A 60,948-nucleotide genomic window follows, 5' to 3' on the forward strand; every position below is an offset into this window, starting at 1 on the left:
CTGTCTTGTGGGGGTGGGGGGTGGGGGCAACCCATGTTTCTGAGATGGAGCATGTGACAGGAGCAATGAGGAAGAAGAGAACAAAACCCCCAAACAAGGGGAACAGGAGGCAAGAGAAAAACATTGTAACTTGTTAGTGACCCAATGGGAAGGAGGCAGGGGAGGGGAGGTCTTAATGAGCGCCGTGGCAGCTGTATTTAGGAGGTTTTTATTTCCCCGGAGAGGCTGCAAGGTGGCTAACTTTATTACATCTCTGCTAAACGTCATTTTCACAAGTTCAGGATACCTGAGGGAAATGAGGCGGAGAAACAGAAAGGACCAGAGAATCACAGAGCAAAAGTGTAAAGGGAAAGAGGAAGGAGGTAAAGTGTATGCGGGAGTGGGGTGGGGGTCATGAGTGTGCATGCGTGTGTGCCTTTTAAAAATACAGAGCTTCAGGAATATCTTGGGAAATGTCCCCAGAATCTCCAAACCTTAGCGACCTATAAACTTTTGAGATCTCTTTGTACTCACTTCCGTTGGGAGAATGTTAAGGTCATGGGATAGAAAGACGCAAGGTCCAGAAGCATCCAGCCAATCACTGCAGAATGCTGGATTACCCATGGAGAACTCCAAGAAAGCACAGCTCATTAATTTTCACTTGACCTCCCAGAGAGTGGCGTTTTCCTCCTGGCTGTGCTGAGGATGAAGCTGAGTGGGTCTGTGATTTGCCTTAGGTCCAAGGTAGAGCAAAAGATGGAAGAGCATATGCCTGCAGGGCCTGCAGCCAGCCCCCCAACCTGCCCCCACCCCAGCCCACAGTCTTCGTCTTCCCTAATTATGTTCCTAGAGAAGGATATCTACTGATGAAGGTATCTGCGCCATCAAATTCCAGCCTTATCCTTTGGAAGAGTGAATGCAGAGAGAACTTGCAGAGTGGAGATGGTCCTCTGATTTGCTTTTCTTCCCTTACAAGACAAAAGAGTGCTCTATAAAAGCCTAGGGGAAGACGGCGATTCTTCCCTTGTGATAACTTGGCTTTTCTAACTAGTGTGCTGAAATCATAAACCCTTGGCCTTCCAAATCATAAACAACAGTTTAGCTCCTGGACAGTGGCGGGTGGTTTTTATTACTGCCTTAGGCTCTCAGATGGACAAACAGGTTTAGGGAAATTACATCTCTAGTTCAAGGTTTGTTGGCATGGTCGAACATTCCTAGGTAGCTGGCCACACCTTTCTGTAGGATCAATGTCATCCAACATCTTCTCCCACATTCCCAAAGCTTATTCCCAACATTTCCTCGCGTCTTCTCCTTGGGTAAACTTTAAATGTGGCAGTTATTACACCTCTTATAATATGTCCTGCCACACGAAATCAAAGATTCTTACGGGTTTTATTTCACAATAAACTTTCCAACTTGTATTTTTCCATTAAATAGCTTCCATTCACATGAGACTACTTGGTATCTGGAGCCCAGAAGCTGGGTACTGCCCCCAAACACCCTTTCTTATGTTTATAGTGCTAACATTAGCAAATTAAAAACAAATTAAAAAATTGTTGATGATATATGTATAGTGCTTCATAGCTTTTATAAGAAGTTTTTATACTGCAGCCCCTCGGGGGTACCCAGATAAGGAAACTGAGTCAGGATTCAAGGTTACAAACTGACGGTGACACATCAGGAAACTGGGGCCCTGGGAAAAGCGATTGAGACTCAAGCCTTCAGGCCTCTGGTACAGAATGTTTCGTGTCCATGAGGAGAGTCATCAGGAAATGAATTTTCTCTCTTTACAGCAATGCCATCAACATTGGCAGCACAATACCTCAAAATAATTCAATTACAAAAGAAATCCATAAGCTCAATAGAATGGAGTCTTTCCTAAGCCTTGCAAAGAAAGCCTAGAATCATTGCTTCAAAATCAGAACGACTCCAACAGATATGAGGCAAACTGTAATGCCATCTTGACCTGAGGACCCCAGAGAGGTGGAGCACTTCCTAGACATCGTTTATTCAGGCAAACTGTATGTGATTTAGGGCCAAAGCATTGCCCATTCTCTAGAAGATCATGTATTTTGCAGAGGTTGAGTAAATAGTCTATTAATCTGGCTAACATGCTAAATATATTTTTCGAACCACTTCCGTGTCCACTAATTTTGGGGGAAAGTCTTATCAATTGCTGAGAAAAGTTGTTAAAATCTCCCAACTGTGGCTGGGCCGTGGTGGCACACGCCTTTAATTCCAGCACTCGGGAGTGAGTTTGAGCCCCCTCTGCTCTACAAGAGCTAGTTCCAGGACAGCTAGGACTGTTACACAGGGAAACTCTGTCTCAAAAAAACCCCCCAAAACCAAAAAACAAAACAAAACAAAAACCCAACGAAACAAAACAAAAACTCCAATTACATCTATGGATAGCGAAATCTACGTATTTCTCCCTGCATTTCTGTCCATTTTTGCTTTGTGTTCTGTGAAGTTCTGTTCATAGATACTCCTTACTTTATTTTTTTACTTACTTTTTTTTTATCTCAGCACTATCTCTTCCTGACACTCAGCCTCTTTACCTTACCAAAGCATCTTTATCTCTGTCTAGAAACCCATGCTGTATCACACAAGAACAACTGGTCTATCTCTTGATCAGTGCTTACGTGGCCTAATTTTTATACCCTGCCTTTTTCTGTTGCTGTTGATGGTGAGTTTTCTTTAAACAGAGTTGAATGTAGCCCAAGATGGCCGTAAGCTTGCTAGATAGCTCAGGCAGGCCTTGAACTCCTGATACTCCGGCCTCCATTTCCTGTGTGCTGAGATAACAGGAGTGTGCCACTCTACTTTGCCCTTCCCTGTTACTGTCAACCACTCTAGATCACTACATCTAAATCCCTGTTTCTGTCCAGCTTCTTGTGAAATGTTTTGGCTTGAGTAAGACATTGAAAGTACAGATCTCTGAGTAAATCAGTAAGACATTTCTGTACCTAAAAAATCAAAGGCAGGTATAGAACCAGGACCTCGACCCATGTTAGAAATCTCATCACTGGGGGACTGGAGAGATGTATCAGTGGTTAAGAGACTTTGCTGCTCTTCCAGAGGACCTCAGTTCAACGCCCACATTAGGTATTTCCCACAACCCATGTAAGGCAGCTTGCAACTGTCTGTAACTCTAGCTCTGGAGAATCTAATACCTTTTAATGGCTTTTTTGGGATGTGTAAACAAGTTGCACACATGTGATATATACAGACACATAAACACACCCCCACAAAATGAATCATTTTTTTCACGTTTTACTTATTTATTTTATGTATATGAGTGCTCTTTCTGCATGTATGCCTTTATTCTAGAAGAGGGTATCAGATTCTACTATAGATGGTTGATGTGGTATTCCCCTCTGTATGCTGTGAATACCATTGGTTAATAAAGAACTGCTTTGAGCTTATAGCAGAGCAGGGCAGAACAGAGGTAGGTGGGGAAAACTAACTAAGTGCTGGGAGGAAGAAGGAGGAGTCTGAGAGAAACCAGGTAGCCCCACCAGAGACAGATGCCAGAACTTTATCCGGTAAGCCACAGCCTTGTGGCGATACACAGATTAATGGAGATGGGTTAAATTAATATGTAAGAGTTAGCCAATAAGAAGCTAGAGCTAATGGGCCAAGGAGTGATTTAAATAATATAGTTTCTATGTGATTATTTTGGAGCTGAACAGCCGGGGACCAACAAGTGGCCTTCCTCCAACAGATGGTTGTGAGCTATCATGCAATTGCTGGGAATCAAACTCAGGACCTCTGGAAGAGCAGTCAGTGCTGGAGCCATCTCTCCAGCCACCACACAAAATGAATCTTAATAAAACATTATCACCCCAGCTTTCCATCTTTCTCTTATCATGAAGATCATTTTGGAATCTTTACACTTTAATTAGCATCTCTCTCTTTCTCTTTTCTTTTCTTTTCTCTTTTCTTTTCTTTTCTTTTCTTTCCTTTTCTTTTCTTTTCCAAGACTGGGTTTCTCTGTATAACAGTCCTGGCTGTCCTGGAACTAGCTTTGTAGACCAGGTTGGCCTCGAACTCACAGAAATCCACCTGCTTCTGCCTCTCCCCACCCCCCCAGAGTACTGGGATTAAAAGCATGTACCACCATTGCCTGGCCATCTTTTTCTTTCTTATCCAGAAGTCGAACACTAATCTTTGATGTTGTCAGCTTCATTCAAGATCATTAATGTTTTCTTTGAACATCCCTGTCTTTCATCTCTCCAATCTAAGGACAAAAGCAGAGTTCAGCAGGTGAGGGCACTTGTCACCAAGCTTGACAACCTGAGTTTGATCCCTGGAGCCCATGTAAATGCTTCCAATTCCTGTAAGCTGCCCTCTGACCTCCACACCCTTGCTGTGGCATACGCATAAGCACACATATGCACAAACAGTAAGTAAATAAATGTAATATATGTTTCAAAGCATAACATCTCTGTTTTTCTTTTTCCTGTGACTTTTCCCTCTCCATGTGCTCTTTGTTCTCTTTTTAACCCCCTGGGTTGGTGTCCTCTCCTCTACATGTCTTGGAATAGCCCGCATTCTCATGTTCCTCTTTCCTTCTCCAAATCCCTCTGTAAAGCTGGTTCTTTTTCTCGACCTTCCAATTTTCCCCCTGCATCCCAACCACATCAACTGAGGCAATGGTTCGTTGTTCACTCTGCTTTGTTTATGTCTAAATCAGATGACCAACGCCTCAAGGCTGAAGTTTCATTTTCTGAGTCCCGTGCTTTGCAAAATGCCATCTGCACTTCCCACACTGTATAAATAATAATCAGAGCAAAGAACCAGTAGGTGGGTGCCAGGCTGCTGATTAGCTTACACACTCAACACACTCAGAGCTGCTGCTGATTAGCTTACACAGTCAACACACTCAGAGCTGCTGCTGATTAGCTTACACACTCAACACACTCAGAGCTGCTGCTGATTAGCTTACACACTCAACACATTCAGAGCTGCTGCTGATTAGCTTACACACTCAACACATTCAGAGCTGCTGCTGATTAGCTTACACACTCAACACACTCAGAGCTGCTGCTGCTGCTGCTGAGGAAAAACAGAGCAGGGAAAAAGAGACTTGGATGAGATCCCTGGTCGCAGTTCAATTTGGAGGAGGTAGAGGACAAACTGTGGATGGGAAGGCTCCCAAGGGCAGCTTCCCTTCCTGTCTTTTAAAGGAATTTTCATGAGGACCAAAAGCTCTCACTAGTTATTCTTCCTCTGTGCCCTGGCTCGATGGCTGACAGGAAGAAGGCATACCATGGACATAGCTCTTGAACTGGGTCTCTGAACAAAAAGGGATTAATCTTTAAGGCAGACCCACCCTTTTCATTTTATTTTTCTTTTATACTTATGGGTGTTCGGCCTGCATGTGTGTCTGTGCGCTGTATGTTTTCCTGATGCCTGTGGAAGGCAGAGAAGAGCGTTAGCTGTAGCACTCTTGGAAACGGAGTGATATAGATGGTTGCGAGCCAGCACGAGGAAGCTGGGAATCCAGCCCTGATCCTCTGGCAGAAGAGCCTGTGATACAAACCATTGAACCCATCTCTTCAGCCCCAGGCTCTCACTCTTGAGACATTATTTCTAATCACCAGAGGAACTATACTTCTATATTGAACCACATTAGGTATTTATAACCTAGTTTGCAAAATAATAATGATTTTCTGCAAAATTTCTTGCTAAGAATGATAGATAGTTTAAGCACACAGTATGTATTTTTATTATGTGTAGTGAAAGTGTTGTTTGCTGGAGGGCACATTTCAGGAAGGAAAGGTTAGGGAGATTATTTACAATCTAAGGGGTTTTTGCTGCATTCTGGGTACTTCCTTAAGATGCCACAGCACCTCTTTCTTTAAAGTTCTGAATCTTTGAACAATTCAAGTCTGGGAAATTGGTCTAGTGGCCACGTGTCTCTACTGCACAGATTTAACTCTGATAGGTTGAACAAACCTGGAACCCTTCTGAATTTACAAGTTAAAACTCCAGTAGATGACCCATCTCTTAAGCTTTAAGGCCACTGCAGCAGTGATTAATATAGTCACCAAACTAAACTACCTGATTCTAGTAAGATTCTTAAATTCCAATAATTATGCTTACTGCCTTGGCCCCATTGCCCATACGCATAATTATATCCCCTTTGTTTTGAGTGATTAATTCAGTTTCTTGAACTCTGCCACTCTAAGATCCAAGCATTCACACTGAATTCATAAAGAATTAACACTTAGCCCAACTCACTGCCTTACTTAAAAATTATTTGGATCAGTTAGATGGCAGATAAGGTGTTTTATAGGAACACCTCTTAGGAATGTGTTTCTTGCAGACAGGACAACATGAATGTTCTCTGAACCCTCTTGGGCAATGGTTCTCAACCTTCCTGATCCTGCAACCCTTAACACAGTTCTTCAGGTTGTAGTGACCCCAACCGTAAATTTATTTTGCTACTTCATAAGCACAATTTTGCTACTCTTATGAATCGCAATATAAATATTTGATATGCAGGATGTCTGATGTGTGGCCCTCACACACAACGGGATTGCATTCTTCAAGCTGGGAACTGCTGTTCTTGGGGGACATGCTAGGAGGGAACAAGATTACATGATAAATCTACCTTTGCATTCAGAGCTCATAAAAACTTTATATAGCTTTCTCTTTAGTATTCTAACTCAAATGTTTTAGTCTCAGATGCCTTTGCATTTTTAAAAATTACAGAGAACTCTAAAGAGCTTTTATTTGGGCAATATCTATACTTATCTTATACCTTTGTTTAAATTTAGCACTGAGAAGTTTAACAAGCATTCCCTTGATACAATACCAAAAGTTAGTAGTTAATAGTTTTTGAAAAGTTAGTTACAACAGGAAATGGACACTATACCAATTTTTCATTCTGTTGAAACCCATGGTTAGTCTTGAACTTTGAAAGGCTGTTTTAATTGCTTTGTAACATCATGTAGTGGCCATTTGTAAAATAGTAGTTCACTGAGTTATTGCAGATATTTGAACTTTGACTTTTTTCATTGTTAAAAATGATGCATTTCATTCAAGGTTAAAAGTCACATTTGCTAATATTACAAATTATAATGGTGTCAAAGCTTATAATGGTGGGCAACTGTTTTCCAAATCTCGATTTTACTCTGCTCTTCCAGAGGATTATGGTTCAATTTCTAGCACCCACATGGTAACTCAACTGTTTGTTGTTCTAGGAGATCTGACAGCCTTTTCTGGCCTCTGAAAGTACCAGTCATGCACATGGGCACAGACATATATGCAGGCAAAATACCCATACACATAAGATAAAATAAAACAATAATACTAATGAAAAGATGTGCTTCTATCAAGACCCTTCCAGCCACTCTTGGATGCTCAGGCGTACAGTTTGACCCCGGAGTCAATCTCTGTGTGGTGCACTCTGCAGTTTCTGTTTTCTGTCCTGCTTCATTACCTTCAGTAAACGTTCTGGTGTATTCCCCCAGATGTTTATCTATAAAAATGGGCAAATCTGTGAGATTCATTTTTTTGTATGCATTGTATCTTCTCATGGGCCATGAGCTCTGCGTGATATTCTCTGAGCCCTCAGAGACTTGAGTTTTGTGATTGTTTTAGGATTGTGGCAGTTTGAAAAAAAATGGTTCCCAAAGGGAGTGGCACAGTTAGTAGGTGTGGCTTTGTTGGAGTGGGTATGGCCTTGTTGAGGAAGTGTGTCACTGTGAAGGCGAGCTTTGAGGTCTTTTGCTTAAGCGCCACTCAGCGTCTCAGTCAGCGTCTGTTACCGGCAAGACGCAGGACTCTCCGTTGCTCCTCCAGCACCATGTCTGCCTGCATGTCTGCCTGCCTACCGCATGCTTCCTGCCATGAGGATAATGGGTTGAACCTTTGAAACTGTAAGGGAGCCCCCTCAATTACATGTTCTCCTTATAAAAGTTGCCAGGATCATGCTGTCTGTTCACAGCAAGAGAAACTCAAACTAAAACAAGAATCAACCAAGGATTGTGTTGAGAATAAAAGAGAACACTCAATTGTCAACAGGACAACAAAACAGGAACCAGGACTGGAGAACTGGAATGAACGCTTTCCCTATTCATGACCAAGTCTTTACAGTCCTGAAGGAATTTAGGAAATCTTTCTAAGCCAACGGGTTAGAGCTGTTTCCTTGTTTAACAAGACTACAGAGAAACATCTGTGTGTCTACCATCATTGCATCTGTCTCTGCGGATAAATAAGATGGCATTATAAATCATTGAGATGGTTGATCTTCTTTATCACTCAGACTAGATTTAGAATCACCTAGGAGATCCCATGTCTCAGGGGAGGGAGGGTTCCAGAAAAGTTTAAGTGAGGAATGAAAATCATCCTTGACTGTGAATAGTACAATCCCCTGGACTAGGGCTCTGGACTGAGGAAAATGGGAAAGGAAGGAAGCTGAGCGCTAGCAATTATCTCTGCTTGGTTCTTGACTATAGCTACAACATGACAACTGTCCCCTGCTACTACCACCCTGCCAATGCTATCACAAAGGACTTTATCCCATAAAACCAAGTACCAAAACAAACCTTTTTTTTCCTTTAAGTGGCCTTTGTCAGGTGTTTTGTAACAGCAATGAGAAAAGTAACTAATGTAGTCACTGAAAGTGACGTCTTATCTCTGAATTAAGGCTAGACAAATTCAAATTCTACTATCAGTTAGCATGTAATTTTGAGTAATTTCTTCATTTAGTGCGTTTTCAGTTTCTTAGTAAGTTGGGATGCAGAAGGAACTCAGGTTCAGTAGATTCCATTCTGATTTTAAAACTAAAATTGTGGGTTGAGCGTTGTGATTCATACTGTTAATTCCAGCCCTTGGGAGGCAGAGGCCGGCAGATCTCTGAGTTTGAAGACAGTCTGATGTACATAACAAGTTCGAGGATAGTCAGGACTACACAGAGACCCTACCTTGTAAAACCAAAACCAACTACAACAGCAGCAACCAAACCTCCAAAATTCTCTCTCTCTCTCTCTCTCTCTCTCTCTCTCTCTCTCTCTCTCTCTCTCTCTTTCTCTTTCTCTCTCTCTCTCTGTCCAAGGCAACTGGAATAGTTGGCCACTCTCCAACCCAGCAAAGCTATGAAGTTTGCATATCATGAAAGCAGGGGTCGAGTGAGTATGTGGTTACAGGCTAAATGTATAGGAAATGCTTTCAGCTTTTATTTCTCCTAGGTTCCTTCAGTTCCTGTCATTTCCCCAAGTATGGGAGGAGCCCCATCTGGACACATCTATTGATGATGAACTGGCCCGTGAAATCTGTTTTATAATCAGCAGACACAAAATACGATCTTTAAAACCCACCTGCAATGATACATCCTCCCCACACCACTAGTCCTCCAGAATGTCTCTTTAAAGGAAAGTCCTGCATTCTGCAAGAAAGTCCCTGTTGATCAGGTAGACTTGCTGTCTCCCTCCACCCCCACCCCCCCATCACCCCTGTTGGAATGGAATAATAGCCGCAATCAGAGAGGCAACAGGACAATAAACTATACATTCCAGCCCCGCCCCAGGGGACCAGCGTGGAGTTGTTCTCTCACCAAGGATTTATTTACTCTGGCTTAATAGGAATCGCTCATCTTAAAATACAATGTGAGTTTAATGTCGATGACAAGGGTTGGATGGCCGGTCTGAAACCGAGTCTTCTAGTTCCTGAGAAGACGCAGCTGGTGCGGCCCCAGCCCCAGCTCCTTTTCTCAGTGTGAGAGGTGCAACCCTGACATGGAGGAAAATAGCTCCAGAGGGGCCTGTTTGGTCTCAGGGACTCATTCCAACTCTGACACCTCCATCTAGGCTGCCCCTTTATACGAGGCAGAATAAAACAACTCTCCCAGAGGCACGACTCAGGATGACATCAACATTTTTTCCATCTGGAAGAAATTGAAATCACCAGTTCATTTCTTTGGTAGTCTCCTAGGGAGGAAAGGCTGGGAGTGGAAAAATCATAGCTTGGAACTCCACTTAGGACAAACAGCACTCTCCCCTCGGTGTGCGGAGTGTGAGAGGGGATTCATCAGCTTGAATTCCTCCCTGCTTCCTGTCTTTGTCATCACGCTGGAGGCAGCACCAAGGGGATGGCTAGGATCAAGGAAAACACGGCGTGTGCCACCCTGGAGAGGAAATGGGCAAGACAATGGCCAAGTCACACGGGCTGTAGAACTTTGGAGCCATCTTGCCGTTTTGGAAGTAAGGGGGTGGTGTTGCCTAATCTTCCAGACCGTTCCATCCTGGAAAGCCAGACGGCTGTGTCAGCAGCTTTTCCGTCTTCCTCGTTTTCTTTGCCTCTCCCTTGAAAGTGAACAGGGTGATGGGGTGGCCTTGGCTGGGGAGAAGTGGCATGGAGACCAAAGTTGGCTTGATGAGATGCAAATGCTCTTTCTCTTCCCTTCTCTCAAGTCCCCCTCTCAGCAGGAGCCTCCTCATGACACCAAATGGCTTTGCTCGCTTCCAGAGTTTAGCCTTGAACCAAACTGTTGTCTTTTTATGCCATTCATTACATTCCTTCTAAGCCCACCATCTCCTCTTTGAGAAGGGTGCTTCTGCATATTGAAAGTAGGATGTTGGTGAACTTGGAATCTGAAGACAAAGTCCCGGTTTATAGGATTTATCTATTTTTACGGCTTCAGTATTCCTTTCATACTTAGTCTGAAGATGACTACAGCTTAGCTGCCTGCTTAAGAATTTTCAGAATATTTAGCAGTCTGTTCTCATGGGCCAGTGTGAACCAATTCTAGCACACTGCTGCTTTGGCATCATTTATAAATGATGTGTTCATAAGACCAAGGTGTCAACACAGTGCAGGGCCAAAGGCTCCAAATCTAAGTGGAGCCTTCAACTGAGTTTCATCCCCTGACTAGAATAATCTTCTGCACTTTTATAATCTTTCTTAACGCAGTTCTAATACATTGCCAACACAAGCTTAGCTCCAGAACTTAGAGGGTGGGAGATCACAAAGGCTAACCTTTTGTTGCTAACAAACTAAACACTGACCAGATCTTCTGTGAAGCCTTTTCAAAACGTTAATGACTTAAAGAGCCTACCTCTTTCCATCCAGTTCTCAGTGTTTAACTTTTAGCCTTCCTTTATTGTGTAAGTTTGCTCTGCAGGGCCAGGCCAGTTATGGCTCTGGAACAAAGTACTCCTTTTCCAGGCAGAGGGATGTTTCATCTGGAGCCAGCCTTGACTTTTCTTTTGGCTTTAATATAAGCATGAAAATATGAAAATGAACAGCACAAACAAGGTCTTATGGCTTTCTCCAAGCAGCATAGGGAACCAGGAAAGGCAATAACAGAATTCAATCATCCCCTCTCCTTTCCTATTGGCTTGATTTTAGTTTTGCTTCCAGAATAAATATTTCACAGGTTTCTTTATTCATGTGAAGCTGGAGGAAATGAAATAACTTTGGCTCAGGTGAATGACTGTGGCTCTACCTGCTAGTTCTGGTCTGTGGACTTTAGTGCTGGATTTATGATTCTTACCTAGCCCTGTGGCAAAGACTAAATAAAGACAGTCATGAGGTTACTGAGTAGGGGTTCAAGAGCAGATTATTGACCAAGGTTGGGAAGAGACAAAACTGAATCGACTGGGTGTGTTCATCTCCTGAAATTTAGTTCTTTCTCCAAAATGGAAAACTACAAGAATGCCATTGGATTTGGAGGGAAGCCTTCAATAAAATCATAAATCATCTGGCTTCTTCATAGACTAGGAGTCAAGTAGAGTTGATTGTAGGTTAGTCTGGGGACCAGAAACTCGCATATATACTCCAAAGAGGCACACATGACTCTTGAGAGGGTACAGCTAGGGCCAGCCTGAAGCAAAATTAGGCAGTTTCTCTCAGCATCTTTTGTTTTCTTTTGTTATTATTCGCAATGAATGTTTATGTCTTAAATCTGTATGTAGGAATTTTAAGCCCTTATTTGATGGTATAGGAAGTGAAGTCTTTGGAAAGTAATAAGGTCATGAGTGTGGGTTCTTATGAATGAATGAGACTAGTGAGTGCCCTTATGAGAAAAGACGCCAGGACGTTTTTCTCTCCTGCCATCCTTCCTCTCCTTCTTCTCCCTCTCTCTGATCTTTATCACATGAAAAAGCAACATGAAGACAATCTCCCACATGCTTTGGTGGCAGGACACAGAAAAATCGAGCCAGAAGCTTGTTTCTATTGCTAGCTCTGGGAGAGAAATGTTTTACTAAGTTGTGGAGTGTGTATGCAACAAAACCACCTGGCCAGGCAAGGTATGTTCATTGGTGCAATAGCAAGATGGTTTGGGGACCAACTGCTTTCTGATTGGATTTGGCACCTGATACACAGGAGGGAATTTATAGCTGTTATTGTAAATCTGGTTATGTAATTAAGCCCTAGCTGGGAAAACACTTCTGTTGTATTGCTAAATGGTGATAGTGATGACCTCTTAAATTGACTTCTGAATATTAATTAACTGAGACAGGGTTTCTTTGTGTAATAACCTAGGCTGTTCTGGAACTCTCTTTGTAGATCAGGCTGGTCTCAAACTCACAAAAATCCACCTGCCTCCCCAATGGGAGGATTAAAGGCGTGTACCACCATGTCCAGATAAATATTTATTTCTATGCCCATGTATTAGTGGTACTATTGGTTTTAGACAGAGAAACTTCTTTTTTCCATTTGTCAGGGATTTACAACTGATCAAAATTCTGAGAAGAAATGACTGTTGAACATTCATCCCTAAATGAGGTACCCATATCATCCTCTCTATAGCTCAAGAAACATTGCAGGAGGAGGTATGGAAAGAATGTAAGAGTTGGAGGGAGGCGGAGAGCCTTGTGGAACACTGCCTTCTGGACACAGCATGGCAGCTGCGCTCTTTAACTCTGGTGCTGTGGCTCCTGCACAAAGGCTTCCATTTTGTCATGGAATGGGGAGTGACTTGAAAGGTCTTGTCCTTTTCTAAGTATTTTTGGCAGTTGATCGATGCTGGGGGAGGGAGAGACATTTTCTTCAGCGGTGTAGCCACTGGTAAGTTGACCATGTTCCTGTAACAACCTCCTACTCAAGTTCCTGTAAACTCTCTAGATCACCAACAAGCATACACACATACAAAGAGACAAGAAAGTAGAAGGGAAAATACATTGTGAAAATGTCATAATAAAACCCATTATTATGTATAATAAATATAGGCTAATAAAACTTAATATACAAAAAAAGATGATCTCTGCAAACTAGGAAGCTAGTCCTTAGCAGACACCAGATCTGCCCTCACCTTGTTCTGTGCTTTCTACTTCTCAAAATTATGAAAAATAAAGATGTGTCTTTTAAACATCTCAATATACAATAAAATATTAGGACAATGTGAACAGATAGCAATACATTACATATGTTTTCCCTGAAGTATATGACTTTTTACCATTTCCAGAAACCTTCCAACCACAGAATCTCTGAAACAACAACAAAACATGCTTCAAGAGAATGTCATGTAGTGAGTTTGACAGTTTACGGGACTTCAGGCTTGCCTGTAGATACTGTCTAGTCCAGTGATGTGCAAATTTATTAGCATACAAAGAGCCACTCGGGGAAAGTTTCCAAACATTGTTCCTTTCCTTCCCCTTCTTGTGTCCCACAGGAAACAGGGCTGTGTGGAGGAGGGAGGAGTGCTGAGATGATGATGGGTGAGGGGCAAGAGCATGGGGAAGGTGCAAGGGCATCGAGGAGAAGAAGCAACTGGAGGTTGGGGATTGGTTATATTTGGAAAAAGAAGTCAATCAATTGAGGAAATGGTAGAAGTGCTGAGGACTGGAAGGGCAACGTCCTTCACCATCTGAAATAGTACTTACAAAGATGGAAAGAGGAAAAGCTAGGAAGTTTGGACTGAGGTTCAAGATTTTAAAGCATGAACAATGACAGGCGTAGAGATAACTACAGACCCATGCAACACTAAGTGTGCTCAGTCCCCAGATGCTGGCTTTCCATTTATCCTCCATGAAAAGAAGCCAGGGTTCCCTTCTTACTGGTGCAAGGCAAGGGTGAGGAAAGATCAAGCTGAGCCTGGGCTGTCTTGTGACAGAAAATAAAGTGTTCAGAGAACAATAGGTCCAACTTGATGGCTGAATGGTACCCTTCGCTGCTATGAGTACAACTACAATAGAACTCCATGAGGGAAGGCAGGTGTGGTCTGAGTGACAGGTCATGTATCAGAAATAAAGAGTACATATACATTTCATGAACTTCTCTTTTACTCAGTTTACATGAAAATTCACCTTCACACACATGTGAGTAGATATAATATATGTAACATATTCATATATGAGTGTACATATACATGCTGTATATATATGTGTGTGTGTGTGTACATTCTGTATATGTGATGTGGGAGAGTTTTCTGTTTGTGTTTATTTCATTCATTAATAAAGAAACTGCCTTGGCCCATTTAATAGGCCAGCCCTTAGGTGGGTGGAGTAGACAGAACAGGAAGAAGGAAGTGAGGTAGATGGCTCAGACAATTGCCCCGCCTCTCCTCTCTGGGACAGTTGCCATGAAGCCAGCCACCAGGTCACACATGCTGAATCTTTCCCAGTAAGACACCACTTCGTGGTGCTACACAGATTTTTAGAGATGGGTTAATCAAGATGTGAGAATTGGACAATGGGAGGCTGGAACTAATGGGCCAGGCAGTGTTTAAATGAATACAGTTTGTGTGTTGTTATTTCGGGGTATAAGCTAGCCAGGCAGCTGAGAGCCGGGCTGCGGGAAGCGGCCCGCAGCTCCTCACTACATATATGTATATGTACACTCATATAAATATATCCATCTCTTCCTAAAAGTTAATACTTGGTAAGAAGAGAATCTGGTCTGAGGAAACACATTTCACCATCTTCTGTTAGTTTAAAGTCATGGTATCTTTAGGAAGAGCCCACACTACTTCAGGTTAGGTGTACCACTCCCTCTCCCAGTAAGTATTAACTGAGCACTCACCCTGTGCTGAACTCTGTTTGGGTCATATCTGTGAACAGCCGAGGACAGTTCCCCGCCCTTGTGGTGTTTCATGTTCAGGGGTGCTGCGTGTGGTCATCCCATGCTGCAATGCTTAAAATGGAAGCTGTTCATACTCTTCCTAGACAACAAAGATTTCCCCAACCCCCCTGGGAGACCCGAGAAGCCCTTTAGAGGCACAGCTGGGCTTCCTTGGTCACATGTACTTGTCAACAGTATCTCCTTCAGCCTGTGGTAGACACAGGCGCTCTTTACAAACTATCTAACATCTCACTTGGGGCTGTAAGGTGAACAGAGCCACCCGCTTAGGTGTATCTAAGGCTAATGTGTATCTGTATTTTTTGGTGTTACTCATATGTGTGTGTTTTGGGGAGTGACAGTGAGTATTAGACAATCAGTTGGGAGAGCTAATCCTGTAGAAGACGGGTTCTCCCCATCTCAGCAGTTCCCTGAGCTCTTCATCTAGTGGCGGGACCTTGCGACACTTCTGCCATCTGTGTTGGCATTGATGTCATCATTGTTCAGGTCTTGTTTAGGCAGTCATATTGTTGACATTTCATGGGTGTGGCTTCCCTGTCCTATCCAGAAGACACAATCTCACAGTGTCTTCTCTTTTTTGATGTTCCCTGAGCCTTAGGTATAGGATTTGTGTTGTATATGTATCCGTTGGGGTTGGGCATACCATAGCTGGTTGTTCCCTGAATTTATGGTCTTCAATAATGGTCTCCATCTGCTACAAAAGATACTTCTGTGATGAAGGCTGAGAGGCACAATGGGTAAAATGTGTGTTCTCTAGCCTGAAACCTTCATGATAGCAGCTTCCAAATATTTAGCTTCTGGAGAGGTAAGCATGAACTTTCATAAATGTTTGGTTACCTGTTTTAGCCTCTGGAGATGGTGCTCAAAGGCCTTGTGAAGAGACTTGATGGGATATCAGTTTAGTAGACACGGATTAGCTATCCTCCTCCTGTCTGGGTCAACTCTGATAGGAGTCTGCTTTGAGCCTGACTTCCCCTGATACTACCCTAGTAATGACTATCTTCCTGACCCTGGATGGGCCAGCCTTGCCCAGGGTAAGAGATGCATGTTGGGAGGTTTATGAAGGAAAGAGGCATTCAATAAGACACTCAACTAAAGGACTTATTCACCACAAAGTAGACATTGTGGTTTTCTGGAATCACATTCAGGTCAATGTGTACTTGGTTTTATTAAAAAAAAATCTAGGGTCATTTGCATTGGCCTGAAGTGAGTTGGCTTAGTTCAGCCACGACTGATATTTTGCTTAGAGCAAAGGGGGAAATTCACTCCAACTATCAAGGCTCTTGAGAAGACGGAGTGGGAAGTGAAGAAAAACCCAGGGTACAGAAGCTCTGCTGTTAGTGACTGAAGGTCCCACTTCTTTCCTTCCCTAGGTATCACTTTCCTCATCTGTAGGATGAATGAAGGGGAAGCCCAGCCAATCACCTTGTCTGTGGGTGTGTCCCGTCCCCCCCCCCCCCCCCCCCCGCCACACATAGTCTATAAAACATCTGTGTGCGTTTGTTTTTCCTCTTTGGTTTCCTGCACTCCTGGTGTTCGCGGGATCTTTGGTTGTGTAAGTTTTCCCTCAATTATTAAAATCTTTTGAATAGAGCTGGTCTGGCTATTTATTAATCGACCTCGACCCCTACAGATGGATGGGGTAGAACGGAAGGCCTTTTAAAGTTCTTCCAACTCAGTAGACTAGGATTCCATGCAATACCCCTTATTTTCCAAGGACCTAGTGCCAAATGAAAATTCAAAACCCTTTGTTAAATTACTAAGAATTCCATGACATAGCCAGGTGTGTGGTACATGCCTTTAATTCCAGAACTCGTGAGGCAGAGGCAGGCAGATCTTCCGGTCTGAGGCCAGCCTGGTCTACAGAGAGTGTTCCAGGCTTTGTACAGAGAAACACTGTCTTGAAAAGTTAAAACAAATGAATAAAAAGAATTCCAAGATACAAATAGTAGAATATAATAATAACCAAGTGCCAAGCCTTTCTACCCTTTCTAAATGTGGCCTATTTGTAGCATGCCTGTGAAGCTGGACTCGATCTTGTGTCCCCACTACTGCCCTTCTCTGATCACACTTGGTGGAGCATCTGCATGACAGAGAGGGAGAACCAACCGTGGGCTTTGTGGTTAGAAACAGAAGGACTCCATCTTTAATATTAGTCCAGTTGGGCTGGGGATGAAGCTCAGTTGATAGAGTGCTTGCCTAACTTGAAGAAATTCCTTGCTTTGATTGCCATAAATCAAGCCTGGTAGGGCATGCCTAGAACCCCAGCACTGGAGCGTTAGAGGCAGTAGGGAAAGAAGGTCTAACAAAAAAAGTGATCCTGTGCAGTAATCTTGGGCTACTGCCTTCTCTACTCCTTGCCCCAGGTTCCTCAAGTGTTGAGCAGAGACAATCACACCCACCCATAAGGAGCTGAGAAAGAAGGGTGGCACAAGTAGGCAGGGGTCCAGCAGACTGGAACCATGCTGTTGCTGAGTATTGTTTATGGTAAGTTCAGAGTTCCACCTGAAGCAGGATTTCGCAGACTTGTGGCTTTTAAAGGCAAGATTCTACTAGAGAGACAGATTCAAACCAGACATTCTCTTAAAAAAAAGTTCTGAGGCTTCTTTTACAGTAAGCACTTCGGCAGGCTCTGTCTTCTGGACCACACACTCCCTGGTGCAGGAAGTCAGTGCAGGCCCACTTTAAAAATCAGCTTTGGGCCTGTTACTTTTTTCACTCACCCACACCCTCCCACTCTTTCTGCTCTTCAGGACAGCACCCAGCTCTGGAGGAAGCCATTTGTGTCACACAATAGCTGCCTGAATAGAGAGAAGCTATTTCTACAATGATATCAAGATGGGCTATACCAGGCATGTTTGGAAAAATAGGAAGGAATCTAGATTTGCTGGAGAAAAAGAGCGCACTCTAAACTAACCAAAATTGGTTTACTTGATGAATTCTAAAATCCACATATTCCTTAGAAAGCGCAGAAAGTGCAGAACGTAAGATTTTGGCTTATGCTTCAACAAAAACATTTACTTCATATCTGAGTACTGTGTATATTTGTTAGGAGATACACACACACACAGACATACACACAGACACAGACAGACAGACACACAGATACAGACAAACAGACAGATGAGACCATATTGAGGATTGTTGGAATGCACAGGCTCAGCGGGAGTAAGGGTGAATTCTCACTCATGAGTGAGCACTACTAACACAAGTAAACACACACAGTGGCTGTGCCGGCTTGAGGAGGGACGAGGAACAGGGTTGGCATAAATGCAAGCAGAGATATGGGCCAGCATTTGGTTTAGGATGGAAAGGGCAAGCAGGAGTGTGTCAGTGAAAGCAGGAAGAGCACTGGCCTTCAGGTGAGGGGGCAGAGGAAGTGTGAATGAGTGTGTCAGAAGGGCAGGGCAGGGCAGATGTGCTCACAGCTGGAGCTGTTGGAGAGACTTGGGGGCAGTTATTGATGGAGGTAGGTTTGCCTGGCTGTGGTTCTTCATGGAGAAGTCAACTTTGTCCCTCAGGGGGACTTTTGACGGTGTCTCCAGGTGTTTTTTAACTGTCACAACTTGGGTAAAAGCCAGAAAGGCTGTTATATGTTTTTCAACGAACAGGACAACACCTCAAAACAAATTATCCTGCCAAAATGTGAATGGCACCAGGGCTTAAAAACCCTTAATAGAAATAGAGAAACATAAGAAGAAGAAAAAAAGAAATTTGGAAAGATAGGTGTCAATTCAAAACAAAAACAACAACATAAAACAAAAAACTAAAAGCTATATAATATAAAGGAGCTTTCTGGAAAGGTAAAGAAACATTATTTTAATTAATTTACTTGGTTTCATTAATTTTTTAAAAAGTAATAATTCTAACAAGTGACAAAAGAGTATTTCTTTGTAAGATTCTTACAGCTTAAGCATTGTTTAAGATTAGTGCTTGCAGCTCTTACAGAGGACCTGGGCTCAGTTCCCAGCACCCATGTTGTGCAGCTGACAACCTACAGTAACTGTAGCTTTAGATGATATGACGCCCTCTTCTGGCCTGTGTGGGCACCTGCATATACATGCTACACACACACACACACACACACACACACACACACACACACACACACACACATCTTAACCAACCAACCAACCAAACAAACAAACAATTTAAGTGTTGAGGTCATTGAAACAAAAAGTTCCCCAAAGAAAGGTGTCATCTGCCTTGTCTCTCCTGGTCCTAGCTAATTCTCTGCCCTAGAACTCCTCCACTCCTACCTCCTCTCAAGGCACCAGGGAGTCCATCTGTCCACAGAGGCTTTTGGCAACGCTGACCGGGGAACAGGGCTGAGCTCCACATGAAGCCACTGTAACAAGGATCACGATCACGTGTGTTGAGCTCCAGCTTCCTGCAGCCTAGGAAGGGCTGGCTCTGGATATTTGCAATCAGAAAGCTGTGGATCACGAGTCCTGAGCCACAATTATGTAGGAGAAACTGAGTTCTCACCGTCTTGTTCGTTATGAATCCTGCCTGCCCAGACCACAGCTGCCTTCCCTCATGGTGTTAAAGCCACTCCAAGATAAAGATGGTAAATTTAAATTAGTCGAAAGTTACCTAGGAAACGTAAGGTCTCCTAGGCCCATTTTAAACCTCCTAAACAAAGGTATCTACTCAACACTTAATTCCTAAAATGTAAGAGAGGGTTACCATATATACATTTTGTTCAGATTTAAGAAAAACAAAATACTATTAAAGTTTGTCACTTACAGCCTCAAAAATGTGAACTCAGGATGACACTTAACCCAGAATGGTCCAGAGTCAATCTATCAAAGTCTTCAAGAGAAGCCAGAGGGGATGGAATAAAGAATAAATTCTTGGCCAGCATCCCCAGGAGCTGGGTCTGGTGGTCCACGACCCATAGACAATATTAGAAAGTCCCCATGTTCCCAGAAAAGAATCAGGAGCTCACAGGTTTTAAAGAGGTTCCCAGCCCCTCCCCAGGCCCGATGGGTCTGGATCCACAGCCCCTCTGCCCCATGTAACACCAACAGTACTTTATCTTGGCCCTTTGGGGCTCATCCTCAATACTTCTGCAGCTGCCTCTGCTTCTAGGAAGTCAAGTGCAAAATTCCTTATAGTCAGTACAGACAGGGCACGGCGAAGCAGAAAGTCCATATGGATAAACTCTGGATTTGGGTAACTACAACTCCATCCAACCCTAAGAACCAGTCTCTGACCCAGTGCTCCTGGAGTGGGCATCCATCACCTTTGTGAATTTCCTAGACAAAGCCAGGTAGTCACATCTACACAAGCAGGGAAAGAGGAGCCAGCTTTGAGAATGCCAGATGCACCCAATGCCTTGGGAGAAGGGTATTGGGATAATTGATGCAGATGCTGCCCCTTCAGCTGGGAGCCCAGGGGTCAGCCTGCTCTGGAGAGACTGAGAACCCTGGGCCATTCAAAACGTCAGGATTTGCCATCGCCATCAGCTGAGCATTTAGAGCAAACATATCAAGCTGGGTGTGATGGCAAATGCCTGTAATCCCAGCTCTTGGGTTGATACAGAATCTTTATGAGCTGGGGGCTAGCCTGGGAGAAATCCTGTCTCAACACACAAAACAATCAACAAAATAAACACATCAATTATTTTCAACACACCACACCTTGGAAAGGAAAAAGATGAACAACCCAAACTTTGAACTGAGGAAGTACTCTAGAGTTCGTTGTGGCATAATTAAAGGGACACAAGGCTGTTGACTCTTATGCTACGATGTCGATGCCACGGGAGACTATGAAATTGAAATGCTGCAGTCCCAGAGCCACTGAGGAAGAGGGACTACCCCTGCAAGGTCAGAAAAGCCTCACCCCTTCTGCTCAGAAGTTGCAGATCCCAGAGCACACAATGGCAGTGAAAACACAGGATGCTGTTCAGTTTTACATTTCAGAAACATAATATTTTCGAAGCAAAAGTTTATCTAAGCCTACCTCCAGTTTATTTGAAATTCATAATTCAACTGAATACCTGTGGTTTGGGGGTTTTTTGTTTGTTGCTGTCGAATCTGACCTTACCCCAGACAGCATGAGATGGGAATTTTGCTGTTTTCAGTTAGTACTGCTGCCCACATGCTCCTCCAGGGTTAGCATCTTGCGCCTCCTGCTATGATGGCTGTGGGAGTTGCATACATTGACTCCTGTCTCCATGCTGCCTACTTCAGCTAGTGTTGGTCTGAAGAAGTCATTGTCTACTGCAATTCTCGGAGCGGATAGAGAGAAAAATCAGAAAATGGTTATACTAAGAGTCCTCTGATAAGGTACTTTTTAAAACTAAAGTCTGTTAATATTTTATGTGTGTGAGGTGTTTTCTATGTATGTGCGCCCACAAATAGACAGTAACTTTGGAGGCCAAGAAGAGGGCCATCTGCTCCTTTGACACTGAGTTATTGGTGATTGTTGATCCACTGACTTGGGTGCCTAAAACTGAACCTGAGTCCTCCTGCAAGAGTAAGACATTGTTCTTTGTTCGTTTTGTTTGTTTTGTTTGTTATATTTTGTTTTGTGGTGGTTTGAGACAGGGTTTCTCTTTGTAGCCCTGGATGTCTTGGAATGTGCCTTGCAGACCAGGCTGGCCTTTAACTCACAGATCCACCTGCCTCTGCTTCCCTAGAGCTGGGGCTAAAGGCCTGTGCCACCACTGCCTGGAGCAACACTTGCTCTCAGCCACTGAGCCATTTCTCCAGTTCCTAGGGACATTTCTTAATACTTTCTTCATTGTGGCAATGAAGATATTAACCTGACCAATGACATGTTCTAGTTATTGGGGAATAAAACGAGAAATGAAGCATTCTTGTTCTCATAGTTTGGCATGCTGACTAAAGCAGATTTTCATTTCTAACTTTAATATTCTTATTTTTTTTAATGCCCAGAGCTGGCCTGAGCTGGGTCATGTGTTGGCTTTATCATATGATATCACTTTGCCATTATTTGAATATGTGTGCCTACTACCCTGATCATGTTTTTTAATACTCCCAAGGCAAAATTTTTGCTAAGGTGATTTTTTCCATAATAGAGTTTATAAGAATTATCAGCCATAAATACTGACATAATAGAGAAAGCTTTTAGAATCATGACTGCTGAAATGTTTTCTTGGCATGTGTGTGTGTGTGTGTGTGTGTGTGTGTGTGTGTGTACAGATAGGGGTCTCTTAGAAATTTGGAAATGAGACTACAGGGTTATTCTTTTGGCCAACTTAAGTCCCAGAGGAAACACTCTAAATATTCCAGTCACAGCTTCTCAGGCAGAAAGATGGCTCCCGGGTTCAGCATGAGACATGGAAAACGTGGCTTGGCTCTGTCCCTGGCTTAGTTCTAGGGTGTTATGTTCCATTAGAGGCCCTGCTGAAAGGAAGTCCTGCTACCTTTCAGAAACCCGCCAAATCAGGCACAGACTTGCTGGCATCCTCAGCGGAGGGATCTTACTGATCCATGCCCAGCTCTCAGGAGGTAACTGGCAATGGAGAAGAAAGCAAAACACGCCACCCAATGCTTTGCACCTTGGAAATTTGACTTGGAAATTCTGCCTCAAGGCTGTGAAAGAGTGGAAATAATGATTCTATCATCTCCAGGTCCAATTTCTGGGCATTTAGACTTTAATGTTGAGAAAATACATCCAATTATCTGATTATTACCACCTCCCCTACACACACACACACACACACACACACACACACACACACACACACACAGTGAAGTGATTTCCAGGACAGGTGACCCCCCCACCCCAACCTCTGTGTAACCCTAGCTGTCCTGGAACTCTCTTTGTAGAGCAGGTTAGCCTTGAACTCAGAGTTCCACTTGCCCATGCCTCCCGAGTTCTGGGATAAAAATTGAGCGTCACCACCGCCCAACCAGATCAGATCTGCTCCTTGAAAACACATTAAGATTAAGGTACTCCTATCTAAAACTAGATCTTTGGTCTCAAGACCGCTTCCTCTTCTAGGCTAAGCCTGAAATCTGCTTTCCCTGCGGGATGCTCATTCTCTGGCAGAGGTAAATAGACTTGTCTTCGGTCTGTCTTAGGTCTCAGCAGATTCCTTTGAGGATTCTGAGACCACAGCGACCCAGTTAGACCGTAAATCCAGTCATAGCCCTATGCTGCCCTCTAGAGGTAAAGATAGTTACTGAGCAAGTCAGAACTGAGGATTGATTTCTTAATTAAGTTTAAGGTGTTACATAAAGACCCACAGGGAATAATGGCCCTTAAAGCTATTGTTACGCTAAAACTCGAATCTAAATATTACGAAAGAATGCTATATTAAACTAATGAAGTTTGAACAATTGGTTATGCTATGGGAGTCTAATGTCTCAGCGTTGCTGGGATCTCATTTATTTCACTGCTTCCTTTTCTTTCTCTTTCACTCTTTCTGCTTCTCTGCCTCCCTCCCTTCTTTTTTAAAGAAAAATATCTATTTCTTTAGTGTGTGTGTGTGTGTGTGTGTGTGTGTGTGTGTGTATACCCTGCCTTGTGCCTGTAAAGGCCTGGAGCACCTGACCCTCTGGAGCTAAGTTCAGGTGGTTGTGAGCCACAGGAGTGGGTGCTGGGAACTGAAGCTCGGTCCTCAGCCAAGAGTGGTGCTCTTCACTTCCAAGTCACTACTCTAGTCCCCGTGTCTTTAACTTCAGCTGTCATTTGATGTATCTTGGGATGATTTTCAAAATTCTTGTAAAAACTGTCAATAGTTTCAAAAAGTGAAATCCATTCTACTCAGGACATGGTCCGGGCCTCCCAACCAGGGTTGGCTTTAATCCAGACACTTGGGCATGTTAGACAAATGCCATAGCACTGAGCTACATCTATCCTTAGCTCTGTACTTTGTGTCAAATGCTAAACCAAAATTTACTTCAGAAATTCAATGAAACATGCTAATGTTGTACATTTAAGAGTCCCTCCATTCAAGCAAGACGTTGTCTTCTTAGAACTTTTGAATGCATTTTAACATTTTGAAAGAAATGTTATCTTTTTAAAAGAAGTCCGAAAATTACAAAATTCTCAGAAACTACATCCAGACAGAAGCAAACATTTTCAATTAATGTCTACTTGAGGATACTTTTTATGATTTATACAATAATTTTATGATGACGGAATTTTTGGAGACTATGGGATGAGATATTGACATACCGGATCACTTTGCTGGCTCTTCAAATGTTTTTAAATCAATTCTAGAATTATCTTTTTTATTATGAAACTTTTAATGTTAGGCTAGTTGTTGGGAAGCTTTTTTCATAAGTTGATCTAGTATGGACTTAACAAGTACGTGCAAAGCAGTCACACACCTGGCAAGGTGGGAGCCAGGAAAATAAATTATAGTCAGACCTAATGCCATATGAATAACCCTCTCCTGATGAGATATATTTTGAAATGTGAGAATTAAGGATAGTTCAGACACTATTGATTTTTTTTCTAAGTTAGAATCAGTTTTCCAGGAGCAGGAGTGATGGCTCAGTGGTTAAGAACACTTAATGTCTCTTGCAGAGGACCTGGGCTTGGTCCCTAGCATCCACATAGGGACTCACAACTGTCCTTGACCCCAGTTCTAGGGTATCAGGTGACTCTCTTCTGACCTCTGTAGGCACTAGGCATGTTCATGTTGCATTATGGTTGCAGAGTTTTCCTGTCCCAACCTCCTGCTCCCAAATAACTGGCACAGAGGCTTAATATTGCTTATAAATGCTCAGCTGATAGCTCAGGCTTGTTACTAGCTCTTACACTTAACCCATATTTCTTATCTATGCTTCACCATGTGGCTCATGGCTTGTTACCTCATTTTCTATATGTCCTGCTTCCTCGATGACTGACTGGCATCTCCCTGACACCTCCCTTCTTCCTTCCAGAGTTCTCTGTGTTTGGCTGTCCTGCCTATACTTCCTGCCTAGCTACCAGTCTGTCAGATTTTTATTAACCAATGAGACTAATACGTATTCACAGTGTACAGAAGAATTATTCTACAGCAGTGCATATATATACATGTAGGCAAAATATTCATTATACATAAAATAAATCTTGAAAAAAGTTTTACTAATTTATTGCTAATCAGCAATGTTGAAAATACAGGTAGATACACTACTACAGGCTATCAAGTGACTAAAAAATGTTAATTAGTCTATTACACAGACCAAAAAGGTTTATTGAATGAATAGAATATCAGACTCAGAAATTAACTTTGGAAAATTAAATTCAGTATCAGCACCTACAACATGTCCAAAATTGCAACTTAAAATGTATTTTAATAATCAGGTATAGTGGAGCATGCCTTTAATCTCAGCACTTGAAAGGCAGAAACAAGCAAATCTCAGTGAGTTCAAGGCCAGCCTGGTCTACATAGTGAATTCCAGGGCAGCCGGAGCTACACAGTGAGATCTTGTCTTGAGACCCCCCCCCCCAAAATGTATTTTAATTGTGTGTGTGCATGCATGTATGTGTATGTGTGTGTGTGCACACATGACTGCATGTGCCCTTTGAGGCCCTGAACCTCAAGTTACGGGCAGTTGTGAGCCACCTGACGTGAGTCCTGGGAACTGAACATGGCTTCTCTCTCACGGCTTATGACTGAGCCATCTCTCCAGACCCCCAAAGTGCAACTTTTAACTTCTCTATTCTCTCCTAACACGTTTATTAGCCTTTCCCAAACACAATGATCTGTCCTCCCCCAGAAAGACATTAAAAGTTATACTAAGAGCATATGGATAAAAGATCTAAGAATAGTGACTCAGACTTGATAAGATTTAAGATTTTTTTAAAGCTGGTGACCATGCCATAAGGAGCACTCTCAGCACTCAGGAGGCAAAGGCATGTGGATCTCCACGTTCAAGGCCAGCTTGGTCTATGCAGTGAGATCCAGGACAGTCAAAGCTACAAAAAAAAAAAAAAAAAAAAAAAAAAAAAAAAAAAAAAAAAAAAAAAAAAAAAAAAAAAAACCCTGTCTCAAAACACCTTGTCCCAAAAAATTTTAAATAAATGATGTGTACGCCTGTATGTGGTAAGTGCATGGGAGTGCAGTTCTTAAGCTGGAGCTGCAGGAGGCCTGAGCCTGGTGTGATGCAGAGGACTGAACGCAGGTTCTCTGCAAGCACGGTATAGTGCACTCTTGGTTGCTGAGCCATCTCAACAGGAAATAGTGATTTCATATCTTAAGTACTGAAGCAAGTAACTGTTCTGGCTGTCCTTTGTGCCATGTTAAAGCAATCTTTGCCTTCTTCCCCTCCTTTCGTATTGGAATATAAAAGCGTATAAAAATTAAATGTGGGCAAATTCAGTCTCCAGTATTCACTGAGCTGCCCTCGTGGTACTATCCTGTATCTCTGTATATCTTTCATATCTCTGTTCCTCCTACCTAACGTTTCTAATCTACATGCCCCTACCCTGGAATGCACAAACCTGTCGTAGCTGGACCAGGACAGAAGTCACCCCCAAATGTGGCTTATGACACAGGGCCTGTGAGGACTCCAACCTTAGACCTAGACCCCAGACTTCTTTTCCATCTTTTTCCTCTGAGACAAAGTTGTTACCTACAAGGTTCACACTTGAGAATCACACAATCAAGTTAAACATAAATAGATACAATAAAAAATCTTACAATGTTTTAAGCAAGTTTGCAGTTTTGTGTTGGGTCATATTCATTGTTACCCTGAAATGCACATGACACGAGCCCCAGGTTCATGTCTAACATGAAATGTCTCCTGTCATGCTAGAGTAACTTGATAAAATGGCCACCAATGAACGGATCATATCATCCTGGAACATGCTGCTTATGGATGTGTTTACTTTTCTCCAAAAATGGACAGAATCTATTTCCTCATTCCTGTAAATTGCCCCATGACTTGTCTGATCCAGGAGAGTGTGATGGAAGTTTCATCCACGGATGAGCCCCAAGAGGACTTGCAGCATCAGCTTTTGCTGAGGGTGAATTCAGCTTCCATGGAAAGAGTCCAGGTTATCTATCCTACTGGAGAGACTGTGTGGAGAGAAAGTCCCAGAGATAAAGAGGTGTAAAGTGTATAAGGCTGAGAGATATCAAAAGATAGTTTTGGATGGTAATGAAAATTATGATAGAAAGTAAATTAGGTACAAGACTTTGGATTCATCAAGATAGGATAGATTATAAAGTATTTTCTCTGAATTTATTAAATGCAGGTGGGTTAGATATTATTGAGAAATTTTTCCTGCATATATTGTATTTAGTACTTATTGAATATAGTTTTTCTTACAATATAGTCTTCTTTTTTATTTTAGCCAAGAAAGGGAAAATGTAGTGATGTTTTGTAATCTAACAAATAAAGCTTGCCTGAAGATCAGAGTGCAGAGCTAAGTCACTAGTTGGCCATAGAGGCCAGGCAGTGGTGGCACACACCTTTAATCCCAGCACTCAGGTAACAGAGGCAGATGGATCTCTGTTAAATTCAAAGCCATCCTGGACCACATGAGATTGAATCTGTCTAAAAGAGAAAACAGAGCTTGCACATGTCTTTAATCCCAGCATTAAGAGGCGGAGAAAGGAGTGATGTGGTTGGGCAGAGAGAGGAATATAAGGTGGGAGGAGACAGGAGCTCCAGATGCAGTCTGAGATTTTGTAGAGACAGCAGCAGTCTGAGGATTTGTATAGACAGGATTGCCCCTGATATGAGCATTGATAGAGGTAAGAACTCTCTAGTGGCTGGTTGCCCTGCTTCTCTTTACCGTCAGATTTCACTCCCTAATATTTGACTCTGCGTTTTTATTATTAAGACCAATTAGAATTCATGCTACACAGAGTGACTGAACTTCTTGCTTCCACTGTTTTCAGTGCTTCAGCATGGGGAGATGTGTCTGAACTTTTCTTAGAGGCTACACCATGAGTTGAGGTGGGTACACCACCACAAATTATATATCCACTCCAACATTCCAATTCCTCTAAGCCTTTGGATCTTACCCTTTGTATTATCCCGAGACAGTTCTGGCAGTAGTCCTGACTGAATGTTGGTTCTAGCTGGTTCATTTTAGACAGCGGAGAACACAGAATGGCAATTCTTAGCTCCAAGATTCTCCCATATCAGTACATTTTGTCTAGTTCATTGTTTCATACCTATCATCTCTGGTCTAATGACCTTAAATCTCAAGGTTACTTGAGTTTCTGTCACTAAAAATGAGTATAAACTCTTTCCTTCTGTGCCAGACTTTGTCCCTTAGAACAAACCAAAACAAAGCACTTCTAGATATAGTCCTGGGATGATGAGAAGCAGCTGGGGTGGGTCTTCACATCAATCCCTTCAGACAAAGGCAGATATGCAGTTCCAAGATCTCAGCTTTTCCTGACTCCAAGTAGAAGTTCCCTATACAAGACTCAAAGTCTTTCTCCTAACAGATCACATTTACATACGAGTCTTATTAGCACACAAATGTCATTGAAGTTGTAATTGTGCAAGGCACAAAACTGTGTTGAGTCCAGGTCTGCTTGAAATTCTAACAAACTACCGAAGCATTTGCAGTTACCTCAGAAGCTTTGGTGTTTTTCCTTGAGCTGAGAGTAAGGGACCCAGTTTTGTCAGCTTTCTCATTTTTTCCATTTTGCCAACCAGTTTTCTCAGGTTCTCTAGTTCATTCAGAAGCATTACTGCTACTTGTTTCTGGTTCCCAGTGGGCCCCAGAAAGCTCTTCATTCCAGCCAAACTAATGTGATTAATAGGGACACAGCACAGCACAGATTTATAGTATCCCACTGCCTTAATAAAAAACATTGCTATTGTGTTAAAAACTAATGATATAATCATATCAACTACATATTGAATCACATATTGAGGGGCTGTTATCTGGGTCCATCTTTGATTCCAAATAGCTTATCCGTTAGAGCCCTTTAGTAAAAAGGATGTCACACACTTTACCTTCAAGAATTGAACATTTGTAGATAAATAGACATTTGAGAGCTGAAATGCTAAACTGCAACAGTGCATTAGCACAAGTTACTTTCAGTTACCATTCTAGGAACTGGCGAAACAAGAGAGACCAGGGATTTGGGCAATCAGAAGGTAGGCTTTAGAGGAGGAGACCTGCAGAATGGGCATATGTTGCCGAGGAGGCACTGCTGGTACTACGAGGGGTGTTTCTGGGATCTGTTAAAAAAAGATTCAGGGACCAAATGCCACTACCTGGGCTGAAAAGCAACACTGTTAAGGGAACAACAGTACCGTTTCTCCTCTTGTAGTCATCCTCCCCCTAGTGGCCCAGAATGGTTTAGCAATGACCTGAACATTCTCATTCTCTCTCTCTCTCTCTCTCTCTCTCTCTCTCTCCCTCCCTCCCTCTCTCTCTCTCTCTCACACACACACACACATACACACAGAGAGAGAGAGGAGAGAGAGAGAGAGAGAGAGAGAGAGGGAGAGAGAGAGAGAGGAGAGAGAGAGAGAGAGAGAGAGAGAGAGAGAGAGAGAGAGAGAGAGAGAGAGAGAGAGAGAGAGAGAGAGAGAGAGAGTTTGGTGTATTTTAGCATGAAAGCATTACTTTTCTCAAGGTGATAATAATTTCTATGTTTTAAAATAGAAAATACAGTCACAGAAGAAAAAATCTATCCTATTGATGAAAACTGATCACTGCTAATACCTTTTCAGAATTTTCCAGAGCATTCCATCACATATAATTTCAGCTGGGTGGTGGTGGGGCACGCCTTTAATCCCAGCACTAGGGAGGTAGAGGCAGTCAGATCTCTGTGAGTTCAAGGCCAGCCTGATCTACAAGAGCTAGTTCCAGGACAGGCTACAGGGAAACACTGTCTTGACAAAAACAAACAAACAAACAAACAAAACCCAAAAAACAAAAAAAACACAAACAAAACAAAAAACTCTTGAAAACCCATCTTAATGTAACATCAAAAATTGTCCATCTCTTAAATCAGTATAAACTTTATTTACACCAGAGGATTTCAAACCATATACCTAAGTATGGGCTTGTGAACCACCCGAGGGAGCTAGAGCAGAAGCTGACAATTCTGTTTATTCTGTTTTAAATATTTGCTTTACACATTTGACACCTTGACACCAGTGGTTTTTTGGAGGGGGAGGGGAGAAAATTCTACTACTCAACTACTAGAAAAGAACAAATTTCTTGTGAGGACATAATGTTATCACTGTATTTCCCGTTTTAAACTTGGGACAGGGTCCTGCTGTGTAGACCATTTTGTAACTTAAGCTCAAGGAGAGCCACTTGCCTTAGTCTCTGAGTGCTAGGATTACATGTGTGTAACCAAGCCTAGCTTATTTTCTATTTTCAGGACTACAAAGATACCTCTGTACTTTGTGTGTGTGTGTGTGTGTGTGAGCAAAGTCCCAGTAACACAGGCCATCATTCGTTTTTTTCCATTTAATAATACCTCAGAATTATTTTAATACGCATTTCTTGGATTCCTGAGGTATGCAAGGTTTTACATATTTGGTGGTCACCTGTGTTTGTGACAGTTTTTCTCTGGCATCTAAAAATTTTCCAAAAATGACTTGCAAACCAGTTCCTAGAAGCTCTGCTGTCAATATGCATTGCTCATAGAACACCATGTACTTGCCTCCACTCTTCATGATGACCTCAGACCTTCCTTCAGATCCCTCATCTCTTCCTACCACTGCATCACGAACATATCCCTATCTACGGCTACCTTAACGTTTTTTTCTGGCTCAGATAGAAAGGCTTTTTTTTTTTTTTTTTTTTAATCTTCAAGTGGACTCTTTCATTTAAGTACCGATTCCATCTCTCCTTGTCTACTCTGAACAGGGGAAGAGATTACAAGATGCCGTGGTGCTGACTTTATACATGGATGATGTGGACACGAGCCAAAATATGAGTCAGTCACTAAAGGTCAGAAAAAAAAAAAAAAACAAGGAAACAAATTATTTAGAACCGTCAGAAGGAAACAGCCCCTTGCAGTCAATTTTTGATCAAAAAGACTGAACAGGGGCTGAGATGTCTCAGAGGGTAAAGTGCCTGTTGTGCAGATGTAAGAATCTGAGTTCAGGTCCTCATCATCCTAGTAAAAGCTGGGCACGGTGGGATGGAGGATGTTGGGACTGACCCTCAAATACTGACTCGAAAACAAAGGTGGACAACTTTAGAGAAGACCCTAACCCAGAGATTCTCAACCTTCCTAAGGCTACAAACCTTCAAAACAGTTCCTCATGCTGTGGTGACCTCCAGCCATAAAATTACTTTCCTTGCTACTTCATAACTGTAATTTTGCTGCTATTAGCCTTCACACAGGCATGAGCACACATGATTGCACTCCACATCCCCAAATGAAAATAGTTCCTATCTTCCACAAATCCAGTAGCCTTGTGTTGGTTCGATCATTTAAATTTGTGGCAATTTGTTACAGCCAAAACTGGCCATCAAAAGGACACAATGGTTGTGCATTAAAAAGGAATCTAGGTAGTTACAGAGTGAGGATAGGTGTTTAGGAAGAATGATCATAGATAATGGTCTCAGAACTGACTGAGGAAGTGAGGTTGTATCAGGGAGACAGTCCAGATGAAGGAGCAATTATCTGCAGGGTACAGACCGAGAACAGAAATGTTTCAGTAAAGCAAGATTACTTGCATTAAAAACAAGTCTACAAAAGGTATATATTCATATAGTAGGTACAGTTCCAGTGTATTCCGTAACTTATGAAGGTCTTTGTTTACGCACAAGCATACTGAGGTCAGGAGTAGCTTTTTGGGGTCACAGAGCTAACATATAGTAGCCCGCAAAGACAGAGTGAAGTAACCTAACAGTTTCTAATACCCACCAACTACTCCTCTCCACATTGTGAAAGGAACCTTAAGCACATAAGCAAGACGGTATGACCGGCTGAGAATGAACAACCATCCTGGGGGCTAGGACCAGCAGAGCTTGGGATGTTTTGTCCGAGACAATGACGGTGGTAATCCTGACAGTCTCTGGGTTTCTTTGTTATTATCAAAGTTGGGTTGTTATCCAAGGTATGTAGTCTTTCTTGACTACTCAAATAGTTCCGAACTACATAACCACATTTAATATAATCCAAAGTCTTCTTTTTATTTTATTTTATTTTTTTGGTTTTTCGAGACAGGGTTTCCCTGTAGTTTCTAGAGCCTGTCCTGGAACTAGCTCTTGTAGACCAGGCTGGCCTCGAACTCAGTGATCCGCCTGCCTCTGCCTCCCGAGTGCTGGGATTAAAGGCGTGCGCCACCACTGCCCGGCCAAAGTCTTCTTTTTAAAATTTCTGAAGCGGAGTTAAAGCCTGGGCCTCACTCCGACTTATCTGTAAAATACCTAGCTTTGAAGTTGTTCCAAACCTGGAAGGAACTTAACTCCTTTTGCTGAGGTTCCTACCCGGCGTAACCCCGCCCCCGGCCCGGACACCTCGGGCCCGCCCCCCCACTTCCTCCCTCCCTCTCCCGCCTAGGCCGCCCCACCCGGTCTCTCCGGGCTCCGTCTTCCCGGGCTGTCCAGCTCCGCGCAACATGGCCGCTTCGGCGCGGCAGGAGCCGTGGAACCGCGTGAGGATCCCGCAGGCGGGGAACAGCAGCACACTGATGGTGCCGGACCCCAGCGCCACCCTAGGTGAGTGAGACACGCGGGGACGTTCCGCACGTCTCTCGGAGTCCGCGGGCCGGCTCCCGCGGGATGGGGTGGGACTTCCTGAGCGCGGGGCACGCCGGGAAGGGGCGCACCGGGCGGAAGGTCCGGGCTGCTCGTGTGGCGTCAGGGTTATCTGGGCCGGTGGCTCCGGGACTGGGAGCTTCTGGTCTCTCGCGGGCCGTAGCTGGGACGTGAAAGCAAGGCTGACCCTGGCCTGGCGCCTGCAGCTCTTAATCCTTACACGCTGCCTGGGGTCCAGTGCTGTCCCCAAGCACCCTGGCGGCGGACGTCGCTCTTGTCTCTAAAATGGAGCTCGTTTTTCCCTTGCTGGGCGAGGGAGTTGAGCCCCTCGGTTCTTCTCGAGGAAAGCAATTTCAGTTCCGAGACAGTTTTAGCGGTTTTTTATTTATTTTTTATTTTTTACAAAACAAGAACTCCCAAAGATATGTGGGGGTGGCAGCTCAGTGGGGTCAGTGTTGTGAGTTTTAATTAAGTTTGTATTAATACGTTGAAGGGTGCGTATTTGTGGAATCGGGTGATGTTATTTACCCTGTCCCAAATCGTGGATGGTTCGCTTTTAGGACATCGCAGGATTTTTTTTTTCTTTTTTACAAAAGTCTACTGGGTGTGCGGGACGAAAAGATGGTTCCGTGCGTGTCGATCCCCGGGATTCACGTGGTAGAAGGCTAGAACCAATTTCCGCAAGTAGTACGTTCTCTGATCTCCCACTGGACTCAGTGCTGTGTGTGGTACTCCCTCCCACCCAATAAAGAAATGTAATAAAATATTAAAACAATGCAAATATAATGAAGTGGTGGGGGTCTTAGTGTGAAAACAGCCTACCCACAGAGGGACATTCAGACCAGGAGACATAGCTACCAAGATAAGCCATAGTTTTCTTGGTTACCTCATAGATAACTTTTTTTTTTGAAGCTGTTAACAGTTCTATGACTGTCAGCTAAGAAATTTCGTTATTTCTAGAACTGAGGTTTTAGACCACTCTAAGATGGGAATAAAAATAGTATCAGCTTCTTGGGACTGTTTGGAAAATGAAAGAGTTGATACCATGAAGCATTTGTAACATGGCTTGGGTTGACAGTCAAATGTCCTTAATATTAAATAGACACATTTGGTTATAATTGTTAAGTACGACAGTCGTCACACCTTTCTTCCCATTTGTCTATTTTATGCAGCTTGAAGTTCTAATTCCTCCCTAGCCACATTTCTAAAAAACAATGCTATGGGAAATTCACCAACTCCTCCTTACCGAGGTAGCTAGTATAAATTCTCCAAATAGTTGGGAGGAACAGACAAGATTTTTCCACTTAAGAATCTTTGTTTCCTTTTCGGGCCACCAGGTGGCACATTACACCTGCTTCACAGCTGTTCCTGTTAAGATTAGGACACATGGGCACACCCCTTCAGTTACACAATCCACCTTCAGTGACCCTGGTGGTTTCTTTTTTCTGTATGTAGTTTCCCATTGCTATCCTTGGGGGATTGATTCCAGGAATCCTATATAAAAAGGTGCACATGCTCAAGTCTTATAACATGGTAGGCAGGATTTTGCTGTATGACCCACACACATCTTTCCGTATCCATTAATCTATCTCTAGGTGATATATGATATTGTGTACAGTGTGACTACTATTGAAATATAGATGGAATTTGGGGAGACTATATTCACTGTGAGGTTGGCTGAATGCACACAGGGCATGCATGGGTAGAGGGCTGTGTGTTATATATTCTCATCACAAAGTGGTCTCCAGATACAGTTTCTTTGGCTTTGAAGGCTGTGACTTTTATTCACTCTGTCTTGCTTACCTGCAGAGCAGAGTGAGGGTTTAGAGGCAGATGCAGCATGCGCCCAGCTTTTGTATGTTTGGGGTGTAAGTGGTCATCACCAAATGATGACTGTGGTCATAGCGCTCACAATCAAAGAGGGACGTAATGACACACACACATCCATGTGTAAAATATGTTCTCTTCTTGATCACCCGACACCACTCTCTATTTCTTACATACTTAGACTCCTTTCTACTTTTATAGTCGAGGCTGATTTGTGTTCTGATTCCTTTAAGACAAACAAGGCGGAGTGTCTTTTCCAGCGTATTTCTCCTATGGTGCAGTAGATATAGAAATGCATCCCGAGTCTTGTTTTAACTGTTTCTGCTTTAGACCTTTGCACGGCAGCTGTTCTTAAAGGATGCCATCTTGTCACAAAGTCACTGAAGAGCCAGACCTTAGATGTGGAAGTCGACGTGCTCTGCTCCGTCCTCTACAGCAACCATAACCGACTGAGTCGCCACAAGCCGCATTTAGCTCTCCGACAGGTGAGAGGAATTGGTTCGTAAGTATATAAGACACAACTACATGTTGGATATTTTGACCTTTTATTTTTCCAAAATAGTTTCAAAAGGGAATTTATGATCAAGAAATGCATTCAAAGCTGGTGTTCAGCTTTAATCTCAGCACTTGGGAGACAGAGACTGGTGGATCTCTGTTGGCTTGAAGCCTGCCTGGTCTATGTAGTGAGTTCCAGGAGAGCCAGAGCTATGGAGAAAGACCCCGTCTAAAAGAAAGAAAAACAAAAAAAACAACAACACAAAACAAAACAAAACAAAAAACTCAAACAAGAAGTTTATTTCGATTCTTTCCAGTTTAATTTTCACTATGCGCAGCCTTTAACAGTGTCTTGGCCTGGTTCAAAAGTAAACTAATTTAAACCCAAAAATCTTAAAAATGAAAACAGTTGTGGTTTAGTGTTGTGGTTTACTTCTTGTGGGGTCATAATATAATGAGCAGTCTGTCAGTATGTGTGAGTGGGTTTATGGTAAATTGTGGTGTAAAGTGGTTTCATGAAAGTTTTGGAAATTAAGAAAGTATTGTGACCTTCAGCTTCTTGACTCCACGGCAGAGAGCTGCTGAAGCCGGGCTCTGTATGTGCCATTCACAAACCCTCTTTACTAATTCCTCAGGTACCTTTCAAAGCTCAGCGCGCTGCCCACTGTATGCCAGAGCCGTCTTTCCAGTATTTATTTTTTCACAAAGCTCTCAAAATTCGGATGTATCATACACAGTGTTATCTCCTAATATACCTTGCGTGTAGTTAGGTCTTCAGTATGGATTTGTCATATGACTGAGTCAGTTTTCTACATTTCTGTTGTTTACAGACTGTTGAAACTGAGTAGAGAATCTGCTATCTTGTTTTACCAGGTTCACTGCTGTAAATACATTCCCTCAACAAGTTATAATATTGGGACTTCTATTCATTTTGGTCCTTTCATAGCATCGGGTATTTGGCACATAGTAATTTCTTAAATTGAGAAATTTGTTGGGTTGGTTAAAGTCCATATTCATAAGCAGAAGCAATTGCTTTGGGATTTGGGTTTCCTCGTCCTTTAATGAGAAGGTCTTCTGTGGTGTGTTTCCATACTGTGAGCGTTTGCTCTCCTCGCGCCCTTGTTCATGTCTGTGACACTGCTGTATTACACACACGCTAATGTGAGCTGATTCCTCCTTCAGGTAGAGCAGTGCTTAAAGCGTTTGAAAAACATGCATTTGGAGGGCTCAATTGAAGACCTGTCACAGTTGTTGTCTGCCAAGTAGGTGGCCCATTGCTCTGTCAGGATGCCTTTGCTACTCTCTGCTTGGTGTTGAGATATAATCAACTATGCCAAGATATATATGTTGTGTTTTATTGAGGGGCACCTGTTGATTGGCGGGGGGGACTGGTGGGACCCTGAAATGTGGCTCACAGTAGGTTATAGCGGAAGATCAGTGAGTTGCTTGTGGGCATAGCCACTTCAGGCTGCGCCTAAAGCAAGTCTTCGCTTGAATACTGCTGTAGAGATGTTGTGTTTAAAAATGAAACTCATGTCCTTTTCTGTTTATGTCAAGTGAAACTCAGTCTGGAGCCACCAGACACCGTGCCGTCCCCAGCCAGCCGGTGGTGGAGGTGGTGCTGATGAAGGTTTTGGGAGGCTGCAAGTTGTTACTGCGCTTGTTGGACTGCTGCTGCAAGGCATTCCGGTATCCGTGGTTACGGGAACACCTTTGCAATGGGGCTGTTTGGGGCTGTTTAGCTTCCCTTCGAAAGCTGTGCTATAAGGTGGGGTAACCTGTGGGAGTTCTTAAAGCTTTGCGTTTTAGCTCCTCTTCCAGCAGTTGCTGGTGTGGCCGGTGCCAGAGGCTCCATATCTCTACCTAGCATGCGTTCTAAGAGCGTGGCTGTTAGAAATTCTTACCCGCAGACACTCACTGTAGTCCTAGGAGCTCGAGTAGAGTGGACACTGCTCTGTTTTTAGTGTACCATGCCTTTATTGCCATGCTAGGGCATTGGTACCTTTAAGGTCTTCTTTACTGCCAGTGTATTTCTTTCATAATTTAACTCACACATCTTCCTTTGGTTTTGTGATTCTCAGGTTGACTGTGAAGCACTTGGGACTGCAGGAATTCATTATTCTGAACCTTGTGATGATCGGGCTGGTGAGCAGGTTATGGTGCGTTCACATTTCTACATTTGTGCTCATCTCTGCCTGACCTGTGTCTTATTAGTGTCCACCCAGTTTGTTTCACTGTTGTCCCTGGGATTTGAAGGGGAGGGCATCCCTGTCTTGTGTAGATTGTAAGCAGAGTGCAGGTAGCTATGCTGGAGGAGTGGACCTCTGAAACCACACGACCAGCCTGACACCGGGTAGCTCGGAAAGTGAACTCCTGGGACCTAGGACCTATAATAACAGTATAGTGATGATGATGATGATGATGATGATGGTAATGATGGTGGTGGTGGTGGGGGTAATGATAATAATGGTGGCAGAAGTGACTTTATAGTAGGCTTTTGAAAAAGCTGCTGTTCCTGAGGTGGTCATATCTTGATTCTTTTTTGACAACTGGTTTCTAATTTTAATAGCAATTAGAAATAGAATTTGGCCTTCCTAGTATGCTCTGGACTTTCCTGCTGCCAGCACACACTGCTTCTGACATGTATTTGGTTGATGGAAATAACACTAGTAGTATTCACCCACTAAAAGCATTTTCCTTTCTTTGAGTGCTTTTTTAAAAAAAGATTTGTTTATTTGTTTTTTGTATATAAGTGCTCTTCTAAAATTATGCCTTTATACCAGAAGAGGGCATCAGATTCTACTATAGATGTTTGTGAGCCGCCATGTGATTGTTGGGAATTGAACTCAGGACCTCTGGAAGAGCAGCCACTGCTCATGACAACTGCTGAGTAATCTCTCTAGCCCCCACCAGACATGTGCTTGTGTGCATTTGTGCAGCATAAAAGATTTGATGGCTACAGAGTTGGATCATTAGTTATTGCTTGAACGTAGCAAAACTATCAAAACAACAACAAAAACAAACTCCCAGAAGATTCTTTCTACCTTCGAACATAAACCTTGCTTTGATGTCTTAATCCAGCTATCTCATTTCTTTTTCCAATCATCTTTATTCTGCTTACTTTTAATCAGAAGTAATAGCATTTGAATTACTAATGTTACTTTGCTAATTAAAAAATTAAGAGAGGTTCTTACTGTGTAGCCCACGGTAGCTCTGAATTCATGATTCTCTTGCCTTAGCTTCCCAAGTGTTGTAGGTGTGTACCACCAAGCTGGGCTTGCTAATCATATTATTTTAAAGTGTTTAACTTTCATTGTTTTCTGAAATGAAAAGGGATTTACATTTTACTGATTAAAACAATGGTTTATGCTTAGAAATCCCAAATCACAGAAATGTAAGGAACTTGAAATGCCCCTGAAATCTCATCTCGATAAAATACCCATAGGATTTTTATGTGTACATCTTTAACATGTCTCTAGGAAGTTCTTTTTGTGTAGCATTAAATACCTGGATTTTTGTGTTTGGGGTGGATTAAAATGCCAGTTTTCAAATACACACCATAGGCATTTTGTTTGGTTTTGTTTAATCTGTAGTGGCAGAGCTTGATAACTCTTTATTTTCCGTTTTGAATCTTGTGTTTTCTGCATATCTGCAGACGACATTACTAGCTAATTCATGAGCTTCTGTTTCTTTCTAGGGTTCTTCATAAGGAGCTTCTAAGGAGGCTGATTTCCTTATATGAGCCACTGCTCGGATTACGTCAGGAGGTTTCCAGGATTCAGCCCATGCCTTACTTTAAAGATTTTTCCTTTCCCTCCGATGTTAACGACTTTCTAGGGCCACCTTACATTGAACTCTTTAAGGAAAAAACGCCTGCAGCTTTTGCCACTAAAGGAGTAACTAAGTTGCTAAATAAACTGTTTTTAGTGACAGAACAGCTACCAAAGAGCAATGAAGACATTCTAGATAGAATTTCCAAAACATCTGAACAAATGAAGAGCAGTCTGCAGAGTGGTGTGGACCTGGGACAGCCAGTGAGAATGAGTAAAAAGACCAAAAACGGTGAGTTGCTTGGATAAGCACATACTCTTTTTCATTTCTTTTTAAAATTTTATTTTTTTAATTCTTTCTTTAAACACATACTTTTAAAATAAGCCTTTGAAAGCGTGATACAGTCATATATTATGTAGAAAGAAATTCAGGATCTTACTTCCTAAGTCACTAGTTATATTTAGGGAGGTGTGAATATTACCCATTTCAAAGCTTTGCTTCTAGTTCCTTCTTGGGCCTTTGCTTTATTTCTCCATTTCTTTGCAGTAACTTGGCAGGAAATGTCATAAAGTTAAGAATTTGTTGGCAATTTGAAAGTCATGTGACTGACTTTTTCTTTTCTTTTTTTTAATTCCGTAGTAAAACCATCAGGATTTGACGTGCGGGCTTTCTGCATGAGGCTGCAAAACCAGGCTGCTCAGGTCTGTCTGTTTTACCCTAACACAGCTTTTCATTTCTGCCAAGCTTACAGGAAGCTACTCACTAAAGAGGGAGCTGGGCTTTCCTCTAGTAAGCTTGGTTGTGCTCTTAGTTCAGTGTGAGCTTCTGAATGAACAAGACAGGACTTTTTAATGGACCTGGTTACTCCACTTAGTAGATGTGTTCAGAAGGGCTTTAATAGGCATTTCTCTAGAATTTTAGAGTAACCATATGGTCCATCTGAAGTACAGACGGTGAGCAGTTTAAGAGCATGGATTTTGTAGTTGCTGGAGCCTTGACCCCACTTCCTGTTGGCTGTGTGATCTCTAAGTTCTCTGACGTCGCCATACCTCCCCTCTCCTCTCCACGCTCCTCCTAACTTTGGGCTTCGGTACTTGTAACATGTTACGTGGCGTCTCGAGTGTGGGGAGCATCATTTTGTCTTCCTCCTCATCTGACATAAGGTACCAGCCATCTTTGGGGGTTCGGGCTTTAACTCGCTGGCATTTGTCAGTGTCAGGAAATTGTCTGATAAGGACGCCAGTGTCGCCCTCTACCCAGCAGCCGCTTGACTTTACCCTTGGTCTGGTGTCCTTTTTGAGTTATTTCCTCCATTTTATTTAAGAACTCCTAATCCTTTCTAAGAACCCATGCTTCTTTTTTTTTAAGATTTACTTATTTATGTATATGAGTACTCTGTTTGTACAACTTTATTACAAAAGAGGGCATCAGATCCCACTACAGATGGTTGTGAGCCATGTTGAACTCAGGACCTCTCAAAGAGCAGCCAGCGCTCCTAATGGATGAACCATCTCTCCAGCCTCGAACCCATAGTTCTTTATTGCACGTTTTAACACAGGTGACAGCCTGCATTTTTATCTTACCCAATTCATGAGTTCAGAAGGAGAAAGCATGATAGATCTTCGAGCGCTTGACACTATCTTAAATCTTTATGTGTATCAGCCCCCATTATCCTCAGAAGAGCTGAATGAGGTAGGCGCGTCCGTCACTGCTTTCATATTTCAGAGGAGGAACTGAGGCATAGACAGTTTCAGAAGTTATTCAGGCCACATAGTGAAGTGACAGGGATCAGGTTTGAGTGCAGGCCATGTGATTCCATGGTGCAGCAGTCCCCGGGAGAATGTCTGAAGAGCTGTGGTGTCTGTGAGCCTTCCCACTTCTGCAGCCTGAGAGCCAGCGTACAGGTGATCTGGTTGGTTAGCATCCTCCTTATTCAAGAGGAATTGCAGAATATTGTAATTGGCATCCATAGCTCAGCTTGTTTTTCGAGCAAATTGTTGATCACAAAACAATACTCAAGGGTCTTTAATTTCATAGTTATTTCTTTAGGCTCCTGTTGAGTGTGGGGACTTATTATTTATTTGACTCTGTAGACTGGCCTAACCTCATAGAGACCCGCCTGCCTCTGCTTCTTGAGTGCTGGGAGTAAAGGTGTGCGGCACCACGAATTTGAAAAGAAAGTTAGCTTTGGTTGGAAGATAGGTAGACTTGGTAGGTGGTATTTAATTTTCCTGAAGTAGAAAAAGCTAGTAAAATCCAGACTTGACTTGCTATAGAAGAGACTGAAGGAATAAAGATGCCGTGTTGAAAACGGTGCAGGCTTAGGAGGCCGCACTCTTAATCATTATCCTGTGCACTGACTGACAGGCAGGCCTACCATGCTGGGCGCTTGCTGGGCCCCAGCCGTGTTTTCAGTATTGTTTATGACCTGTCTAGAGGACTGGTCCTGGGGGAATAGAAACAAGTGAAAACAAGTGTAGTCCCAGCCAGTCCTGCTGGCACAGGTCTGTTTTCCCTGCTACTTGGGAGGCTGAAGCAGGAGGATGGCAAGTTCAAAGTCTCTGTGAACCAGAGGGAGTTCAAATCAGCCTGGGTAACTTGTTGAAGCCGTGTCCAGAGTAAAAAAAATTAAAAGGACTGGGGATACAGGCCACTTGCCAGGTATGCACAAAGTCTTGTGTTCAGTCTTCAGTAAAAGAAATAAAGCCAAAACAAAACCTCCCAAACAAATAAACGAACAAGGTAGTTCAGTGATGTCACTGCAAGACTTGTGATTCCCCCTCATCATTAGCTTTGACTACTGTTTAATCAGAGTTTCACTGTGTTTGTTACATGTATATGAGAGTATCTTGGGTTTTCTTTTTACTTTTGGTTTTTTTGAGACACAGTTTCTCTTGTGTAGTCCTGGCTGTCCTGGAACTTGCTCTGTAGACCAGGCTGGCCTCAAACTCACAGAGATCCTCCTGCCTCTGCATTACCACCACCCAGCTTTATTTTGGGTTTTCTCTGTACATTTAGTTAAAAGGCAGATAGGACCTGCCTTGATAGAAAGGTAAAAAGTAGTGTTAGGAGAATGGGTAGAAAGGACAGGTCAATGCATTTAGAGTTTCCTTCCTTGCCAAATTAAAAAAATGGAGAAAAGAAAAAAAAGTAATTATTGGAATTTTTTTTTAAATGAATCAGCTTTCCAAAACTTTTGTTCTTCATTTTCAAGTCAGTACCATTTTTAGTTTATCTTTCTCACCTTTTTATGTTTCAGGAAACCAGCCCTGAGTTGAAGTGTTCTCAATCCAAATTTAAGACAAGCAAACTGTCCTCTCAGGAACCGAGAAGAGCTCCCTGGGCTAACAGTATTGTGCAAAGAATCTGTATGACCAACACGTTCGCCCAGCTTTCTGAAGAAATCCAAACCGCAGTCGTGTGGTGCCGGAGCAGAAAGCTCAAGGCTCAGGCTGCCTATCTGGGCAGCAAGCTTCTGAAGAGCAACAGGCTGAGACACGTGGAAGCTCAAGGCTATAGGTGATTATGCTAGAAAATTCCTTTCTCTTTTTGGTAAGAAAGTGTACATAAGTGCATTACCTCCTTCGTTTAAAACGGGATGTCTAGCAGCCCTCGGGACGATAAAATAAGACCTACTCAAAGTACAGTTGCATGTGTTGCTGCTGGCATCTGGGCAGTTGTGTCAGGAGCGAGAAAGTAAGTGTTCACTAGACACTTAACTCATCATTCCTACTGGTTCATGTCAGAAAGCATTACGATTACCTGTGGCCTTCAAAGCCAATGGCAGCAGTCTTAGGAGCTCATGTCTAGTGGGAGGTAGCCCTTCAGTAGACAGCGTCAGCACAGCTGGCTGAGGACATCAGGGAACTGAGTGCTTCTGCCTATGAGGTCCACAGGCCGCAGGGATTAGGGTCAGATTTGATGTTTATAGCAGCTGGGTGCTTACATATTGATGCGTTAAATTTATCATGGTTCTTACACTTGAAGAACAGTCTAGAATAGTAAGGAAATAGTTAATAACAATGAACAGTTAGCCAGAGGGGTAACAAACTCGGTTTTATTGGTTAAACTGTTAGTCTCTACTTTTCAAAATATAGAAATTATATTGTCCTATTGCTGTTTCATTAATACATTATTTTTCTGTAGTACAATTTGTAAAACATTTAATGTCTACAGCACTCTGGAGGTAGGCATTATCCCATTTTATTCATGGTACTGCTCAAGGAATTGGAACTGGAGATCTAGAATTCAATTCAGTTCCTGATTCTTGTTTTCGTTTCAACTGAGGGATGCACCCACTTTTTACACAGTGAAAAGCCACGGCTTATAGTCATGGCTGGGAAATGAGTCATGAATTGCTTATTACAGAGTTTCCTCAAATGATAAGAATGAAGGGATTTGGGTAAGGCACATGGAGCTCTATTAACCTTTATTAACAGTGAGGTGGTTTACCAAGGCCAGAATCAGCCATTAGGTAGTGAAGCAAATGCCAGGACTCATCAGCTGAGTTCTACTGCAGACGTGAAGGGGGTACAGTGCAACTCACACTTAGGGTGTCTCACAGCTGTCAGGCTGTCTTTGCCAGAAGCCCCCAACCCTTTCCTTTCTTCATTTCCTGCTACAACATGAACTTAGCTAGAAATGGATTATGACATACTGCAGAGATTTCTATTTTGTGATATTTTACAATTTCCACATGTTTACCTTGGGAACAGATTTATCAGCATGAGGGAAAGGCCATGGCTCTCAAGCATGGAGGTGTCTCACTGGGTAGTTATGGGAGTTACTTTGAGGGCAAAATGGAGGCATATTTGCCTGCATCCTGAGAGGGAATCAGGCTCTGAAAAACATGCTCTTAGGTTGGAACTCCCATTTCCTTATTTTGTGTGTTTTGAGGTTAAACATGCATACAGGCCTAGGACTTATAACAAATTGTGTACTTTTGTGTTGGAAATTGGTGCTTGAAAGCTTTTTAGCATCATAATAAGTTGAGATTTTTCTCTTCTGTCCTTTAGTTTGCCAAAGAAGCTACAGTGCATGAAAACATCTCTTTGTAAGTGCCTTCTTCGAGGCTCCATTACCAGCACTTCAAAGTGTCCTCCTAGACAAAGAAGATCAAAGCATAAAGTTTTATCGAGACAAAGGAAACCGCAGAGAAAGTTGCAGTCAAGTCTTTTAAAGGAAACTCAGAATGTCCCTGCAGGGACTCTAAAGAGCACTAGGGACACCAGTGCCAAGTGGAGCCGGTCAGGTGGGACAGTTCAGAGGACAGATGTCTGTCCTAACAAAAAGCAGGACTTGAGAAGACTTTCAAAGCCCGTTCTAAAAGCAAAGGAGACGGGGCTCCATGGGAATGTCACAGCAGGCAGTGGAAATGAAACTGGTTTGTGGACAGAGAGACAAACACACACATACAGTGTGCCAGAAACTGCTAAAGAGGCAGATGACATTGATGATATTTTTGCTTTGATGGGAGTTTAGATGTGCATATATGAAACTTGTGAGCAGTTAACAAGCTGGTTTGGTGTTCTGCTGTTTTAAGTGGAACACTGCTTGGGCCAGGAGCTGCCTCTGTGTAGCATTCCACAGGAGTGCACGCCAGTCCAATAAAGTGACAGCAGCTCTGTGTCAGCTAATCAGTGTTTACTTGGCGTTGACTGTGCAGGGTGGGAAATATGATGAATAGTCTATCATAGTCTGTCCCTCAATAACACACCTTCTTGACTGAAGCAAGTAGGTTTCTGAAAATTAGATGCTTATGATTTACTAGGGAGGTAAGGTCTTAAGTTCACAAAATCTTATGTATCTGGGGGATACATACAGGGAGCAAGGTTGGAGAGTAGTAAGGAAGCACCATAAAACTTCACTAGGCCTCACTTCCTTTTAAAAGTCTTTACAGTTTGTGTGTGTGTGTGTGTGTACGTGTGTGTGGATATCAGAGGATCACTGGTGGGAGTTGATCTCTACTTCCACCTGCAGGTCCCAGGGTGGAATTCAGTGTCAGGCTTGGCAGCACCCATGTCTACCCAGTGGACCATCTCAATTGCCCAGGTTCTTCTCTTTAATAACAATGTGTATATTAAGTGTATACTATGTTACTAAAATGGTCAAAATATTTGCCATTACTCAAATGGAAAAACTATTATTTAATCTTCGTTTTGTTACTGTAACTCTTTAAGAGGATATATTACAAGGCTTTTGGAGTTTTTTTTTTTTTTTTTTTTCTTTCTTGTTTCTAAGGGATGCAGCAAAGAAGTAGGTGAGTGTATGCCAGGAATAAGGCCCATCATAAATTTGTAACCTGTTATCAATGCTATCACCTGACTTTGTAAATATCAGTACAACTGCTCCAAGACATGATGGTCATGGGAAATCTGCTACTCCTCCAAGCCAGAAAGGGTGAAATTAGGAGAAAACATGCCCTCAGTAGTGACCAGCTGTTGAATGGCAGCACAAGCCTAAAGCCTGCAAGCCTGGGCACAGTTGTACAATGGTGCCTCAAAGGCTTGAGGGTGGGAGTGGTACTTCGTGAATCTGGACTTTCCATTCAATTTAACTAGTGCTGAGAGCTGCTGTGGGAGTATACAGCAGGTGTCAACTAACAAGTCAACGTATCAGACGTATAACTTGGGCGGACAGCCCCATTTGGCAAAGCTGTGGGGTTTCTGACTGTAAAAGACCATTTGCTCCTGTCTTGAATTTCTTTCATGAGCCACTTCATTTCTTCCCTTAGAACTGCTATGGGTGCTTTCCCACTGCCTGTGTGTTTATCTTGTGAAAATATTCCATCTATTGGGCACACATATAGCTGTGGACAGTCAGGAAGATGGTTTCTGCTTAAGCTGTATAATACAGAAACAATACTAAGATATCTTTCATTATTCAGACTGACATAGGAAGGTAATGCTATTCTCAGTCACAGAGCTAATTTTGGACTTCAGAGCAGACTGGCTGCTCCTGGAGACAAATAACAGATTCCCCCTAGAGACAAATACAGGAGATCAAATTCCCAGGTGGTGTTTGTCGCTGAATCAAGGTCAGAACTAGAGGCAGCTTTAGCAGACATAACTTTCCTGCAGCAGTTGGCTTTTTGCATATAGTCCCAGCTTCAGTTCATGTTGCAGGCTCAGGGTTTAGCCAACTGTTTACTTTCTGAGAACCCTCACCAACTTAGAGCTGCATGCATGGGCAAGCATTACTAGCTGGTCAGCGTGATATCCCTAGCCTAAGAGAAACCACGTGACTCTCTTGGGTTCTGAAAATGGGCCAGGCCCTGAAAATGTCCAGAGTTTGACTGTGAGAGGAGTGGCGGTGTAGAGAGAGACAGCCGTGTAGAGCTGCGGAAGAGCGATGCAGAGAGTGTGTGTTGAGTGACGGACGTGAGTGAACGGGCAGAGAGAAGGCTGGAGAGATGAAGAAGCATGAGAAAGGTGTGAGTGTGAAAGGGAGTAAAGAGTGAGTGAATGATGAAGAGTGTGTGTGTGTGTGTGTGTGTGTGAGAGAGAGAGAGAGAGGGGGGGGGGGACGGGAAAGTCTATGCTGAGAGCTGTGGCAGTGAAATGGATGGCTATGGCTGTGGGGATTCGTATGGAGGCAAGGAAGATGAGGCTGTACAGAAGAGAGAAATGTATGTAAAAGATGTGTAGCCATGTAAAAATAGATGCAACTGTGGATAGACGGATGGCTGTGTAGGACAGATGTATGCACACACAGATGTGTAGCTCTATGTCAAGAGTAGAGCTGTAGAGATAAAGATTTTTACAGAGGATTATTTAAAGTGAAGTAAAGGAGAAAGTTACCATCAGAAAGCACGTGTTTCCTTATTTTTCCTCTCAGATAGAAAGTCTAGTCTTCAATAGATAAGAATTTTTTCCTAAGCCCTTGCTACTCTGAAGTCTTTTTTTTTTTCCTCTACCCTGGATCAGATAAGGGAGCTGGCCTCCCTGATCTGTATTAAACTAGAGTACAACTGCTTTCTGCTTTGAAACATTTTGACCACCAACACGAGGCTCAAAAAAGTTTTAAGTGGAATATTTCTGATTTTGGACTCTTGGGCATGGGTCATTCTACTCTTAAAGTCTTCAAACAGTAATAAACTCTGTCACCTAAAACACATCCATTTTTTTACCACCTCAGACGTGGGTTGAAAGGAGCATTAGGGATCCCAGTAGTTTTAAAGTGCAGTGTATAAGAACACTTTATCTTTTCAAATCCTGTTAACACTAGTATGTCAACCAGTGTTGAGTAGGACTGGACCTTGCCTTCTGCTCTGGAGACCTGTCCTGGCTTCCAAGCTTTATAAATGTGTGATCTGTGTATGTAGCTTGTGTGTGTGTGTGTGTGTGTGTGTATAGTGTATGAACCTCTGGGTTTAGACAAGCTACTTGGGTATGTGCAACTAGGAAGAGGAATACACCTGCTTCATCCTCTGGTCAAAGAAAGCCCAAGGTTTTGTTTGTTTGGGAATGGAACCTAGTGCCTCATATCTCCTAGGCCATGGCTTTACAGCTGAACTATATCCTCTTGTACTAGAAATCCATATCTTGAGGCTGCTCACAACGTCCCTCCACAACAAGTACCAGTGTCTGTGGTGGCCAGGCATGCGGGGCAAGCTTTCCTTCTTCAGCATTCCTGTTCTCTTCATCCACCTCATATGAATGCTACCATGGGAAGCTTTGACAGACAGCCCCGCTTCTGGCAGGACACCTTTGAATGTAATTCTTTTAACACCTATGTTTGCTTTGTGAAAAAAACATTTAAAATTTTTTTTTTGGCTTCAAATACTGCTAGTTAGGATAAAATAGACTTAACTTTATCGATTATAAAACAGCTGAAATTTTTCCTATTGAGATTTTAAAAGCCACTAAGTTGTACGGCCTTACCACAGCTATAATCTCTGTCAGCAGTCCCACTTTAGAATACTAAGACACTTCATGAAGAGTTGATGTCTTATAAAAATTTTGCTCCTGTAAGTTGCAGCTCAAAGCCAGTCTGCCCATTCTAAATCTGTGGTACAATGACTCTAAATCATCCAACTGCCTTGCAAATTCACTTAAAGCTAGGTTCTGTGATCTCTGCTACTTCCTTCAAGGTGGGATGTTTTCATGATAAAAGCCTATGAGGTTTGCTGTGTCCTTTGGTTGATTATGGCTTGCAAATGCACAGCTGCCATCAATATAACTTGTTAGCCTTCATAGCTACGGTGTTGACAGCCATCAACGAGGTGAGGAGACATCAGGTGATTTCCCCAAGGAGCAAGTAATAACAGACACTAGAAATGGAATCTGAATCCTGGATTCTGATTATCAATTCTGTGTTCGCCCAAAGGGTAGTGAATGATTCTACTCCCACATGACGGGTTTTTCCATGACCAGGCAAATTTTGAAAGTTTTTTTTTTGTATTCAAATAACGACTAAAAGAATTATAAGCATACATACAGCCATTTACTTTTCTACTTACCTAGGCACGCTTTACAGAAAGGCATCCCACCTTACCTAGTTCACATTCACAGCATTAAAGGTGGTAGACATTTCTTTTATAAGACAAAGAATAATATAACAAACCTCTCCACATAGTAGTAACATGGTCTCACTTCATGTATTGCTATATGCTCTTGGACTTGTCAGTTAAAATAGAAGACAGCATTTGTCTTAATGAACAATATAATTATAACCCTCACCCCCAACAAATTCATATTTGCTCAGGATGATACAGGTTTTAAAGTTGAATTGATTCTTTTGCAAGTTGAGATGCACAATATTTAAAACAATATTGGAATTCTAAGTGTTTAACTCCAGTTGATACGAAGAACGTTGAACCTTCATCAACCCTGGGAGCATTTACTTAAGATTTCCTGTTATATCTGCTATAAAGCACTTCAACAGATGCACTCCAGAATAGGTCACCGCACTGTGAAAAGAAAAGAAAGCTTAATTTTCTCCCCTTGCTCAGAGGTTGTAACAGAACTGAATTCATGTTATACAAACTTTTTAAACAAAGTCTTATAATGCCACGTAGGAGGCATTGCCTTTTAGTCTGTCTTTTGTCGGTTTCATGCAGTATTCTGCAGTATCTGAAATAGATCCATGCAGCTCTTCTGAGGATCCACAACATCTGCTCCATCTCTTTCAGAGTCAAAACATTTTGCCACACTTTCCATTTTACTTTCTGTTCTCCTGAGTAAGTCTTGACAGAATTTAGTCTTTCTGTGATAAAAATGCAAACACCTTAAAGTATATTTAAGGTAAAAAAATAATCATCACCACACACTGTCTGTCTCCACCCACGCAGAAGTGGACAGCTGTGGTCTCAGGCCTGAACATCCTCTGGTTTTAGAAAGGTGCTATCTCCTGTAGTGCTGCCAGTTCTGTTAGTGCGTACAGCGTTTTGGATTTTCTGGTTAAAACTACCGTGCCTAAAACAGCCTTGTGATGGCTTTTACAACTGAACTAAGCATGTAATGTAGAGGAGAGCTACAGGTTTGATGGTCCATACACTGACTGCACTCTGCACTCATGCAGTATTTCTGTTAGCTCACAATTCTGTCCCCAGAGTCAGTTCTCAGATGCTGGGAATTCTACTACACAAAAATACAGAAGCAGTTAGATTATACTTACTCACCTATTTTCCCATATCATTTATAAAATATGCCATTTGTAATATTAATCTATATGGACACTTCACATCTTTACTTTTCTATTGTGTTGGGCCAGAGTTCATGCATAAAAATTATCACTTAAGTTTTGTCGATAGGTTCAAAGCCAAACCTTTCCAGATTAAGTGTCTACCTTTCTCCTAAGATAGCAGTTCTCAACCTGTGGGTCTTGACCTCTTTGGCAAACCTCTATCTCCAAAAATATTTACATTATAATTCACAACAGTAACAAAATTACAGTTATGAAGTAGCAATGAAAATAATTTTCTGGTTGGGGTCACCACAACAAGAAACTACCGAAGGGCCACAGCATTAGGAAGGTTGAGAATCACTGTCCTAAGAGAATATAGGAAGAAAGAAAACCTGACTTATTCACAGTACTAATTTACTCCATCTGAAATACGCCTGGAGCTCTAGTAAGCGAGTGGACAAGCGTGCACAAGTCCACCAGGTTTGGTGAGCTATGAGTATATTCCTATGAATGATTGCTGTGTTACGGTGAATGCTGAGTTTCTTTCAAGACAAGAGGCTTCCATGTCTCAGTTCACAGGTTCTGAGTGCTGGGTGACTTTCTACAGGTCACATGTGGGAAATATGAGTGGCAGTAGTCATCCCACTCAACAGGGTCATGCAGCAGAGGAATCCGTCATGTCTAAAAAAAGCAAACTCCTTAAAAAAAAAACCACGAATCCAATAATATGGCTCTGAAGCCTAACCCTGCCACTTCCGACTGGCAAGAAAGGAAATTATGTAAAGTGTCTATCAATCACAATACATGCTCCTGATAGTGATGTTTACTGGTGAGAAAATGGACTCAGAAATAAAACCAGTAGCCTCTTTACCAGAGACCCACAGATGTCACACAAACCCAAGGCTATCTGTCCCTAAGGCCCATGCTCCTCCGCTTCAGCAGACACCTCTCTGTAACCCCATTTCTCATTGTAGCATTCTCTGTGAACAAGCATGCTCACTACAAAGATCAAGGCAGCGTGTGTATGTGCAGAACCCCTCCCCCATTACCTGTCTTCCTATAGCTTCAGTTAGTGTTTAGCCACAATCTGACAGGGCTGGTTTGGCATATGGTTTATATAGCAGTGTGGGGCTACTGCCTCATCAGTCCCTTTTTTGGAGCTCCATAATTCCATTGATGCTCCCAAAATTGTTAATTTTCCCTAGTAACATCATGCTGTTAACACAGACAGCTTATAGTAACTGAAATTTACATTTTTTCAATATGAAAAAGGTTGAAAATGTTGCTAGTTTAACTTTGTGTGCTTTTTAACCCTGCTTTATTTCTTACTCAACAGTTAAAATAAATGGCAGTTTTATATGACAACGCTGAGGGCTCTGGAGGAACTAGTTTATTCCACCTCCAGGATTCCACTGCACTTGGAGGATAAAGGAACAGGTCAGTCTGAATGTAGGTGAACGCAGAGAGCATCTTGTAGGAATACGGAGGGGGATCCGGAAAGGCACATTCATAATGGCGGTTTCAGTGTGACCTAGACTGGTAGGACTCAAACGGCTAAGGGGACAGTCACACCTACATCTAACTGTCACATGGATTTTTATTTTCTCACAAACTATCCCTGCTGCCTTCCACAAACAAGTCAGGGCAAGGAAACCAGAGACTGATGCTCCATCTGCCTCAGTACACATTACTTACTGTACCCAAGATACACAGTACAAGTTAAAAATAGAAGGTTTACATGAAACCACATCATAGTGCCTCAAAATTTACCAGATCAGAAATACCTATTCCATCTTGTTTAGTTTAATTCAAACTTGAAACATTTTTTTTTATATAGGCCTATTTTATATTAAAATTTTAATTATTTTTCTGAGGGAGTGGGTCCTACTATGTAGTCCAGGGTGATCTTGAACTCAGGTCTACATAGTCTTCCTGGAAGAAAATGTTCCTGTCAATTTTCAGGCAAATGATTTTGCTGCGGCCCAAATGAGTTTTTACTCTAAGATAAATAGTGTTACATTGAATGAAGGAGATGGCTCTGGAGAGACAGCTCATCAGGTGAAAGTGTTGTTCGACAGCCTGATTGACCTGAGTTCAAATGGCCAGCTTCATGGGGCAGGCAGGAAAGGACCGACTCCACAGGCACATGGCAGCATGCATGTGCCCTCCCCTCACCCCCCACAATAGATATATAAATTAAGTAAGTAAAAGCTGGTTTGATAAAAAGGAAAAGTTTCATTTCTGGCATGGTCTAGGGTTGAACTAGGTTGAAGCAGAAAGAGAATGAGAGTATCTGTAAGAAAGAATCAGCATGAAAAAAAAAGAGAATAAAACACTAACAGACAGTACTGGAAAACTCACAGCTAACAGTTCCTAGAGCACCTTGATCAAGGACACTGCTTCGTAGTAAAGGCTTTTTATTTTGGGGGTGGGGAAGGTGGGGTTGAGACAGGGTTTCTCTGTGTAACAGTCCTGGCTGTCCAGGAACTCGCTCTGTAGACCAGGTTGGCCTCGAATTCACAGAGATCCACCTGGTAAAGGCTTTTAGTACAAAATGTTATTAGAGAAATCTGACTCTTACCTTATAGGAAACAACTGAGGAAAGCAGCCTTGTGTTTGTGTGTTAACAAACTTCTGGATCTGAAGTACTTGTTTTAAAAGATAGCCTTTGGAAGATTTGTCAATTTTTGTTAATACCATCTACAGAAAAATAAGTATTAGAAATAAAATTTATCAATATAGCTTTACACATTTTAACTATAATTTTTCAGTACTTAGGTTGAGTTGGTTCATGTAAATTTCTCAATCTCTACCTACTTTCTCAAATATACAATAGAAACAAGCCATAAATAATTTGTTCTGATGATGAGTTAAATGTCACATATAGTGTGCACTGTGTGTCTCCTACCTAATGCTTTACTAGACACGACCATAATGCCTTGGACTTTATTTAAAGATCAGAGAACCAGAGCCACATTTATAACTGACATCAGCTGTTTAATGTGGTTACAATGTATTTTATAGTCTAAGATAGTTAAATGACTGTAACTTGACTGAGCCACATAAAGATGCCAATATGTAACAATTTTGGAACCAAAAAGTTTGGTTTTACATGTAATATTTCAAAGGAAAAATTAGAAATTGTGTTCTTTGTTGGCTATATCTACTACAGTTGTGCTCTTGGTAAATCCAGAATGTTACTAATTCAACTACAAAATAGAGGAACGTCAAAGCATGAGTGATTACAAATCAAGGAAAAGGTGAAATTTCAATCTATCAGGCTTTCCCAGGGAATATCAAACACTCACACATTCTTACTTGAAGCTGACCCATGCCAGGCAAGTGATATACTTTCCTAGGCTAAAATTTAAAGTCATCTTTTTGTTTGTTCTTTTCCCCATTCTTGGGCACTTAGATTATTACTAATATCTTAATTCCTTTTCCAAAGAAGAAATAATACTCTCTTCAGTATATGATTGCCCAAAGTGGTACCTATGAGAGTAAATCAGGAATTACTTCCTATAGCCAGTTTGATAATATTCAGTCATTTTTTTATACTACTTCCTTGATGCATTATAAGAGTGACCCCTAATACTTCATAGGACTTCTGCAAATCCCAAGAACTTTTGTATTCCAAGAATACACAGAAAGAGTGACTGCTGAGTTGCATGGCTTATTCACACGAATAAATTCACTGCATCACTTTAGTGGTTTCTGACAGTTTTTGAAAAGTAAATTATTAGTCATTGAGTTCTTCACTTTTCTAAAAGGAATTTTAAAAGCCTATTTAGAAGTAATATAAAGCAAAATTAAGGTGGATACTAACCTACGATCTGCATTTTAGCGTAGGCCAATTTATGCAAGTAGAGAAAAAAAAAAACTAGTGAGATATTCCTAAAATAAATTTTCAATTTTATTTATTTCATGCACTGGTGTTTTGGCTGCATGTATGTCTGTGTGAGGGTGTCAGATCCCCTGGAATTGGAGTTAGACAGTTGTGAGCTGTCAAGTGGGTGCTGAGAAGTGAGTCCCCTGGAAGAACAGCAGCGCTCCCAACTGCTAAGCCACCTCTCCATCCTAGAAAATAATTCTTTTTAAGAATATAAAAATTCTATTTGTGTGTGCTGGAATCGTCTGTTTCTGCTGCAGTCTTAGTTACACCTTTGTAAGTACTATACCGTGAGCTGCTCTTCAAGAGCTAGGAACATGTTTTGGACAAAGGTTTCTATTTCCATAAAAAAACATCTTGGGAACAAAAAACATCTTGGGAACGAAAAACATTTCAGAACATTAAGTGAACAGTTTAAGAAACTCTGACTGTAAATTTAAAAGCTTGTATAGCTCCAATATGTTAAAAAGCACACGCTGTTCTTTCAGAGGACCCGAGTTCAGTTCCTAGCACCCCCAGTGGGTAGCTGGAAACCTCCTGTATCTCCAGCTTTGGAGAAATCTGTTGCTCTCTTTTGGACTTCATAGGTATCCGCATACAGGTGATACAGGCATGTGTATGTGTGTACATACATGTGTTCTTTCTCTCTGCCCCTCCCCCTGCATAAATCTAAAAACTGAAAACTGAAAGGAAAAAATAAGAGTTACACAACTTAAAGGCGCTTTCCATTTTTTTGTGTATATGTGATATATGCATATGTTGTGTGTTTAAGTGTGTGTGTGTGTGTGTGTGTGTACACGTACACATGTCTGCATGCAGAGGCCGGAGGAGGACGTGTGTCTATTTCATCACTCTTGCCTGCTTCCTTTTCCTTTGCGCCAGGGCCTCTCACTGGAGCTGGAGCTGGGTTGGTAGCCAGCGATCATGTGATCCTCTGGTCTCCAACCTCTAGAGCATTAGGGTTACGGGCATGCATGTGACCAGTTTCTCAGGTGGGTGCTAAGGACTAGACCTTACGTGTCCATTCTGTGTAGCAAGCATTCTTACCCGTGGACCCATCTCCCCAGCCACTCCTCTATCTTCTGAGGAAACACCTGCTCACCACTAACAAGTATATTGCATATTCACATGCATCCCAAATGCGATTCCTAATTGCACCATAACTCTAAGGAAATACTTACCACATAAGGCAATGCAAATTCTTCACACATCTCTATGGCAATATTGTCTAATTTTGTAATTCCAACAACACTATCCACTAACAAAAATGTTCTCTTCAAGCTGTAAGAATAGAAAGAAAATCAGTGGCAATACAAGACATACCCATTCACCTGTCTCTCATCCTAGGAACTTCATCCTGCAGTCCAATAGAACTCAATGCAGTTTACTGTACTTTCAATACCTAAATTTGTTAAATATCAATTTATTTCAATAAGAACATATCAAGCTGACTGAGTCTTGGCAGAAGGATAAATGAGCCTCCTCTTGTAAGACCTTAAAAAGTCTAGTGGAAAAAGAGACAAAAATCAAATTTGTTATAATTTTTAATATTACTTTAATTTTGCAATTTTCATTAAAATTAATTTTAATTTTACTTTTAATTTAGCTTTTATATGTAAAGCTACAGGAAACAAATTTCCCTATATATGTGTACACACACACACACATACACACACACTTAATTTGTGATGCTGAGATCAAATCCAGAGCCTTTAGCAAGTTAAGCAAGTACTCTATTACTGAGCTACACACCCAGTTCTTTATTTATTTATTTTTCTTTAAATGAATACTTTTTCTTTTCTGTTTTTTTTTTTTCTTCAAGACAGGCTTTCATTGTGTAGCTCTGGCTATCCTGGAACTCTCTCTGTAGTCCAGGCTAGCCTCAAACTCAGATCCGCCTGCCTCTGTCTCAGCTGGGATTAAAGGCACGTACCACCACTGCCTGCTATGAATGTTTTTTTTTTTAAATCTACTTCAGAAGCCTAACATTATTTTCCTCTAGATTGTGTGATTCTTCAAACACATTATTGCTTGATTACTATGGACATCAAAAAATAAATATAACATTTTCAGAGTTTGTGATGATTGAGGTACTTTAAGACAGAGTTTACTGAATTTTATTTAAATTAATTAGCTAACGATTTTCATTTTCAAAATTAGCCAGCTGAGAGTTTGTTTTTTTTTAAAAAAATGAACTGTTGAATATTCTTTATAGTTTCAAGCTGAGAAAATAAATGAAGTTAAGAGCTCTCCTGAGCTCTAGGCAGAAGCTAAATAGGCAGTGTATACCCTGGTCCTCAATATTGTATTGTAGAGTAATATGAGAATAAAAAGCACCTACAAATAAGTCACTTGCTACGTTATTTGTCATGAGTAGAATACCCTGGATTTAAAAAGTGCTTTGGTATGAAATGTGTAACTACTGTAAGAAAGGAATTTTCTTACTTCTTTCGTTCTTTTAGATAGGCCTCTACCATGTCAACAAAGTCTTCGGGGGCTCTATAGCCATACCCTGGCATGTCCACCAATGTAAAGTGTTTTCCAACTTTGAAAAAATTCATTTTCTTTGTGTGCCCCTGATAAAGTAAATGAAAAAAAAAAGCTGGCTTAAAATATTTACTTTATTTCATAACTAGAAATGTTTTCTATTCAATCAATAACTACTAATTAAGAATTGAAGTATATACTTTGAGCAAAGGGAGAAGTGATTAGTGGCCACCAATAATTAGATCATAATTAAATCTCTTCAATTTGTTTTTAAATAAAAATTTTTAGCTTAAAAACTTTACATTTCCCATAAAAAATAGATAAAATATTTCAGAGTCTTTCCTATTTTGCTCATCCAGATTTAACCTGTATGTTTGCCATCAGTCAGTTCTCTAGTGAACAATATACACAGAGGAATGAATTAGGGTGCTGATCAAACGTTTATCCCAGCACACAGATTCTTATATCCAAAACCTGATGTTTCTTACCTGCAGACTAGTGTTTCCCTAAGCCAAGACGTTTTGGATGTGGGTTTTAGTGTCCTCACAGAGATTTAAAAAAAAAAAAAAAAAAAAAAAAAAACATGCAACACCATAATTATAAAATAAAGTCTGATTAAAATTCATGCAAAGATAAAGTATGGCTCCTTATGCTTTTGTGATCATGAAACAGGAATTAGAAAAGGAAAGACAGACAATTTGGAGCCAACTGTTTGGATCTTAGAAAAGACACCATCAAAGGAGAGGTTTGTTTTTTTTTTTTTTTTTTTTTTTTTTTTATGAATGATGATTACGTTCCTGGTTAAGTTACTCGTCTATCTGTTAGAAAGAGTTTTTAGAATTGTATATTCGAGAATGAAAAGAATCACCCTCATCCATTGTCCTCTTATACAGGGATGGACTTCATCACATCTAAAAGTCATAGCTTAGGTGGCTTATTTGGTGAGGAAGAAGAGGAATGAAGATGAAGTGTTAAGGAATGTAATCATTAGTGACGAAGCCAAAGAATCTACTACATGAAATGGGAAGCAAAAAGCCAGTGGATCACGAAAGGGCTTAAACTTAACGAAAGGGGCAGGGAACAGTGAGCATTACAGCTGGTGAAACTGAGGAATCAAACAGACACCAATGCGAGGGGAACGGCGCGAGTGTTGAGAAAGGGCTACCTTAGGTCCCAGCTGACTCTGCAGCACTGAGGAGGTAGGAGGGAAAATGACAGAAAGCCAGCAGAGCAGAGCATCTGCGAGGACAAGCATAGGGTGGCCGTGGGTAAAAGAACAAGCAGGACTCGTATGTAAGTGTCAAGTATTTTCAGGACAACAAACCTCTCTGCCGACAAATAATCCCAATCAGTCCAAATCAGAGCAAATTAAAAGATACCCAGGTTTAATGGGTGCCAGCGCTCCTGGGTGGCCCCTGGAAAACAAGGGGGGGGGAGGGAGGAAAACCGAAAGGACCACCAGGGAGGGAAAAGGGGAGAGCACCCGTTCATTCTCGGGGGTGGGGGACACGACAGGATGAGGCAGTTTAAATAGCCTGTGGGAGTGGTCTTGACCTTCCCTGGGGAGGGGTCACTGTTTGGTAGGCTTTTGGAGGTGAAGTTTGGACTGAGGCAACTCCCAGCTTGGAAAGGAGTTCTCTGCCCAGCGTTCCAAAAATGGATGTCAGGGGGCTGGGGGTGAAGCCCCCAACTTAATATCCCAGACTCTTTGTATAAAGGGGTGCCAGGGAGCTGAGGTGATGCTTCTGAACAAATAATATGCAAGAATGTATGAGAATGTATGAATAGAGAAGGTATAAAGGATTATGGAGGATAAAACAACCTGAAACCCATTTTTCCTATAACCAGTGTAGAACGGCATGCTCGCTATTATGCAAGGAAACGGAAAACAGCAATACAATACTTAATTGGGCAACTGGAGAAGATTTAGACAAAGGATGCCTTCCTCAAGATATTGGCAAGAGCTCTACGGTCAGTTCAGTTATACTTCCTTTTCTTCAGGAAATACACAGGCACTAAAAGCATGTCTTACCTTATGACTTGTTTAAAAGAAATCTCTTCTCTAGGAATTGGAATTTAGCAATTATGATCTCTTTACCTTCCAATACTTAGGTTTCATTTTTGTAAATTCAAGAGATATCCAGCATACCGGTTTTTTTGAGACTCTGACTTCTACATCAGGGGCCAGCGAAAACAAGGCCTTTATCAAGGAGGATTTTCCAACATTGCTTCGGCCTATGAAACACACCTAGTATGACGGGCAGAAAGGAGAATGGACAATTTAGAGATCTGAAGAGTGGTTTATTTAGTAAACGTTATATTTGCGGGGTTGGAGAGATGGCTCAGTAGTTAAATGCATTTGCTGCTAGGGGACTCAGGTTCAATTCTCAGCTCACATGGCTGCTCACAAATGCCAGAAACTCCAGTTCCAGGAGGATCTGATGCCCTCTTCTGGTTTCTGAGGGCAACAGACACGCATGTGGTGCACAGACATGCATGCATGCAAAGCACACATATTGAAATTAAAAAACAACACAAAACACGGGCTGCTGTTCCAGAGGTCCGGGATTTGATTCCCAGCACCCATATTCCGTGCGGCTCACTGCGGTCCTCCACGGGCATTGCACACAGAGGTGGTGCATCCATACCGAGTTGTCTGTCTGATTCTTACGGTCTTTCGCGTTGGATGACAAGAAATGAACACTGGCGAGCTCCAGCTCTCTCACCTCCGGCTGCTGCAGGCTCGGGGCGTGGTCTAGGCGGACGGCGGAGCTGAGGTACTCGACGCGGTTCCGGGCTGTGGCCCCGAAGACACTCTCCGCCCTAGCGATGTCCTCCAGGCTGGGGTCGAAGAGTCTCTGTTCGATGAGGCCTGGCCCGGTGTCTGTGACGAGATACTGCGCCAGTTCTCGCAGCGGGTATACAATTTTCGTTAGCTGTTTCTGCGGAAGCCTTAGCACGTCAGCGAAGACAGGGGACGTGCTGTAAAGCCGGGGCCAACCCCCTCGGGCTGGCGCCATCTCAAGGAACCTTCCCGTCCCGTGCCACAGTCCAGCAGCCGCCATGTTTCTCTCCCAGAATCCTCGCGACAATTTCATTCATTCATTCATAGGGTCTGGACAGCGCTAGTGAGTCTCACTGCCGCGGCGCCTGCTGGGACTTGTAGTTTTCAGGGCTTTCTTGCTTGCTCAAGCTTTTCACCGCCAAAGACTGCGAGGATGTCCGGGACCGGCAGCGGAAAGCCCGCTGACTTTCTTTAACACCTTGGCCTTCCCACTTGTGCATCGGATTGGTGTGTTCTGTGGGAAAGTCTTCAGCGGTTTCCAGAGGCGAAAAACTTAGCTCGTCTTTGTGGTCTTTTGAGTCTCAAGGGAAGGAGCTATACAGCAAATCTCTAGTGTGTTCCATGCCCCTTTTGTCATCTGTTTCCGGTCGTCTTACCGATAATTAACATTTAATCATAAGTTCACATCACTGAGAAAAGCACGTTTGCAAAATTAAATGAGCTGGTGAGAAATGTGGTTGGAATAGCACCTCGTTTTTAGAGGAAAGACTAACCCTTCGACAAACATGCCATTGGAGCTGGCTAAGATCTCGTCCAGATCCATAAACGGGAAACCGAGGGAACTGGGAATGACCGGAGGCCTTTGAAAACAATGCCACACCTTCTAATCCTTTCCAAACAGTTCCTCAAACTGGGGAACCACGTATTCAAACACGTGAGCCCATTCTCATTCAAACCAGCACAAACATTTAATCATCATTTCCCCCTCTGTCTCTCCATTTTTTTAAAATCATCTGTATATACCAGGGACATAAACTTTAAAGAGATGAAGCAGAGTCAATATATGCTGTTTTCTCTGGTTGTATGTGATCAAACTCTTCCCAGTGTACGCAGAAGATCAAAGATGAGACATGCTTATAGCAGTTAGATCTACTAGTGAGAGGGTGGAGAATTACAATTGGATTTAAGGGAACTAACCCCATTAGAGTTGCCATGAGAGTCTTAAAGAATACAGAGAATTGTGTAAGTTCAGGAAGAAAAAAAAAAAAGCCAAAATCATCACATCTGGTAAATGGGATCTTGTAATAGCCCCCAATAATACTCTGAATCTGTTTGTTGGCAATATCTTGGTTTCTGGTGTTTTGTCTACATGAAGTAGATATTAGTCTATAGCGATATATTAGGAGTCAGGATCTAGCTTCCTACATCAGAGGTTTGTCTGGGCTAAGATAGAGAATAAAATTTAGCCCCAGTGAGGTAAAATGATATAGTTTAGAAAAACACATGATCTATGCACAACATTCAATGTCCAAAATGGAATTCCTAATATTCTCTTCTCCCTTGTTCTGTTGGTTTTGCATTCATTCCTGTCGCAGTAAATGACGACATTATCCCTTCAATTGATCCAGCCAGACTTCTTGAGGGGAAAATCTTGATTTCTTTTCTTATACCCCACACTTAATACAGCAGCAGTCTTGCTGACTTAGTTAATCTTTGACACGTCCTGAATTTGAGTCTTTAGGCAGATCCACTATTAGTATCATGTTTCCGGTTCCCATCAGCTCCCACCTAGATAACCGCTACGCCTTCCAGAAACTGGTTGGCTACCATTGCTTTTTACTCCATTAGGTGCATCCCCGACGTAACAGCAAAGACGATCCTGTCAAAGTGAAAGCGAAAATCTCCAGCATGTTCCTGTCTCAAAGAAAAGTCAAAGTTCTCCCAGTAACTTAAGAAGCATAGGGAGCCCCACCTTTCTGTACATCCCTGCCTGAAATGTTTCCTTCCAGATTGTTATTACATGGTTTACTTCTTTACCATTTGGAGTGTTCGTGGCCATCCTTCTGAAGAAGTGAAGAGGTAGTTAGCCACCAAGTTAACACTTAAAAAAATTAATATGATATAGACAGGTATTGCAGACTTTACACATAATCCTTGAGTCATTTTTATTTTATCTATTTTTGCTGGGGGAGGGTGGTTGCTTTTGAGACAGAGTCTGTTACGTAGGTCAGACTGGCCTCAGATTCATGGTCCTTGTGTCTCTGTCTTCTGACGATGTACCGCCACACCCAGATGTAGAGCTAAGATTTTTTTACTTACGTTCATGTGACTGAAATGCTGTAGCTCTGCTCTGCCAGGCTCAGCTGCTAAGGACAGGAAGCAGGCTGGCAGATCAGCAAAGAGATCTCACCAGTCTTACAGATCAGCGCAGTTGTTTTTCCATTGT

At 42.2% G+C, this 60,948-nt stretch overlaps 2 protein-coding genes across 5 annotated transcripts; one reads left to right on the top strand and one right to left on the bottom strand.

The window, feature by feature from the left end:
* Window positions 1-32,420: 32,420 nt before the first annotated feature.
* Window positions 32,421-44,351, top strand: Nepro (nucleolus and neural progenitor protein). 4 transcript variants are annotated; one of them, XM_038346315.1, is made up of 9 exons: window positions 32,421-32,583; window positions 34,780-34,934; window positions 36,127-36,206; window positions 36,502-36,633; window positions 37,026-37,103; window positions 38,642-39,006; window positions 39,355-39,416; window positions 41,975-42,234; window positions 43,731-44,351. In XM_038346315.1, the coding sequence occupies exons 1-9, from the start codon at window positions 32,484-32,486 to the stop codon at window positions 44,194-44,196; spliced, it is 1,698 nt and encodes a 565-aa protein (XP_038202243.1). In that variant the 5' UTR covers window positions 32,421-32,483; the 3' UTR covers window positions 44,197-44,351. The 4 variants fall into 4 exon arrangements, with proteins under 4 accessions (XP_038202243.1, XP_038202242.1, XP_038202244.1 ...); XM_038346314.1 differs by lacking the exon at window positions 32,421-32,583 and adding an exon at window positions 32,712-33,070; XM_038346316.1 differs by lacking the exon at window positions 32,421-32,583 and adding an exon at window positions 32,934-33,309.
* A 3,786-nt stretch (window positions 44,352-48,137) lies between these two features.
* On the bottom strand, window positions 48,138-58,782 carry Gtpbp8 (GTP binding protein 8 (putative)). Its single transcript, XM_038346834.1, has 6 exons — window positions 58,444-58,782; window positions 57,867-57,965; window positions 55,676-55,806; window positions 54,412-54,511; window positions 51,923-52,041; window positions 48,138-48,625 (listed from the first exon to the last, which is right to left on the bottom strand). Exons 1-6 carry the CDS (start codon window positions 58,780-58,782, stop codon window positions 48,556-48,558), a joined length of 858 nt encoding a protein of 285 aa, XP_038202762.1. The 3' UTR covers window positions 48,138-48,555.
* Window positions 58,783-60,948: the final 2,166 nt, after the last annotated feature.

This window comes from Arvicola amphibius, chromosome 10, assembly GCF_903992535.2.
Source record: "Arvicola amphibius chromosome 10, mArvAmp1.2, whole genome shotgun sequence".
Lineage (NCBI taxonomy): Eukaryota > Metazoa > Chordata > Mammalia > Rodentia > Cricetidae > Arvicola > Arvicola amphibius.

What these genes read in the sequence shown, in the direction of transcription:
- Gtpbp8 (XM_038346834.1), bottom strand. Translation starts at nt 58,782, where the DNA reads ATGGCGGCTGCTGGACTGTGGCACGGGACGGGAAGGTTCCTTGAGATG. An exon ending in CGAGCCTGCAGCAGCCGGAG is followed by an intron (nt 57,966 to 58,443) that starts GTGAGAGAGCTG and finishes CCGTCATACTAG; the next exon opens with GTGTGTTTCATAGGCCGAAG. An exon ending in TATCTAAAAGAACGAAAGAA is followed by an intron (nt 54,512 to 55,675) that starts GTAAGAAAATTC and finishes CTATTCTTACAG; the next exon opens with CTTGAAGAGAACATTTTTGT.
- Nepro (XM_038346314.1), top strand. Translation starts at nt 32,908, where the DNA reads ATGGAGCTCGTTTTTCCCTTGCTGGGCGAGGGAGTTGAGCCCCTCGGT. An exon ending in GGGGGTGGCAGCTCAGTGGG is followed by an intron (nt 33,071 to 34,779) that starts GTCAGTGTTGTG and finishes TTTCTGCTTTAG; the next exon opens with ACCTTTGCACGGCAGCTGTT. An exon ending in GGGCTGGTGAGCAGGTTATG is followed by an intron (nt 37,104 to 38,641) that starts GTGCGTTCACAT and finishes GTTTCTTTCTAG; the next exon opens with GGTTCTTCATAAGGAGCTTC.